Source organism: Eucalyptus grandis, chromosome 5 (genome assembly GCF_016545825.1).
Source record: "Eucalyptus grandis isolate ANBG69807.140 chromosome 5, ASM1654582v1, whole genome shotgun sequence".
Lineage (NCBI taxonomy): Eukaryota > Viridiplantae > Streptophyta > Magnoliopsida > Myrtales > Myrtaceae > Eucalyptus > Eucalyptus grandis.
In genome coordinates this window covers 27677920-27737396 of record NC_052616.1, presented here as the reverse complement: position 1 = coordinate 27737396, position 59477 = coordinate 27677920, and the positions used below count along the sequence as shown (strand labels likewise).

Sequence of the window (59477 nt, the reverse complement as noted above, 5' to 3'; positions counted from 1 at the left end):
CTGAATACGGCTCCTATTTTGATCGAATCCGACTGCCAGCACGTGATCGACACTCTCCACGCCAAACAGCAACCACCATGGGAAGAACGGGTTCTCTTTGCTGAACTGCAGACCTTGCTCGGCGTTTACCCTAATTTGCGACTTCAACATTGCAGAAGGGATGCGAACAGGGCTGTTGATTGGGCCGCCAAAGCCCATGGTAGGACAGGCCTGGGCCGAAATTGGAATGTTTTTACACCTTTTATGCTTCAAGATCTTGTAATGGCTGATGCCATAGTCTCCGGTACTTTTGTAAATGCTGGATGTAAACTGCTGACCGTCGGCCATAGAGCTGGGAATAGTTAATGCAAATCTTTATATTTCGGACCAAAAAAAAAAAAATAGGGATGTTCCGACTCGGAGGAGAGAGATTTGCCAAGTATGTGAACAACCACATCAGCAAAATTTGAAACAAAATTAACAAGAAAAACAAAGAGAGCAGCACGAGAGGAGGAAAGGACAAAAACTTGCCAAAACTCCACGGGCTTACATCTCAGTCTGGAGGTCGGCGACAGTCCGTCTCAACCTGATAAGTAATGCAACTTGTCTCATATTCTGAACCCTAGGAGCTAAGCAGCATACTGGTGAAGCAGTTGAGCGGTGCGCTTTGGAAGACATATTTGTTTTCAAAAGACCATCGAATATGCTTTTCTATCTTATGGTGTACAATTTGGACAAAAATCATAAGATCCCGGGGTTGATGATAATTTATTTTTCAATAAAACCAACTTAATTTTTTTGAAATATACTTGGCGTTCAAGCAGCGAATATCATTTATTGAATTTCTAAATGTTGATTTGAGATACGAAAATTGATGATTGCACGTCCTTGCATCCTGAGTGAGATATTACATTTGCATCGATCTTGTCATTAAAGCACGTCTCGGAATGTTCGAAGACCTGGATGTTGCAACAATGAGGAAAATTCAAATTGGACTCATTGTTAACTTGTATAGTTTGGGTCAAATTAGGATGCAAAACACTGAAGTTCATCTTCGTGCTGGAGTCGAGGAAAAACAAGGTTTCTTGATGAATATATAGAAAGATCTATGTTGGCTTTCTTTCGGTCTTCAAAGGCCATTCGAGTGAGTGGCACTTCTCGTGGCATGAACGTGCAGAGGGTCATCGTGGATTGAGGCAATTAAAAAATGTTACAAAAACGATGAACTTTGAGTTAAGATTCGTGAATTTCTTTGTGAGATTGAAATATTATTTTACGAGAGATTGTGATGGCTAAACATTGTATGAGTTATTGGGTATAATTGGGAATCGAGGAAATACCGATTGCATTTAAATGACTCAAATGGGTTGCCATTCTCCAAATGAAACTTGTAAGTGGTAGCATCTTTGTGTGTGCGCATGTGTAAACTCAAACAAATGAGCCCATTTGATGTGGAATTTGGCTATGGGCAGACTAATGCTTAATAAGCAAATTGACTAGATACAAACTTAAATTGTTTTTTGGTTTGCCTTCATAAGAGGGTAAGACAAAGACTTGAGGATGGACTTCTGCATATTTGTAAGCGAAGTGAGAAGGCAGTTCATCTTTGTTTCTCAAGGAAGTTGATTCTCTCTAGCCTTCATTAAGACTTGTCAGTATCCGGTCCACATAAATCAGGTCTAGCAAAACCATTAATCATATAAATTTTACGTGAATCTCATAGAAAGTCAATGAATGCGATGGCATATGATCCATGGACCATGATACATGCAAGTATTTCCGTTGATCGATCAATTTTAATCGTAGCACATTGTAAGTACATGAAATTTATTAAACTTTCTAATGCAAATTGTTGTAATTTGTAAAAACTTGAAATATTTGAATTAACAGTTGAGGTCCATTATTTTGTGACCCAACAGTTACTAGCCCTTTTAGAATGATTTGTCAAAAGATTGAAGAAGCATCCATGTAAGACCAAAGAGTTTCCAATTTTTTCGTTTAATATATTTTCTTCTTTTTGTTAGCATAATTTTCCTTTTCACTAATGCCAAGCCCAAACCTTAAATTAATTATGATTAAACTGACTATTTTCATCAATATTGAGAGCTTAATCCAGTTGATGACGACTCTAATGGATTGACTGCTTTGAAACTTTGATACCATTAAACTAAAGCTGCATTCGGTTGTCCATATTATTTGGCCAAATAAAAAAGGATAGTATATGATGGAATATGATATGGAATTGAGATTCTCTATGGCTTTCTTAAACATGAGATTCTCTATAGTTAAGGGGTAATTCATCTTATATTTTCTTCCTGGAGAAGTTGACACCGCATTTAACATGTTAATAATGTCATCATGTCCTAAACATGTTATTATGTCATATTCAAAGTGGGCACCGGGTTTGAGATCTAACATTATGGGATTGTATAGATATAAAGTAGAACCAATGTGAAGTATTTTATCAATATTGACGATTAACTTCACACAAAAAATTGGCTTCCCATACATGCACCTCAAGTTGGGAAACAAGAAGAGAGAAGGAAGAGGCAAACGAATCCATTCAAATTGTATTTAATTTTTCTGATAACAGATTTGCATTTAATTATTATGAAATTCAATCATTGCGTCAACCACTGGAACCTAATCTTGATGCTTTTTCTAGTGCCTCCCTAGATAAAATTCCGCACATTAAATAATATGAACACCTACATAATCTAATGGCCAAGGCGGAGGAAAGCCCATATGCATCGGATGCATATAAGACTTTGCTCCTTCTACACGCCCAAACTCCCCAGGATAATGCCTAGAAGGCAACGAACAAGCACGCGCAGAGGAAGATTACTGGAAGTGAAAAAAAAAAGCCCGCTTTGAAGCAATGAAGGGAATGCTCATTCACCGGACAAGTCCAGGTCATTCGACCAGTTTGTAATTCTACTTACATCAATGACATTTGTTCGTAAGCCTACTATTCTAAATGAAGGAATAGTGACTCCTTATAGCCAATAGGCATAATAGGCCTTGTTTAGGCCACCGAGGAGCATGCGTCGAGGACCGCAAGAAGGCAACTACTGAGAAATTATATCATAATAATATAAGATGATTTAAGTGGTAAAATTCACAAAAGAGATTATTTTATTTGACACGTTAGCTCCACACAAAGCCCAATCGGACTCAATTGCCATTTGGTCTCTTGCCGTTTGCGGAAATAAATGTAGCTTTTATCGTAAATAAAATATAAATTAGAAAGGTTACAAATATTTACATAGGAGAAAGATCCACAGCCCTTGCATTAATCCTGTGATGTGATTATTTTCATCCATTACATAAGTGGTAAAATGAGTCTACACAATCATGCCAAAATACACATGTATGTTTTTCAACAATTTATTTCTATACACAGGTTCAGAATTTGTTATAGGTTTGTTATTTTTGAAAAGAAAAAGAAAGGCGATTAACTTGATTCAGTTAAAAATGATCTTATTACAAAATAGTTACATTTTAGGCGGCTTAACATTCAAAAAGGCAAAATGCCAAATAAAGCGCCTTCGACTTCTGCTCTTTGGCTCTTCATTATCATATTATCTCACAAATTTCTTTGCTCAGCTTCACAAAAATGCATCCTCAATTGATTTATTTCTGCTTTCATTATGGAACTCTGTCTGGCGAAAACCGAGAAAATTTACATAAGCATACACCAAAGGATTTTGTCTTAAAGAAAAGCAAACGTCACGTCATTATCAACAAAGTTTGACTTGAATTACTACAACTCCCAATCCAACAGCCCTTTTCATCATCATATGATGTCCTAAGAAAATTACAGATATACAGGGCATCAATTCATATATTAGACTCTATTTATTTCATAGAAAATGAATAATATTAAATTTTTCCTAAAATAATTACTTATAAAAATGAATGAAGGAAATAATTTTTATCATACTCTTTACCAAATATATATATATATATATATATATATATTTATCATACATGAAAATATCTAAATATAAATTGTAACAACAATATTATCCATTGACTAATCATTTTAAGTCAGTCAAGCTATTATTTGCTCCAAGCAGTTTGAATATATTGTTCATCCTCCTCCGAAAATTCCTCATGTAAGGCATCAACCAAATAAATTGTTTTTCTATTTTGGCCTATCCTGCTTTTGCTCCCTCAATCTAAAGTAATACACTAAGGCAATTGTAAAGTTTGACATCAAAAAGTTGACGGTCTTATAGAACAATTAATATATAGTTTATGTTTGGGCCAAAATTACTTTATCTAATCCGCTGATAACGAGGTAAGCTTTGTGTGATATTGGACTTTACTAAGTCTGTTAATGGGCTTAAGGTTTCGGATTTAGTTGACATACTTTCCACGGTTGATATAAATAGTGATAAGTGGCCAAGTGACCCCTTCGATTCAATTTCTTCTAGTGCATTGACCACCAATGATATCTACAGTACTTATGTTGACCAGTTAAGAGAAATGGACTACTTTTCCCAATTATAAAAGATCAATTCGTCAGTAAAAAAGTGGTCTCTCCATTTCTCAATGCCTCGTTTTTAAGCCGGTCACTTGTGCTCCGATGCCTTGATATATTCAGGACTTATGTGAATTACATCAATTAGACATTAGTTTCATAAAGACTCTTTCAAGCCAGGGAAAAATAAAAAGGCATATCCAGGGAAAGACTCACGGCGACAATACTTATGAATTGCATCTTGAAATATCGTATCAACAACGAACAATGCGAACTGCAGATGATTACGTTAGAATTTTGTTGATATGGAGTTTCTTAAAAATAGTGGTGGACCACACCATTGACCTGCCGAAGTAATTGTTCTCCCCGGCTAGGATTACTCAGGCTCAGAATTTTCCGTGTCCTCTCCAACGCTGAATCTTGAGTCCACAATTTGTTAGGCTTTGCAGTTTCTCAAATCAACAACATTTGGGTAGGGGCAGATGTTAATAATAATCAGAGACGAAAGGTTTTTAAGTTGGGGGTTCCACTGCTTTGGTCGATTTTGCTAAGAGGTTAAATTGTCTCCTCACTTTGAACGAGGGGCTCAAAGCCAAAGAAGCCGTGCAAATAGCAGCTGCCACCGAAAGGCCATTTCTTCGATTTTCTAATGCAAAGGGATCGCTCCAGCAACTGCTCACTGTTCGAAGTTTGTGACTGGAAACCGAAAGACCAACCTGAGCATGCCATCTTATTGATTTACGCGCCAAGATGAATATCCTAGACATGTCGCATACCCCTTACGAGAATGTCACTGCAAGGATTAAGCTGTCTGACATTATTGGATCACAAAAAGTAACAGTCCTACAAGCCATTAGACCAGGTAGACTATTCGGAGGAGGTATGCTAATCAATGATCTACTGACGTACAAAGATGCAATAATAAGCAACCACCAGAATCCCCGGTTGAACTTTCTCATCGGAGATGCACAATTGTAGTTTTGGGGAGAGATGATAGACAAAGAATGAGAAATATTTGTATGGAGTCTTCTCTTCTCAGCATCTGAAATTGACTGGCTCGCCTTTGAAGCGAACTTCAGAAGAGTCTGTTATAACTGGCTATTTCCCATGCTGATTTCTCTCTCCACTTGCAGCTGTGAATCTGAAAGCAGTGCTCAAAGAACCGCTGATTATGATTAGACAGATTAGATCATGAGCTATGGCGTCCAAGTCCACATCACTGGCCAAAGGAAGCTGCAAAAGGGAATTAAAGCAGACACTCAGCAAAACTTCAGCGATGCCCAATTGTTGCCATTTTAACAGCCTCATTATACTGAATTGGAGGAATATAATGAAATGAATTTGCCAATATCTTCCTAATTAGTTCCAAGAAAAAAGAAAAGAGAGAGAAAGAGAGAGAGAGAGAGAGAGGGATAGGGATGACAATGTCCCGTTTCATGGAATCAGCTATAAAGGCCATTTTCATATTTTTCTAAGCAACATCAATAGGTGTAAAATCTACCAGTTCCAAGTTCCGAGGTTGAAAGTGATTTACTATTGGACATCTGAACTTATCTAAGCCTCACCCAAGCAGGTTGTAGATCCAACCCTTTTACAACATTTTCTTCTAAAAGTATTGTGTCAGATGCCTCGAGTTCTAAACAGGATCTTCAGCTGCTCAAATTGACTCTGTTTCTAGCGCTCTTACTTAACAGCATCCAACATTCTCTGTTCATATGTAATCTTTCAGATGCATCTTCTTGAAAAGTAAGATTGCGGATATGTAGTTCTTTTAACAAGTAATCATATAAATTTTCCATCTGTATGACCAGTTTCAGACCATGTCACAGATGAAACGTTAAAAGCAAGCACTGGCAGATGGATGGAAGCTGAGTTTTTACCTTCCTTGATAAAACTTTAAGGATGTCTAGCCTCTCCTATATTGAACAAAAATCACAGAATAGAAGTCTTCAAGCCTGCTAGGTCTCAGAAATGCACCATCAAGTAAGTCCCGGTCTACCGCTTCACACCAAATGCAACTCGATTAGAACTAAGAGCACATAACTGGACAAATATAAAATAAAGAAAAAGGATCCCAAGAAAGGAAAGTGAATTGGAGTTATTCAGAGATAGATGAACTCATGACTCCTGAGGAAAACAAAAGATCACTTCATGCCACAAAGATGTCACAACAGATATGAGAAATCGCCCTATGCTCGATGTCACAAGACTATCAGAACCCATTGATGCTGTTGTAGAGGCTCAAGTCTAGCTTAATACACTTCTTCTACGCTACTTCAGCAACTGAAAATTTACGCAACCCCATCTTTTGTTACCTTCTTTGATACATGTGTAGTTTATCCAATACCGTGTATCCAATACCGTGTATCCAAATAATTTGTAAGGTCATTGGACCACATGACAGCACAATACTAAGTGTCATATCACGTCACGTCATAAGTGTAGAGCTATAAGAGCAACCGCTCTTTCAACTTCAGTTTTACTCTACATAATAGATTGGGCAATTTTAGTTGGCTGTCCTCCTTCGAAGTCTATGTACTTCGATTTCACCAAATGGTTCAAAAAATTGAAAGATATTGATTAAAGTTTTCTATATTCTTTAATGTTAATCTTTTACACAATTTGAGTTTTGCCCTGCAAATTACATGTACAAAAATAGATCCCTTTTGTTGAGCTAAAAGAGTCCTAGCCGATTCTTTTGTGGAAATTGCGAAAAAAGTACAGTTCCTCCTCCACAAGGAGGTCAACAAAGTTGAGATTTTCAAAACATTTTTAATCTTGAAGGAGGGTCTTTATGCTTTTTGATGATATCATTATGAGTTTCTTGGTATTTTCCAGGTCCTGGTCCTGAAATTGCAAAACACGCATGTGTGCGACCACACGAACAAACAAGTCTGTTTGACGTGGAATTTGGGTATGTGCAAATGAATTGACTAGACAAACGTACTTCAGTGCTTTTGCTTTTGCTTTTGCTTTTGCTTTCACAAGAGGGCTGGACAAAAACTTGGGGATAGACTTGCGTATATTATAAGCAAAGAGAACTCAAGTTCGTCTTTGTTTCTTAAGGAAGTTCATTCTCTCTCCTAACTCATGTTGGCTTCATTGGGTTAGCTTGCCAGTACTCGGATCCACATAAAACAGGTTTATCACAAAATTGATTATGACATATATTATACATGGAACACCCAAACATCAATGGATGTAATCACATTTATTTTACAGACCACGAACCATGCAACTATTTCCATTTTATGATTAGAGGATCAATCGATACCTGTCATAATGCAAATTGTAGCAATTTGTAAAAACTTGAAAAGCTTTGTTTTCACAATTGAGATCCATTATTTTGTGATTTAACAATTGCATATGCCTCTTGGAAAGATCGTAGAAACATCCATGTAACAACCAAAGGGCTATATTTCTTTTTTCTTCTTTTTGTGAGCAAATTTTTTCTTTCTTAAAAGTGCCAGGCCCAAAATTTTACGGTTAAATCAACTACTTTTTTTTCTGGTGGATCGATGATGACGTCTCTAATGAATCGAAGGCATTGAACATTTCTCTAGCTCCATTGAATGCGGTCTAGATTTATTCTCCATTTCTGCAGATTATTCACACATGCAAATACACAAAATGTGATCATGTCCTAATGTCATTTTTAAGGTGGACACCAAGTTTGAATATAATATTATGCAATTGTATAGAGACTCACTTCACATACGCACACACAGAAATTTAAAATGTTTTATTGATACTGACGATTAATTTCACGTAAAAATTAAGCTTCCCATATAGGTGTCTAAATTCGAGAAACAAAAAGTGAGAGGGAATAGGCTCACAAATCATTTAGAATTGTATCTAATTTTTGTTATCATAGATTGTATTTTAATTCAAATTATGCAATTAAGTCATTGCACGAATCATGGGATCCCAATCTAGACACTTGTCTTAATGCCCTTTTCCTTCTAGACATATATAGAATTACAATAACACAAGATGATGTAACATGTAAGTGGTCTGACGATTTGGCGTGACCTCCAAAGAAGTATAATGGATCCACTTTATCCTTTTGTCCGTTTTGTTTTTGGTGAGAAATCTCTTCCTCGATTTCTAGTCTAGAAAAAAGCATATTGTAATTGCTTTTGTTCTGCTTCTTAACTTAAAAAGGGTTAGCTTTTCTCAGTCAGAGCCAGACTTCCTTTATGCTTTTGCTAAGCCAAATGATCATGTTGCCTTTGTTCCATTGACTACTCTTTTTCTTTTGTCATTGCAAAATTGTGAATGCGAAATCAGCATAGAGTCGCCTTCGACCCTCGAGAGTCGTAGATCCACCATAACGCATGATATACTGTTAAAAGCCAATTGTTGGTGAAATCACACGGAAATTTTCTAAATCTAGTGATGACCTCTGCACTTTACCATCTTGGTATATTCATGATGAAGGAATAAATAGTGTGCATAAGAGCTAACATTCTTTCTATATGGAAAAGAAAGAATTATCTCATTGTAACTTTAATTTCCCCATTAAATTTTGGACAGTGCTAGATCGAATCCACCACATTTACACTAAAAAGACTAAACTACCTTCAATCATTCAATTGCAATTTAAAGTGACAATCACATTGTTTCTTTTCCTACTTTTTCTAGTTACCATAATTACGCATTCCACACATTTTATTTTTCTTAGTGTACTAAAGATTTTTTTTTAGTGTATCCTTACATATTACTATAATGTATTACATGCTTCATATAAAGGCCACTAGTAAGAAAAAAAAACACAAATTATCTGATATAGTCAAAACCTTGAAAGTCTCTTCTCATCATTGCCCTAATAAAAACTAATTTATTCTTTCTCCCTCTTATTTCAAAAGCTCACTTTCTTGGTGAATTATTTATTTTTTTAATTTCATTAGTCTAAAATATATACCAAGTCTTTTTAAAGAACTTATCTTTTACCTCACTATCGGTGAGATGCTTTTACATAGATGTTAGGCGTTGTGGAATATCTTGGAATATACTAAAACAGTTGTGCATAATGAAGCATCAAGATATTTTTTCATACATACTTCGTCAATGATATTAATTTTTGTCAATTCAAAATAATGAGATGTCATCAACATTTAAAAAAATATATTTTGTGCAATTTTTAATTTAATTAAATTTCATCTTTAAAGTTTTCCATTGAAAAATGTAATTGTGATCTTATTTTGGAAAATCTTCAAACCCTAAAGAGGGTTTCTTTATCCGATCATCCAATTATGTGTGGTATAAGAGAACCCATAAGAAGGAATTTTCTTTGGTCAAATGATAAGGTATTTGGTGGTGATACGCACAACAAAATTGAAAATTTGTAAACAAGTGATTGTGTTAAAAAAAATCTATATGATAATTTATTTATTTTTAGATTTTACCTGACAATTTATCCTTAGATTTGCTTGACAACGTTGAAAAGAACTAGGATTCTTGGAAATTTCTTTTTTCAACAAAACTATGTTTTATGGAAGACAAATCTAACAGAGAAAAAAGAAATGGTGTTTTCAATTTATTTGAAATACCTACAATAAAAAATTTAAAAAATAGACATGTGAAATTCTTAATTATGGTAATTGAATCCTACATTAAAATAGAAAAACCAAAAAAAGAAAAAAAAGGTCAATGAATTTGGGGCTACCAATTAAATTGCAATTGAATGATTTGGTGCACTTTGATCTTTTTAGTGAAAATTGGGTGAATTTAGTTATACATGAAATGGATTTCTCCATCAACTTTTTGCCGTAAGTCGGGAGAGGCTCGATCATCATCACTCATCAAGAAAATGTGTGTAACCCGGGAAATAAATAAATGTAGGCCTTTATGGTAAGAATGCATATATTGCGGGAGGGAAAATAAACTTTGAAGATACAAACTTCTGAAGAATTAGTCAGGAATTGGTTAAACAACCGAAACACCCAAATCACCACAAGATCACAAACAATAGTAGCCAGATCATCAAATGCATCATTCTTGCAACAAAAATCTCTTGCAGCAAGCCACATTGCTGCTGCACAATTACCGCATGAATATATTGCAGTAATGAAGAAAATCATTTCCGAAATTAAGGGGTCCACCAACAGTGAAAAGCTAGCTCCCACCAATCACATCGTAATGGAGACACAAAAGAAGATGACTAGAATGGGGTCCACCTATTAGAAGAAGAACAAAATCACCAAGGGAAGACACCCGCTAGAAATTGTAGCAGCATGTGCAATAATATTGGTCACCGTCAAATCACTGCAGTAGAATTATTGCTTACTTTCACTATGCTAGCGGGCCTCCGGTGCTAGCAGACAAGATACTATTCACCATCAGATTATTGCAGCAAAATTATTACTTACTTTCGCTATATAACTTTTACTATACAATAATGCGCAATTGCTTTTGTTTTCCTCATCGTAATGGAGACACAAAAGAAGATGACGGGAATGGGGTCCACCTATTAGAAGAAGAACAAAATCACCAAGGGAAGATACCCGCTAGAAATTGTAGCAGCGTGTGCAATAATACTGGTCATCGTCTAATCACTGCAGCAAAATTATTGCTTACTTTCACTATGCCAGCGGGCCTCCGATACTAGCAAACAAGATACTATTCACCATCAGATTATTGCAGCAAAATTATTACTTACTTTCACTATAGAACTTTTACTGTACAATCACGCGCAATTGCTTTTGTTTTGCTCATTCAATTCAGAAGGATTAGCTTTTGTTCGTTGGAGCCAGAATTCCATTCTACTTTTGCTAAGCCCAAAAAAGCAGATCTCCTTATATTTAATCCAATGTCACACTAAGTGACATGATCAATTTATCCTTGATCAGACTGAACAATAATTTTATATGCGATATATTGTATTGAAATGTAATGCACTATTAAAATCCTTGTTGGTCCTTCTTGATTGATAACAAAAATTTAAAGGCCCTCTTGATAATCTATCTAAATTTGTCAAATAAATTCAAGATTTTGATCTAACACTTTGAATCTTTATTTTGAAATAAGTTAAAAATCTTTGCTAGTCCTTCTTGATTTCTCCGATCATCCCATTATATATATAGAAGATTAGATAAATTTCCACACATGCATGCATGTATGTATGTATAGAAGAGAACTGATAAGAAGGAATTTTATTTGGTCAAATGATAAAAGGAGTTTGATAGTGATATGCACAACAAAATTGAAAATTTGTAAACGAGTGTTTGTGTCAAAAAAAAAATTCATATAATAATTTTTCTAGATCCATCCTTAAATTTGCTTGACATACTAGGTTTCTTGGAAATTTCTTTTTAGACAAAACTAATTTTTATGGAAGAAAAATCTAACAGTGAAAAAGAAATGGCGTTTTAAATTTATTTGAAATACCTATTATAAAGAAAAACTAGACATGTGAAATTCTTAATTATGGTAACGAAATCCTACATTGAAATAGAAAAAAAAACAAATTTTTTTATGAATTTGGGGCTATCAATTAAATTGTGATTGAATGATTTGAAGCAATTTTGTCTTTGTAGTGAAAATTGGGTGAATTTAGTTATTTACAAGATAGATTTCTCCATCAACTTTTTGTCGTGGCCAGGTAAGGCTTGGTCATCACTCATCAAGGAAATGTGTGTAACTCATGAAATAAATGCAGGCTTTTATGGTAAGAATGCATAAATTGCGGGAGTAGGGATAAACTTTGCTATATGCGCTCTTTGACGATACAAACTTCTAAAGAATCAGTCCATAATTGGTTAAACAACCGTTATGCCCAAATCACCACAAGATCATAAACAACATTAGACGGATCATCAAATGCATCACTCTTGCAACATAAATCTCTTGCAGTAGCCCTACCTTGCTACTGCGCAATCACCACATGAATATGTTTCAGTAATGGAGAAAATCATTTCCGAAATAAGGAGCCCACTAACTGTGAAAAGCTAGCTCCTACCAATCACATCGTAGCGGAGATACAAAAGAAGATGATTGCCGTGGGGTCGACCTATTAGAAGAAGAACAAAATCATTAAGAGAAGATAGCTGCCGGAAACTGTAGCAACATGTGTAATAATACTATTCACTGTCCAATCACTACAAAAAAATTATTGCTTATTTACACTATGCTATCAGGTCTCTAGTGGCAGACAAGATACTGTTCACCCCGAGATCATTGCAGCAAAATTATTGCTTACTTTCACGGTGGAACTTTTACTATACAACCACACGTAATTGTTTTTGTTTTGCTCATTAAATTCAGAAGGAATTCAACCACAAAAAATCATGAGGATTAGCTTTTCCTCAGCTGGGGCCGAAGTTTCATTTTGCTTTTGCTAAGCCCAACAAAGCAGATCTTCTAATATTTAATCCATATTCACACTAATTTGCTTGATCAATTGATACTTGCCTTTATTCCACTTACTAATCTTTTTATCTTGTGCCATGAAAAAGTTGTGAAATTTGAATTTGGCTTCAAGTCACCTTTTGCTTTCAAGAGTTGTAGATTGATTGTAATGCATGATGTAACATTAATAGACTGTTTGAGAAAACAAACAAATTTTCCCAAATTCACTAATGACCTTTTGCATTCCATCATCTTGGTATATTCATGATCAGAGGAATAATTAGTGTACATAATAAATATACATTCTTTCTACATGGAAAAAAATATTGTCCCATTGTGACTTTTAATTGCCTCTATTGAATTGTGATCATATAATTTTTCCCATCAACTTTTCTAGAAATTTGCATTCATTCGGAGGTCATAACTCTTCGGGGAGATATCAACTTTTCTAGAAATTTGCGTTCATTCGGAGGTCATAACTCTTCGGGGAGATGTGCGAGACCCTCCTACCAAGGAATGGCTTGCATCACATAATGTGGAGTTCAACGTCGGAAATACTATTTGGCCCATGAAAGTCCTCATACATATATTGGACTTTGCGAGCCTAGCAGTAGGGTTGAAGTTGAGTCCAACTTAGGACTAATTCAAGCTCGACTTAATAATTAGTTGAAATCAACTGGTCTAGCTTGCAGTCGAGCTTAGACTAATTGAAGCTTGACTTAATAATTAATTGAAATTGACTAGTCTAGTTTTGAGTCGAGCCTAGACTGAAGTTACACCAAGAATTTCATCGAGTCAAGATCAACCTCGAGAGAATCACAATTCCAATCCAATTTCTATTATTTTGTTCAGAAAATAATTGATAATCACGAAAATAGAGGAGAAGACATTTGCAAATTGTAGTATACTTAAAGCATATAAATGTAGAGGATAATATTTGAAGTTAATGAGCTTAAGCTCAAGCCCACTCTTTAATTTGATTGTTTCGAGTCGACTTGATCTTGAATATCTCGATTTTAGTTTGGTGAAGCTCAAGCCAAACTTTTAATACTCCATGATTTGAGGGGAGTTTCGAGCATCGAATATCTAAGAGGAGTTGAACTCAGCGCTTGGCGCTACTGTATTGGCTCGAATTGAAAATTTGACTTAGTAATGTACTTACATTTTTTACTTTTTTTTTTGGTAAGGATAATGTACTTACATCAAAAACTTAAAAGTTGCAAAAGGATGATTTTAGTGATATATATATACAAATTGTCATGGCGCGGACTTTCTACCCAGACTACCTACATTGCTCTAATATAATGGAAATCTTCAAGATCTGACAACAAGAGACCAACCAAATTACAGCATTAAGTCACTTGATCCAAAAGCACTCCTGCTGACACGTATTCCACAGTGGACCCCAGGCAAGCCCATGTTTCTCCCCTGAATTCAAATTTAAATTGGTTCTTACTAAACATACATAGTCAAGGCGAAACGACGAAACATTGATGGATCCAACATTAACTCAAAACTAACACAGTGCACACAGTAAGTGAAAACTCAAGTCCAAGAGGTTCTCAATCTAAATCGTTTACATGACAAGCTTTGTGTAATGCAAGCTTTGTGTAATGCAGTAAATCTAACTCAACCTAACCAAAATCACTCGTAGTCAGTCTTAACCATGATCACAGAGCAGTACATAATTCATTCACCTAATTGAAAATGGGGAGATCAAAGTCATACTCTCATCCAGGAGTACGCATTCTCCTACCATGATCCGAGTTGAAAAGACTCCTTTAAGAGTCTTTGGCAGGAACACTAGCTTGACGGATTCTCTTTTGGTGAACATCCCAATTATACACACGAGCAATCGTAACCTGCCAAATAAAAATTCACCTTCAAGGGCTGTTTCAAACCCCCAAAAAAAAAAAAAAGTGAAATAAAATTTCCCAGGGCCACCAGCCTAATTGTCATGATCCCAACAAGCTTTGAATTTTTTTCAAGTTAACATTCGTGCAAATCTACCACACTCCAACTTATCACCAATTAACATGTCTTCCCAATTTATAGCTTCACGCCAGTTAGAAAATTCAGAACAACAGTAGTGCGACCCTAATAGACCTAGCCAAATAATTCTGACTTACCCGCGTGATTGTTACTTGCTCCCTTAAGAATTGTAGATTAGCAACAAGAACTTCTAACCTTGCTTTAGCATTTTCTAAGTTCTTTTGTAGACGGGTTGTGGCCTGCAACATAAATTTATGCAATAAATAAGATACTTGACATCATTATTGGAGAGAAAGGGACATTGCTTAAACTCAAGTACAACCTCTTCACATGAATACTCCAACATAACATTTGCTCCCAGCCATAGACACACTGAATCAGTATCTTCAATGGCGAGCTCGAGGATATATGCCTTCAGAGACTTCAAAATCAGCAAGGAGTGCCTGTATACAAAATAAAGAGTCATGAAAACCAGTCAGCTTGGTGCCTATTATCTTTTGCGCCATATAAGTTTTGATAGTCTTAGGTCTTAAGCCCAATACACTAATCCCACCCCATGTCAGTTTCTAATCGGACCTTTAGACACCAAAGCAACTAGCTAAATATTACTGGTGATATTCAGGCGTTCAAATCTAAAACCATCCCATTATTGAGATCAGCATGGGCTCTTCAAAAGCACTAACCTAGATTATTAGGAATATTGCTTCCAGAAGTGTATTTGCAAAGGAGAAACAACAATTGGATATTTCACATCATGTCAACCGTACCAAAATTAGTTCCTAGTATGGCAAGAATTAAACTAGCCTATCCTCCATTTGCTTTGTAAAGATAGAAAGGGGTAATATGATTGGCTAAGAGAGCATCGAGGAACAAGAATATTTTTTTAAGATAATATGTTTTGGCATAACAAGATTATGAGAAAAATTTAGTTGACATCATATATAAAAGATGACTGATAGATTGTCGAGGATTCCAGATGAAAAACAGAAACTGCAAAGGAAAAAATTGGTGGATTCTAAGACAATACAAAGAACTCCAGTGGATATAATGAGAAAGAACTCCGGATTGAAAAAATATGATCTGGTTATGCGATATCAAGTTTACTTGTGAAAAGCTCAACATCAGCAGCACAAGGCTGACAGATACCCATTAAGTATCCTCAGTTAAAATACATGCACCGAAAAGTGTTCAGCTTGAATTTCAAACTTAAATTCCAGTTCTGAGGCCATAATTCAATCTTACCGTAATAGAAACTCAAGCTCATTGTGCACGCATGTAATGGCATCCTCAATCACAGGTCACTTTGCTATAGCAAATAAGCCAGTTTGCTTCAGTCATTATGCAGGTATACATATCAAATAAATAAGAGAGGAAACAAAACCATATTATTGTGGTGGAATGGAGTGGTGAACTAATTGTTGCATCAAGGCGCCCCAATTTGAAATCATTGACCAATTCAAATCCTGGATTTTCATATTGAGAGAAATACCACACCTTTGTTTATGTATTGTCAGCACGATCATAGCCTATTTAATGGAGTAAAGCTCAGTGCAAAGAAAGATGGAGGCAGCACATAGTAGTACTTGTGTTTGTCCGTGTTTGCGTGTGTGCATGTATGTGTGTGTGTGTCAGAGAGAGAGATGTGTGTGTGTGTGTGTGTGTGTGTGTGAGAGAGAGAGAGAGAGAGAGAACGGTCTTGGCAGAGGGGCTGAGTGCCTGGCGACCCATAGTTGATGCTAAGGACTAATCGTGTGGGACAAATCTCACAGGTTCTTGTCCACTGCAGAGATATGGCTATTATAGCACATGAGCAGGAAACTTTGTTGATGGCAAAAGGTATTGGTAGGATTCACCATTTATGCAGAGACTGGTAACCATTAGAGAATGAGATGGCCAAATTTTAAGTTCTCCTACACAATATAGCTGGTAACAAAGAGACAGGGAAGGACTCTGTCCAAAGAAGGCAGGGGGTATTGGCTGCTTAGATGAAAACCATATGGAACTATTCGGCATCACAAGTTTTTGACATGTGTGATTGCCCTGGGAGGGTTTCCAAATAGCCAACATACAAAAAGAAACCAAAAACAAGACGAAGGGTGCATACAAACAGATACTAGCTATGGCAAAGTCAATGAGAATCCTCAGATCACCCACCGATATGTTGCCCTCAGACTAGATCTCCTTTGGACATGGACATGCTGGAAAAGATGCAGATAAGATGTAGTGACCATGGAATTGAATCCCAATCCAAATCTTAGCCTTTTTCTTCCGTTAAATCTTGCATTAAGGAAAAGGATGGCTTTTTAGACTTCACACGCGGTTAACAATTTCTAAGACTAACTTCTTACCCCAAGTTTGTTAGATTCACTCTCACGTAAATAACTCTACTAAGAGTTTTGCTCTAATAACTATTGCTGTCTGAAGAATATTCAATCAGCAAGAAAGCATTCTCATATTTAAATGAAGGGACACATGGAACAAATAAATTATTTATTTTGTTCTATACACAAGACACTAATACCAGCTCTGAGCTTCATTAAGGGTTCAGCCAAAAAAGAACAACCAATGTGAAACAGTTTAAAAAAAAAAAAAAATTAGAAAAAAAGGAAAGAACTCCAGAATTAGATACATCTCCACCTTTCTTTTGTCAGTTTTCGCAATACCATTAACCAGGCCCTGAACTGGAATAACATGCAAAACAATATCTCTTCCTACATTCTTGCGCTTTCTCAAAGGATGAGAAAGATCCGCTGAAGTGATTCCTTTTTAAATAGAACCTAAATGCAGATATCTCCTACTCATTTTAAGATAAGCAATTGAAAGCCTCTAATGCACAACGTGAGAAATAATACCGACGCTTTTCAATGACAAACCATTTTATGTGATAAAGTACAAGGAAGATTTATAAGGTATAACATGCAAGATGCAATGCCTAATCAGCACGTTCCCAGTACCTTTAAATGAAAAAATTTCCTAACGTGGAGAGCATAAACAAGGCTTACTATTTAGTGATGTGCATCGACATTCTTCATTTCCATAAATGGGCCAAGCAAGCATTTTAGAAGGAGAGTCTCTTTCTCATTCTAATTACATGTGAACATCTCGATCTAATTTGCTCAGAGGTAAGTAACTGCAATCATTTCAAGATTCAAAGCCTCGCAATTTCAACACTAGGTCGTCAATCAATTGGGCACCCATCAACTAAATTACCAAAATCCACAGCTTATTGTTAAAAAGCAAATAACCACCACTTCCCTATCAACTTGTGGAAATAAATGGAAATTCACCCAAAATCTTGTTCACATAGTCAGAAGTATGAGTTGCGTGAGACAACAAACCTCACCAGAACTCTTCTTGGCCTGTAGAGTGGCGACTATGTCTAAACACTTCTCAATATCAGGAATTTTTGCCTGGCATTTAATATAGACATTGAATTAACAACCCAGTAAAAAGCAAATGAACAAGTATCATGCTGACAGAGTAACAATAAAATACTAACAAAGTCATCAAGTTCTGTGGGAACAAAAAACCATGTGCAATCGGATCTATCAGGTCAATGTAAAGAGAAATTCATTGTGAGACATCAAGAGATGCTGACCATCTGGATTTGTATTAACTTTTTATTCTAGATTAGATCACAATAACTGCAACAGTAAGCCAATTTCTCATCCTTTTTTAGGGGAAAGGTAAAGCTCACTCAAATTTGAGAAGAGGTTTAAGTTGAACTAGAAAAACAGAAACTAGATCAAAGAAATAAGGAGAAAGAAAACTGCAAGAGAGTGCAGCAACCTTCATAATTGAGGACATGCCCATTCCATTAATGAAAAAATGTAAGATACTAAATAAACAATGCACTACGAAAGACAGAACTCAGAACCGACAAGCTTCTTGTTGTGTTACTTGTCTGTCTCAACCTAGTACATTTCTTTTTCCTGAAACTAAATATTCATGTCTTTACACCTCTTAAGAATCAAGGAAAAAGTCGCACACTTAAATGCTTCAAAGTTCCAATAAAAAGGTCTACCCACACATGCACGTACGCCCACCTCCACGGTAACCATTGCACAACATTTCAACAATGCGTTGGTTATACTATACTGAAAAAAACCAAAGAAAAAGAAGAGAAAGAAACAGTGTCCAGTGCTAGCACAAGGGCAGACAGGAGGGATAGTGTCTATAGTATTCAACAGTACATTTGAATATGGGTCTTTGTTTGTGATCACATGAAGAAAATGAACAACGAAATGTAACTCAACAGCGAATTCAATAGCAGATATAACGATACAAAAGAATCAGTCGATGAGAAATTATACACAAACATCTAAAGGGATGTCGATACTAACAAATCCCAAAATTAGCATCGATAAAGTCAGGAAACCTTTGCCAGCAAAAATACGAATTAGAGAAAGCCAGCGATTACGCCAAACTGACAGAGCAGAATACAACATCACACCTGAAGATCCCTTTGTTGAGCTAGGAGTCTCATCTCGACCAGCTTGTATTGCTGCAGCCTGCAAGCATCATCCCACCAATCACCACTACTACTCTTAAGACACCCCAAAAAAAAATACACAAAAAAATCCAAAATTTCATCAAACATCTCTTTCACCAGCACCTTCAGCCTGCTTATGCAGGAAAATTTCCACAGAGCATCGAAAAAATTGATCCAACGCAATCCCACTTACTAAAACAACCGGACGCGCCCAGCGGAAGCAAAAGCCCTAAACTCAGGAACACATCGTAACCCCTCCCCGATCCGCCATCACGGCTGCGGCCTGTCCCAGCTGCAATCGCCGTCTCTTTTTCCTCCCTCTTTCTCTTCATTCTGGAAGGAAGATGGAGAGATGGATCTCCGAATTGGGTCTGCCCGGTGACTTGGGAAGTCCGAGTCTGATCCTCGTAGCAACTTGATAATGCAACGGAGAGAGATCTCTCTCACTTTCGCTGGGTTTGCCTAGAAGTTACAGGCGGCCTTCCTTCGTAAGTGAAAAAGCCGTTCAGATTGACAAAATAATTGCTTCGAAGAGGAAACACGGGGAGAGAGGGAGAGAGATGGTGGCTTGGCCGAGACGGAACGCGAAACGATCGGCGCAGGCGATGGCCGGGGGCGGCTCGATGACGAGGAGTGATGGCACGGGAAGGGGATACGACGGCGACGTCGACGGCGACGCGGCGGCGAGTGGCGGAGGCTTGCGGTGACCGAGGGAAGAGTAGGGGATTTTTCACGGTCCGGATATTTTTTACGGAAATCCGTCAAGAAGTGAGGGCAGTTTGGTCACCGTCTACCCTCACACTTTTTTTTGGCTTCAGGAATTCCAAATTTGTATATATATCCAAAACTTTTTCTTATGATATAAAAATTCTCTATACATTCACCCTTAAAATTTAGTGTCGCAAAACAAAAGTTTGGAGATTTTGGTATCACAAAAAAATATTTGGATCTAATTAGGCCCACCCACAATTTATATACAACTTTTCCTTTTTAATATGGTATTTTTCACTTTTTTCATGTATTTAGGTGATATTTTGTTAAATTTAAATGTACTAAGTTCATTTCGCTTTCAAATGTATATGCTACCCTCCTAGAATTAGGAGATATGTATATATGTAATAAAAATCTTATTTAGAGTCACATTTGGAAATTATGTCAAAACATAAATTATCGTATCTTTGGGCATTTTCATGACACAAAAAGTTTTATGGTTGGTGCTTATATATATATCTTTTCAGAGAATCCAGAATCTCCATATATAATTCTAGAGAAAGCATTTGACTCCTCTATGTTCTTTTACATATAGACCAAAGTTCAATGCAATATCTCATAGAATTTGCCCAACATCCGGTGTGACCAAGGCATAATGGATCCCCTTTTATCTTTTTTTGTTTGTTCAATGAGAAATCTCTTCCTTTATCTTTAGGCTAGAAATACCGGATATTAAATTCTTTTGTTTTGCTCATCATACTAAAAAGGATCAACTTTTTTAATCAGCCTACTAATAACTAATTAGTGACGTATCCTTAAAAAATAAGATTTTGCATGGTAAAATGATTAACCTCCTTGTGATGGATAGAACTTGAGAAAGTCTGTGCTAAGATTAGCTTTTCTCGATTGGGGCTAGACTTCCATTCTGCTTTGCTGAGCCATGATCAATTGATAATTTTTTTTTTTACCACAAAGATGCTTTGTAAATATAATTCCCCAAACACTATTTTGCTCAAAGTGCTTCACAAAGGACTTTCAAAGTATAATTTATCAAACACAAATGTATTTTGAAAAACATCTTTAACTCAAAGGTGTTTGCATTTTCCTAAAGACTTTCCCCCAAAAGTCTTCCCAAACGCACCCAGTCTTCCCTTCAAAGCAACGGACTTCAGAAGAGAATCGGTTATAATTGGCTTTTTCCCATGCTGATCGCTCTTCCTACTGTCGAGAAAATCATGAACAGCTTGAGGCTGTGCATCTGAAAGCAGAGCTTGAAGATTCGCTCCGCCGAATCCTGCTGTCATATGAGCTATAGCATCTAAGTCGACATCACTGGCCAAAGAAAGCTGCACAAGGGCATTAAATCATACACTCAGCAAAACTTCAGCGTTGCCCAACGGTTGCCACCTTTACTGACTGATCATACAAAATCGGATTAATATAATTAATTGAATCCACCCAATATCTTCCTAATTAGTGAAAAGAAAAGAAAAGGAGAGGATGATGATGTCTTAGAAAGGTTATACTAAATGATAACCAAAGGCAAGTCTTAGTCTCGTTTCATGGAATCAGCTGTAAAGGCCTTTCTCATTTTTCTTTCTGAGCAACATCAGTAGATGTTAAATCCAAGGTTAAAAGTGATTTACTATTGGACATCTAAACTTAACTGAGCCTCACCTGAGCGTGTTGTAGATCCACCCCACAACATCTTGTACAATGTACTCTTGTAATTTATAATGTTTAGGGTGATTTGGGGTGCAAGGACTAAGAACTCCATGGGAGAAGGAGTTCAGCTTTTAACTTAACGTGTATCACCAAATGCACTCTTTCAGGTGACGTAAGTTCAAAACAGGATCTTTAGCAGCTCAAATTGACTCTGCTTCTAACTCTTTTTTTTTTTTTTAAGCAATTCTCTGTTCATATGTAATCTTTCAGATGCATCTTTCTGGAAAAAGTAGGATTGCGGTTATATAGTTCTTTAACAGGTAATCCCATAAATTTCAATATGTACAACCTGTTTTAGACCACATCAAAGATGAAATGCTCAAAGCAAAAGCACTGGCAGATGGATGGAAGCTAACTTTCTCCCTTCCTAGATAGAGTAAGAATATCCAGCCTCTCCTGTATTGAAGGAAAATTGCATAACATAAGTTGAGCCAGCCAGGTCTCAGAAGTGCAGCGTCAAGTAAGCGCAGTCTACTGCTTCACATCAAATGTAACTCAGGTAGCACTCATAGCACATGAATAGACAATGATAAAAAGAAAAAGCATCCTCAGAAAGAAAAGTGAAATAGAATTATCAGCAGATGCATGAACCCTGAGCAAAACAAAAGAGCACCTCACATGGCAAAGATATCATGATAACTGAGAAATTGCGTATGCTCGATGTCACAAGACTCAAACGATCAACATTAGTTGATGCTGTTGTAGAGGCTCATGACTAGCATAACACACTTCTTGTAAGCTACTTTAGTAACTGAAAAGTAATTCATGTAATCCCATCTTTTGATACATGCGTAGTTTATCCAATACTGTGTATCTGAAGTAAAACAGTTCTAAATCAAGGCAAAGTCATGTCTAGCATTTTATGGTTTGCCTTGAAGGTTATTACATAGTATCCATACTTAAATGCTTCGTAGAAAATTTTTGTTGAACCATTCACAATAGCCGTGCAATTTCCAATAGCAGTTGACAGTTAGTTTGCTATTGGAAGAGAGTACTTTTTGTTATCATTTAATACGAACTTATTGCCTTTTTTTGGCAAACACAAACACATTGGCTAAAACTGCAACATCATCTAGTTCGGTAACAAACTGCACCAATCAATGACATATCAGTAGTGAGTCAAACAATTGAATAGATTTCATATGACCACTTTCTAAGTGCTATAGAATGTAATAAACTAACTTGATTGACGACATGGTTACTGACCCCGTATTATCATGCCCCCTTTTTTTGTAACAATGGAATCAAATTCATCGAAAAAGAGAAGGCAAGCTGCTGTAGCTGTTGCCTTTGAGAATATATCCAAACTGTATTTTTCTAATTGCTAATACTCTCAAATATTCATAATCTTTCCATTTTGCTAACAAAATCAATGCCATCAACGTACAGAATAGAAAATCTAGTAGACACTTAGTCACCAATTTCAAATAGAGAGAAGCTTCAAATATTTTACATCATAATCTCTCTCTTAACCAAATGGTCATGGAGGATCCTCTCATTCATGCATGAGGAAACTCATCAACTGTTTTAATTTGGCCACTTCAATGGTTATGGGAGCTGTTGTTGACAATAATTTAGTTAGAATACCTTGGTTGCAGTGGGAGCATCCTTATTGCTGCTGCTAGTTATCCGATTTCAACTGCTAGCATACATGAAGGGACCTCTGTTAAATGCATACAAAAGCAACAAAAGAAAGCACAAAATTGTGAAATGTCTGGAATATCAAATTTTAATACAAGATTGCACAATGGAATTCAATCAACATTGATGAAGTTGAAAAGAAGCCTCTTACAGCTTGCTCAAAAGTACTAGTGTACTTATTGAACGTCTCAACACTTTCACTTATATGGATTGAAGAGAACAAGCTGCTGCTGCAGAACCAACAATGTGTGTCTTGCCGAAGCCCAAACGCCCATGTAAATGAACATTTAACCATTCCTTATAGGAGATTGGCACAAAAACATTTTACATCAGCAAATGTAAGAATGATAGACACGAAGAAGAAATAGGTTTATTTAACAAGTTAACAATAACCACATTTTAGAGAGAGATAGAAGGAGAGCAAGATGAGGAAAGGTGTTATGAGTCACCAGAAAGAATAAACATTAGCTATAGCTCGGACACAACCAATGCAATTATACAAGCTTTCTTGAACAAAATCCATGCATAATCTACCTTACTCACAAGAATACAAAGTGCATCAGGGAAACAATAATAGATAGTTAAGCCCCACAATCTTAGGTAAACCCATCATCTCATTGAAGATTCTGCAGAACATGACCACTAGCTCCCTTCACTTGATTGTCAATCTGCAAAAGAAGGTTTAGACAGCTTATCATAAAAAGATGACTTTGACATTACATGAAAAGTAAAGCACTTAATGGAGAACAGACACTTGGGAATTGACTACATAGATAAGTATTGCTTGTCTAGATACTTGATCAAGAAAGACACTCATAAAATAATAATAGGATCCTTGCACATTTTGAGTATTAGGAACAACTCCATTTTTTGAACAACATAACAAATCCCTCATCTAGCAAGATAAAGTGAATTAAGTGATCAGACAGCATGAAGTATGTGGGAAGCACACTCAAGAATATGAAAGGAAGTTGCAGATCTTTCAAGTTTCAGTTCCCAAACACGTCTACTACTTGACTAACTTAATCAAGATCTATGAAATAAATGATGTACTTTGATTAAGCTAATCATGAGTACTAAAAAAGTACTTCGGTAAATGAAAGCTAAGGTTAATACTTAGCACATTAAGCCATCGAATGCCTAAGCAAAATAGGACTATTAGTTAGAAAAAGTTTGCCCAGTTAGCAACTTCATATAGATCCCTAGCCATTACACCTGAAGACATTTTAGCATGAATAATATATTGCATTTTTAGGACTCTATAGAAATAGACGAAGAAAGCTTATAGCTATTGCTAGGGAAGCATAATTTTAACTTTAAGAATGGGAATACTGGAAAATTGCAACTATAATCATGGGCATCAAATGTGGAGTAAAGCTTATAATAATCTTTGATTGTGCAACATCAGATAATCCTTACTCAATCTCTGGAACTGCAGGAAATAAAGATGATTAAAAAGTGAGCAACCCAGGTTATTGCATTTGCCTCATGGAATTCATCGATGAGTAGGAGTCATCAAATTCCCAAACCTAGCTCAAAACAGCAAAGGATTCAGAAAAAGACATGTCATTGACACAACAAATAAGAATTCAAGAACGTAAATGCCTTATTTGGCGAACTGCAACATCTTCCCCAACTGTGTTTGGTAGTTTAAGATGGGAGGGAATGAACGAATAACAAAGAGACAAACAAACAAAATGTAAGTTCAAAAGTAACTACAAAAGCACCTCCAATTCTTCATGAAGGAAGTAACTAAATAACTCATACAGCATAAAAGGTATCAACAATTCACTCTTTTGCTAACGAGGCGTTAATTCCTTTATTTCATTCCTCACAAATCATGATTGTTCTGTAGTGAAATTGAAAAAACACTACATAAGGTATGACCGGTACTCTCAACCACCTCTGCCTTTCAACAAAACCTAGTGTTTGTTAGCATCTTCAGTGTGATTACTATCTGATGGATTTATGAGATGGGCCTGAGTTGGCCCGTCCGCCCAAGTTGGGCCCAAAAAGCCCGGCCCACGGGAATAGGGCCCGTGGATGGGGGAAGGTATAAAAGGGAGGAGAGAGAGAGAGAGAGAGAGAGAGAGTGGCACTCTTTGGCACAATCAACGTACGCTTCTCTCCCGCGCGTTTTCTCTCCCGAAGAAGGAAAAGAGGCATACGGCTTCCAATTTCTTCCCTTCAAGGCTTCATCAACCGGATTCTCTTCCTCCATTGACGACGGTGTTTAATCCGTGGCTAACAAGGTACGCTCGACTCCGTGGTGTGCTTTACGATCGGTGATACGTGTAATTCCCGGGCTTCGTCTTCCGCATAGATTTAGGGACTCGATTTAGTGTCGAATCCGGTTTTTGAGGGATCGTCATTCCCAACATTGGTATCGAGCCCTAGTTCACGTTTTTCCCGATCAATTCGATGTTTTTGATTGAGTTTTCGCGAAGAAACTTTCGGCCGTACGGAACCGGGCGAAAATCCCGACACCCGAGACTTCATCGGCCATTTTCATGAGTATTTGAATGTCAAAGACAAATTCTGAAAGCACTGAGAGAAAGGCGACGTGGAGACGAGTCTGGAAATGTCTCGAGCGCGGCCGGGCGACGCTGCACGCGCCCACACGCGGCGGAAGGCGCGCGCGTGGGCGCGACGCGCCGGAAGCGCTGGATCGCTGTGCGCCAGAGCGTCACACGCGCCGGACGGCGACCGGCGCGTGCGCGCCGCCGCCGGGCGAAACGGCACGCGCCGGCCCACGGACCGACGCGTGCCGACATCACGTGATGATCACCGTGCGTCACCCAACGGTCGAACCGCCGGGCTGACGTCATCGATGACGTCGCCGATGACGTCGTTGGCCGGCGGCGACCCGACCGAGAACCAACCCGACCCGACCGGCCGACGATGGCACGCGCGTGGCACGTGCGATGCCGACGTCGCGTGACGTCATCCCCGCGCACAAGCGGCACGTGCGGTCGGCCCGCGCAACGGTCCGGGACCGGTCCGTCCTGGCCCGACGACCGACGACCGACGACCGTTGACCGTTGACCTCAGTTGACCGTTGACCGTTGACCTCGGTTGACCGACGACCGTTGACTTTGACCGTTGACCGTTGACCCGAAAAAAAAAAAAAAAAAAAAAAAAAAAAAAAAAAAAAAAAAAAAAGAAGAAAGGGGAAAAGAATGTGTTTCTTTTTCAATTAAGTCTATATGGATTATAATGTGATCCCTTATTTGTTCTGCATTTGTTGCTGGAACAATGCCTCCCCTGAGGTTGCGCACACCTATTCGCGCAGTGACCGATGAACAAAAGGAAAGGCTATCTAAGTTGATAATGAAGCCGACCGATCATCGATGGGAGAGTGGTGACTTAATTGATCACGTCCCTGAAGTCAACGAGAAAATTCAACAGGTCATATGGAATGGCTGCCCCTATGTCACGCTTAGAGATGGTGCGATTTTTCATAAACACTCTTCCACCCGAATGGCAAGATGTGTTGAATCGCATATGGGATGTCAACGGAGCTGCTTCTTATAAGAAAATTGTGATGGATTTTGTAAATGAATATTATTGTATTGTTTCGAGGGAAAAGATCAAGAAATTGAACAAAAGAGGATCTTTCCCAGTTCGTGTGCTGACTTGGTGTTAGTTGTATTGGTGATATATGTTAAGTGTGATTTGTGGACATATTATGTAATGATTACTACCTAATTGTGTTAATTGAAAGCATTATTGTTTTTATTGGATGTTCTATTATATATTGCTTTCGTCATTATTGGTTCTTTGTCAGGTAATTAGTCATGGGTAGTTTTAGAAGTTTTTGTAGCTTCATAGAATTGACTTTGCATAAGACAATTATATTGATGATAGTTTTAAGTTAGGATTTTGGAGGATGATTGGAAACATAGTGACCTTTTGATTGAAACCTTACTTGAAATTATTTATTAATATGATGGGTCTATGTAAAAGTGGATGCATAAATGATAGGCATTAATAATTTGTGCATGTATGTCTAATGTGTTCAGATCGATATTTTCAGCAACTAAGAACGTTATTGCTTATATGAACGGCAACAATTGTGAAATATTGAATATGAAGATTCAATATGTGCTGGAAAAGCAAGAAGCATTAGAAGCTCTTGACCATATTATGGAAGATCTAGAGGATGCCGTGCGCCACCTTGAGCTAGTAGAGGATCGGCTATCGGCATTTGAGCCGAAAATAGACATAGGCTATCTTTGGTTCTAGCTCGAAAGGGCTTTGAGCTCTAAGCGCAAACGTATTGATTCGTTCAATATGTGGGAAAGCAAATGATCAAGTCCTTATTGCAAGAGATCAAGAGTTAACCAACACAAGAGAGGAAAACGTCCTCAAGTGAAGAAAATGTCAAGGGTGAAGTGTTACAATTGTGACAAGAATGTCACTATGCTCGCAATTGTTGTGAGCCGAAAAAGGTAAACACCTCTTGTACATTTGAGAACTTTGATTATGTGTCAAGTTCTGCATTATTAGCTGAATCCAATCCTTTGTGGACTGTAGATTCATGAGCAACAGATGATGTAGCGAAGGATAAAGGATCCTTCGTAGAATTCCGACGATACCAACCGGAACTAAGTGGATCTATGTGGGAAAACAGCCGAGCTGAAATTAAAGGGATTGGCACCTGCCAATTGAACATGCATGGTGGACACAACTTGTTCCTACATGATGTTCTATATGCTCTGGAGATTCGTCGAAATTTAAGTGTCTGTTTTGGCATTGGTTAAGCTTGGTTTTTAGTATGAACTTCCATAATAGATGTGTAGATTTGTATTTGGATACAAACTACTATGATTTTGGTCACTTTCTGGATGGTTTTATTGTACTAAATGTTGACTGTGGTGATGTCAATATGTTATTCCCTTGTTTCACGTCTTCTACTTTATATGATAATGATGTGAATATGGTGGCATGCTAGACTTGGTCATATGGGCCAACAACATATGAAAAGACTAGTCAAAGAGGGATTGTTGGGCAATATTGAAAAAGTCTATTTGCTCATATGTAAGCATTGCCTAAAAGGGAAAACGACAAGGAAACCATTTGGAAAAGGTAAAATAGCTGAATTTCCTCTGCATTTAATCTATTATGATGTCTGTGGTTCAATGAATGTGAGAGGAAGGCAATGGGCTGTTTGTTTCATCACTTTTATAGATGATTCTATTTGATTCGGATATGTCTATTTGATTTCTCATAAATCTGAAGCATAAGTTGTTTCAAAAAGTTTATGAACCTGGTAGAGAATCAATTAGACAAGAAAATAAAAGTATTGAGATCCGATCGAGGTCAAGAATATTTATCTCGATGAGTTCAGAAAATTATGTGATGAAAAAGGAATAGAAAGACAGTTGTCTATTCCATATACTCCTCAACAAAAATGGTGTTGCGGAGAGAAGAAACAGAACCCTCGGAAAAGGTTAGGTCCATGATGGCGCATGCTAACTTACTCATCACTTTTTTTGGAGTGATGCGTTGCTAATCTGTTGCCTTCATACTTAACCGGTGCCTTCCAAATTAGTTATTTCCACTCCATATAAGTTATGGATAGGTAGAAACCGGACTTAAGTTTACTTAAGCCATGGGGTTATGCTACCTATACTCATATGTCCTCTCACAAGTTTGGGAAATTGAGTCCCAAATGAAAGAAGAGTATTTTCATGAGATACTCCGAACACTCGAAAGGGTATATGTTCGTAGGTGAGCAGGAAAGTGGGAGTATAACTGAATTTGAATCACGGGATGTCATATCCTTAGTGGATGAATTTTCTAAGAGGGGCAAAATAGGGAAAATTACTCCATATTTGAAACCTTGGATTAAGATAATGATGTCGTGGAGTTTGTCCAAGTGGGAGTAATATGAGATGTAATGAATTGAATTCAACTCATTCTCAATTGCAACCACCTGAATGTGACGACATCATCATTACCTAATCCAAGTGGGAGCATGATGGGGAATGATGTGCTAAGTGTACAATCTCCCATACGGTGAACAAGTCGCCAAAGTATTCCCCGTCGACGTTTTGACATTGAAGGGGAAACTTTTATGGTTGCTCCACAAGATGAGGATGAGCCAAGAAATATTAATGAGGCTCTGAATTGCCCTAATAAGGAAATATGGATTTATGCAATGAAAGAGGAAATGGAGTCAATGAAATCAAACCGAGTCTGGGAACTGGTTGATCTTCCAAAAGGACACAAAGCTATTGGGAACAAGTGGGTTCTCGAAATAAAGCGAAAAGTTTATGGCTTGATAGAAAGGCATAAGGCTCACCTTATGGCGAAGGGGTATAATCAACAGGAAGATATTGATTATGTAGATACATTTTCTCCTGTAGTGAGATTTACCTTGATTCGCATAATTATGGCAATAGTGTTTAGTATGGATCTTGAGTTACATCAAATGGATGTAAAGACTGCTTTCCTCAATGGAGAATTAGAGGAATAAATAAATATGGAACAACCTGTCGGTTTCATAGTGAAAGGCCAAGAAGAAAAGGTATGTCGACTTTTGGGGTCGATATATGGCCTTAAGCAGTCGTCAAGACAATGATATATACGTTTTCATAATGCCATAATAGCATATGATCTTACAATGATAGATGAGGATCATTGTATATATATCAAAAGATCCAAGGATCAATTTGTGATCATATCATTATATGTTGATGATATACTAATTACCGGAAGCAATATGGAGTTGGTTAATACTGTCAAGAGACAGGTTGTCTTCCAACTTTGAGATGAATGATATGGGATTGTAAACCCATAAACACTCCTATTGCAAAAGGTGAAGGATTGAGCCATAGACTGTGTCCAAGGACTCCACAAGAGAAGGAACAAACAAAATATGTTCCTTATGCTAGTGCTTTGTTGGGAGCTTGATGTATGCTATGATGTGTACAACACCCGACATATGCTTTGCAGTTGAATGATGAATAGTTACCAATCCAATCCAGGTCAAGCACATTGGAAAGCCGTTAAAAGAATACTAAGGTATCTAAAGGGGACTGCTGATTATACGCGAGTTATTATGGAAAGGATCGCGACTCTAAGGCTATTACGATATTGATTGGGGAGGAGATTTAAATAAAAGGAAATCTACCTCTGGGTTTGTTCTCTTACCGAATAATGGCACCATATGTTGGAGCGGTAAGAAACAAAAGTGTATAGCCTTGTCCACGATGGAAACCGAGTTCGTGGCATTATCGCAGCAAGATAAGAAGATGTTTGGCTTAAGAGATTATTGGATCATTTAGGTGTTATTGGAAGTGTTGCAGATTTGTTATTAGTTAACTATGATAATCAAGCAGCAAAAGTGTACACTAAAGATCCAAATATCATGGCAAGACCAAACATATAGATACCAAGTATAATTTTGTCAAGGATATGGTTGCACGAAAGGATGTGAACTTAGAGTACGTACTACGCATAGAATGGTTGCGAGATCCTATAACAAAGCCAATACCTAGAGATGTGCTTTGTGGCCATGTGAAATCTCTAGGACTGCGTAGAGACCGATGTACTAAATATTGTAATTTCCTAAGTGTTCACAATTTGATGAATTTGTGTTTTCATCATTAATGCCTATGAATCTTTGTTTGATCTTTATGCATCTTAATGCTTAATGCATTACTTTAAGTTGAGAAGTATGTCGGACAGATATAAGATTAGCCCACTCACACGGGTAATCGCCCTATTTACTGTGTGATAAATAGAGATGAGACTGTTTTTAAGCTTATTATCTAGGTGATAATCGAGAGCTCAAGCTTAAAACACGTATGTCGCCTTAAGCGAGTGTTAAGATGAGGACATAATACTTACTATGTCCGAAAGTAAAAATACCCCACATGTTTTACTTTATCCGTCTAAGATGCCAGATGTGAGTTCTGATGAATTTTGTAAATGAGTAGATACGTGAACTCAAGTTAGACATTGGGTATGTTTGAACTATCATCTGTACGGTATTGAAAGGTGTAGACATACGCTCCATGGGAAAGGAGTTAATACCGTAATACGTATTTCATACTACGTATGCATGAGACGACCAATAAGAGTGGCAAAAGTTTGATCTCAACTTTTTATGTCGTGTGAGACTCTTAAGGAAAAGAGTTCCTCAATTTTTTTTTTGTCCCCTCATGACTCTTACTTATTCTCAAGATTTCTATTTAGTGTTTGCTATCTTAGGATGTTGCCAATGGTCATGAGTTTGATTCGATCTAATGGGGCATTTCTAGAAAAGCAAGCTGAACTGAAATTGAGAGTTTGAAGGAAGAGGAAGATTGATTTTGGAGAATCACATTGTAGTTTTGTATTCACCGGTTAACCAATTATGACTGTTTTTGTGATAATCATAATTGTGAATACAATATATCATTGTTTGAAAGAGATCAAGAGAGATATAAATGTGATCGATCGATCTAGGTACTGCATACTAAATCTACTGAGTGTGACGCTCATTATGAGCTGCTATATATTCCTAACGAGATGTATAGCAACGAGCTCTCAAAGTATGCTTTGGTCGCACGGATTATTCACTGTATGAATGTTGAAGAGAGGAAAAGAGAATTCTGTTCGGCCCACCATGTTAAGAGAAAGTCTATGATGGATTTTTTCGATGAGGCGAGTAGGGCCTGTTCGCCCATGTTGGTTTTGTACCACCATGTGCGAGTGGGAGATGATGGATTTATGAGATGGGCCTGAGTTGGCCCGTCCGCCCAAGTTGGGCCCAAAAAGCCCGGCCCACGGGAATAGGGCCCGTGGATGGGGAAGGTATAAAAGGGGGAGAGAGAGAGAGAGAGTGGCACTCTTTGGCACAATCAGCGTACGCTTCTCTCTGCGCGTTTCTCTCCAAGAACAAAGTAGGCATACGGCTTCAATTTCTTCCCTTCAAGGCTTCATCGACCGGATTCTCTTCCTCCATTGACGACGGTGTTTAATCCGTGGCTAACAAGGTACGCTCGACTCCGTGGTGTGCTTTACGATCGGTGATACGTGTAATTCCCGGGCTTCGTCTTCCGCATAGATTTAGGGACTCGATTTAGTGTCGAATCCGGTTTTTCGGGGATCAGTCATTCCCAACACTATCTAAGCAAGTTACGTTATGCGAAGCATGTCAACCCCAACATTATGTTAATGCGCAACATAAACCACCAAAGCATCACCACTGTGGAGGCAAGCAAAAGTACCGCATGTTCATGACATGCGAAAAAGGAATTTTGCTCAGAGATAAGAGGATGAACGAATTCAAGCGGTGGTTCTAGATCTAAGATGAAAGCTTAGCTGAAAGAAAACTCACAAAACAGGACGCAGCAAAAAACGAACTCTAGTTCTATGGACTTGCCATCATCGACTATCTTTGCCAATCAAATGATACATATCTTATCCATCTCTATTGAGCTTTGGGCAATCAATGATGATATGTGACATCCCAGATTTTCAATCCTGTTTTCTATTGAATAATTGGACATTTCATTGACACGCCTATAGGGCTATTCTCAGAGCTGATTACTCTCGAGATAACTAGACTATCTAGGAAAACCATTAAGGAATTTTAACGCAATAGATTTGAGAATTCGACTAGGAATTGGCTATTCGACAGTGTTCATCTTTTGAGGTCATTATGGTACAGTTAAAAATCAATTTGAGATCAGAGATAGGTTGGTTCGACAGAGATGTGTGGCTAACGTGGATGACACCACTAAAGTGGAAAATTCTTGTAGAGTGGCACTAAATTGATTTTTCTATCGTTTTGGTACTATGTATTCATTTTTGAATCCTCAAGATTTTCACGACAACCGAGAGTCACCAATGTGTCAAGTGGGTTCATTGTGGCTCGAAGAAAATCAACCACGGGTCATTTGCATTAAAAATTTCTGAAAGTTACCCAATACCTAAGTCACGCTAAAATCGCACCGAATTGAAATTAATCGCGAATTTAAGTCCGATTTTAGAAATTGAAAATTTCGTCATGTCTCAATTAATTCTAGGAGTGTTGACTCAGTTTTAGAATATTTTTCTGCAAACCGAGACTTTTTGGGAAAAAGTCGTCATAGGACCGTTTTTGTCCAGAAAAAGTCGGGGATCATTTTGATCACGAATTGGGAAGCAAGATGGTTAAATTTGTGACGAAAAATATCAATGTGATTATTGATTCAATGACGGAATTTTTTGAAGCCGAATTAGAAGGATTCAAGAAGGATTTAAGGTCGAATTGGTGAGAAAACTTGTACAATTCGTATGCCCCTCTCCCTACAACATTTGGACCCTTTCAAAGGTCTTCTAGAAGGGAAAATGAGCTGGAAATGGCTGGTGGATGACAACAAGCATGGTGGAGACCTCAAGGGGACAAATTGAGAGAAGAAAAGGCCAAATGGTCCCCCTTGCTCCCTCATCTTCTTTTTTCCTCTTGTGACCATCGACCAGCCCATCCTCACTCTCTATTGTGCTTTGGAAGCTTCAACAACCTGTAGAGAAGAATCGTGAAACCGTCGCTGTCGTAGACGCCATGCCGGACCGTCATTTGCCGCCCCTCCTCGCGCACACGTCGTCGCGCCTTGCCACTCGTGTCCCCACCCTGTTGCATGCATCCCCGACGTTCTAGCCACTTGCTCTGCCATCTAGCCTTGATGTCTTGCTTGTGCCGCTTCCCAATAAGCCTCTTGAGCCGTCGTGAGCAGCCACTGGAGCTCCTACCACCACCTCTTGGACCCATGATTGACCATGTTGCTGTTTCGACCCCAGAGCAGCCCTTGGTCGCCTCAACCAATAGCAAACAGTGGGTTTCCGGTAGTGATTTAGGCCCGCTTTGGCCCGCTTCCCGACCTCGAAAGTTAGGCCTGCTTTGGAGAAAGTTGTCCCCCGTCACATCCCCGTCGATTTGCACCAACCAGACCGCTGATCAAGTGAGTTTAACTCACTAATCCTCGCTTAGTAAGTTAATGATGCTTAGTGATTGTTTAGTTTAGACTAAGATGGATTATGTGGTTAGTTAGATTTAATTAGTGAATTTAATTAATTGTTGATGCATGTTAGGTGGATAGTTAGTGCAATTAGAGAGTAAATAGACTCTAGTATTTATTTAACAAGTCTCGGAATTTTTCCAGGCTCATTTCGGCATATAATTAGGCATTTCAGGCCTAAATATGCTTTTATTGCATTTATTTAATATTTTCTGTAATTACTTAATTAACTATTTACTTTCCGGAAATTAGATTGAAATAGTCGGTGACCGGAATTTTGTGCTGATTGTAGTGGTACATTATGTTTATTTAATTGACTGTTGGTTTATGAGAATTGAAGGTGATTTGTGGTCGGGGGCATTTTATCCCAAAATTAATTAATTTCAGCAATTAATTAGAAAATCACCGAGCGTCGGTTTATATCGCCAAAAATATGCTATGGGCTATTGAAACTAGTGGGATGTTTAAAAAAGTGAAATTATTATATTTTGGCTAAGGTCGACCATGTACCCACACACGACTATTTTTATTGGGAATGATAAAAATGTTGAATTGGTTATATGATTGGGATGGTATACTATATCAGCCTACGGGCGATATGTCAGCTTATCAAAGAGCAATATATTGGTATACTATATCAGCCTATGGGCAATATGTCAGCTTAGCAGAGAATAATATACTTTATCAGCTTAGATTGAGCATTGTCGGTATACTATATCAGCCTATAGGCGATAAGCAACTTAGCAGAGAACAATATACCCAATCATCTCAGAAGCGAGCTATACTATCTATTTATTAGCTTAGCAGTGAGTAGTTCTGATATAAACAGACTTTATAGATAGTATGAGATGAGTCGACCAAGAAAGGGTGGTAATGACATGTAATCAACTGAGTTGATTGATCGATAAGTCGATCCGAATTGATTGAATGTTATGATTGCGAGTTATGAATTGAACTGACTTGTAGGAAGGAACATAGGCAAAGGTAAGACCTCCAACTCGTGATTGTGCTTAAGCAGCCCTTAGGGCGTATTTTCTTCCTAATCGAGTCTTAAAGGGTAAACTCGCTAAGACGTCGTCTCACCCCATTGTGGGATAACATTTTAAGTCCCTAGATAGCAGCCCTTCCGAACCCTCCTGAGTACTTTGGGCAACCTAAGAAATTTACTGAGATAGGATACCATATCCCGATACACCACCACCCCGAGGGCTTCGAGTATGTGCTGATCAAGTCTACAGTTTGGTTAATGTGGGAGAACCCCATAAGGTGCCCCATGAGTACCGGTTGTGGTATCGCTATTATTCTGATGGGTGAAGGATAGGCCTAATCCCGGAATCGGAGGTACCGTCGTATGTACTGGAAGTTGTGTTCGGGAAGGGTACTGCAGATCGTAAGGGTGGATCAGTGGTAGACGCGAAGGACCCAAAGCTCGAAGGCAATTCTGACTCTTCGGTCTAGTCAGCCGTGGGCCCCAGCTGAAGTGAAGAAGAAGGAGACATCGTCAAAAAGGAGGAGGACCCAAAGGAAGACCCGGAGGAGGATCCAGAGGAGGATCCAGGAGAGGATTGAGACCCCACCCCTGTTTATGCAAACCTTGTGATGTGACCCTATGTTGTGATAAAACCGACTTTGTTAATAGTATTGTAATATATACTATATGGTTTGCATTGTATAAAAGTGTGGTTGTGGTTTTTCAGGTTTGAAAAATATGGCTCTACTTTTTCATCACATTGTTTTATTGTTTGGAGATTTATTATATGCTTCTGCATGAGTATTAAAATGAATGGGTCAGCGATGCGTCCTAGGACGTCGCTATTTAATCGACCAAGCCGGGATGGGCGCACGCTTGAGGACCAGGACGTGACATCCCCGTTTAGTGGTATCGGAGCAAAGGTTAGGTATTGAAGTGATAAGGTGCGATGATTCATGGGATAATAGTAGGAAAGACCTTTAAATTCATGCTAGTGCATGTTTGTGTTAGCTAATCGGTAGAATTGTTTGTGTTTGGATCGCTCTATTTCTAATTCGATGTGAAATTGGAAGTAGGTTTCAATACTTAAAACTGAGCTATGAGCGATCAGGAGCAAAGAACTCCTAGCAAGAGAATAGTTAGAACTACAACCCGGGGTGGAACGCCGACCAGGGTCAGTACCTAGGGAGGCAGGGGTAAGGCACCGGCACAGGCAAGCGCCAGTGGAGTGGCACCACCTCCCGTTGGTGCTGGGATAGCAGTCCCAAGTGATCAAGGAACTATCAGGATTGACCAGGCCTTAGAGGCGATGAGAGAGTTGATGGGGGCAATAGGCCCGAGATCAAGCAGCTGCCTTCACTGCTGCTGTTGCAGCTGCCGCTCAAACCGTTGCTACTCTGTTGTTGCCACCACTGTTGAGGCCACCCCCATTGCCGCACATATTGCTGCACCTACCGTTGCTCCTGTTGAGATTCCACTAGGAAATGTGGCTGTTGGAAAGCCGATTCACAAGTTGGTGGAATAGTTTTTGAAGCTGAGCCCGCCAAGATTTACGGGCACCGGAGACCCCGAGGCCGCATCTCTGTGAATACAAGATCTAGAAAAAGCCTTTGCACTTCTAATGTGCACTGAGGCTAAGAAGGTAACCTTGGTCGTCTATTAGTTGCAGGGCAATGCAAATATCTGGTGGAGAGCCGCCAAGGATACAATATTTTCGGAAGGTGTGATCCCGGTGTGGGACGCCTTCCCGAGAGCCTTTTATGATCAGTATTTTTCGAGTACTGCCGAGGAACAGAAGATGGAGGAGTTTCAGCGCCTTTGTCAAGGATCGATGACTGTTGACCAATATGGTGTCAAGTTTGCTAAACTTTCCCAGTATGCTCCGAGGTTAGTTGAGGACCCAGAAGAAAAGGCCCGAAGATTTAGAAATGGTCTTCACTCTGAACTGAAGCAACCTCTGTTACTGTTAGACTTGAAATAATATTGAGAAGTCTATCATCGAGCCTAGATGATAGAGAGAGGTTTGAACGAGCAAGCTGCCTTGTCTGGATCGAGGTTTAGCTCCCATAGAGAAGGAATTCGCTAGGAAAAGAGGCTTATGCCTAGAGGTAGATTCCAAGTTCCGCCCAACCAGAAGGGTGGAGTTAGAAAGCTAAGGCCAAGTTAGAATGGCCTGTGTCATCTATGTGGAAGACGGCATTGTGCGAATTAGTGCCCTCAAAGGACTAGTGCCTATTTTGAATGTGGCTAGTAGGGTCACAGGGCCAGAGATTGTCCTAATAGACTAAGAGGACAACCGCAGTTGCCCCCGCTGCCACAGAGGGGTCAAATTCAAGGGTATGCGCCTCAAAACACGCCACAAAGAGGACAACTGAGACCACCGGTTCAAGGCATGGTGTATGCCATCACATAAGGTCAGGCAGAAGCTACGCTTGACGTGATCACATGTATGGTTTTGTTGAACGATCATCCTGCTTACGCTTTATTTGATCCAGGAGCGACCCATTCTCTTATTGCCGAACAATATGTTAAGTTGTTAGGATTAAGTCCTATATTGTTGGAGTCAACAGTTTGCATATCTACACCATTGAAGGATAAAGTGATTGTTGCTTTGGATTGTTTTGGTTGCAAGTTAGAGATTGGTGAGCGAGAGAGGAAAATAGATCTGTTAGTCCTAGCCACGTATGACTTCAATTTAATAATTGGCATGGACTGGCTCACCAAGTAACAAGCTAAAATGGACTGCTTTTGCAGGACGATTCGGTTTGAACCGTTAGAGGGTGAGACCTTTGAGTTTGTTGGGAATCGAGGAGGACCATTGATTATCTTGATCTCGTCGCCAGAAGCTACTCGTTTATTAGATGAGGGTTGTCAAGGGTACCTGGCAACTGTCATGAGGAGCTAAAGATGGAAGACATCGCCGTGGTGTAAGAATTTTCAGATGTTTTCCCTAAGGATTTGCCAGGATTACCGCCAAAGAGAGAAATTGAATTCGTGATCAAGTTAGCACCTAGGACAGAGCCAATTTCTAAGGCTCTTTACTGGATGGTGTTATCTAAGTTGAAGGAACTAAAGGTGCAGATGCAGGAATTATTGGATAATGGATTCATTCATCCTAGTGCATCACCCTAGGGAGAACCAGTTTTGTTTCTAAAGAAGAAAAATGGTTCATTGCGCCTGTGCATTGACTATCAACAACTCAATCATCTAACGATCAAGAATAAGTATCCACTCTTGAGGATCGCTGACCTGTTTGATCAATTGCAAGGAGCGTCGATATTCTCAAAGATCGACTTGAGGATAGGATATCATCAGTTGAGAATTAGGAAGGAGGACATTCTTAAGTCAGCATTTCGTATTTGGTATGGTCATTACGAATTCACTGTGATGCCATTCGGGTTGACGAATGCTCCAGTTGCCTTCATGGATATGATGAACCGAGTATTCAAGGAATATCTAGATTAGTTCGTGATCGTGTTCATCGATGATATTCTGGTGTATTCAAGGAGTAAGGAAAAGCATGAAAATCATCTGAGTTTGGTGTTGCAAACTTTGAGAGTCCACCAAATGTATGCTAAGTTTAGCAAGTGCAAGTTTTGGTTGATTCATGTTGCTTTCTTAGGTCACGTGATTTCAAGTGAAGAAATCTCTATGGACCTGAGCAAGATAGAAGCTATGATCAATTGGCCAAGATCGACTACAAACAGAATTAAGAAATTTTTTGGGTTTGACAGCATATTACAGACGATTTGTGGAAGGGTTCTCATCTTTAGCATCGCCTCTAAAAAAACTCTTGAAGAAAGAAGAGAAATTTATTTGGACAGACAAGTGCGAGAGTAGTTTTCAAGAGCTAAAGCAAAAGTTGACTACCGCACCTGTGCTGATTATTCCATCTGGTCCAGGAGGATTTGAGATCTACAGTGATGTGTCATTCAGAGGGTTGGGATGTGTGCTGATGCAACATGGTAGGGTTATTGCATACGCCTCCCGTTAGTTGAGACCTTATGAGTAGAACTATCCGATGCATGACTTAGAGCTCGCAACAATCATTTTTGCCCTGAAGATTTGAAGACACTATCTGTGTGGAGAAAGGTTCCAGATCTTCACGGACCATCAAAGTCTCAAGTACCTGTTCTCTCAGAAGGAGTTGAACATGAGACAGCGTCAATGGATTACGACTGTGATATCTTATATCACCTAGGGAAGGTGAATAAGGTCGCCGATGCTTTGAGTCGAAAGTCTTCAGTTGCATATATACTGATTAAGGAGTGGAATCTAATCGAGAGAGCTCGGGATTCGATATTCAAATTTGAGGTAAGCCACATTTTAAGTCTTATGGCCACCCTCAGAATTGAACCAGATGTCCAGATCAAAATCAAGTTACTCTAACCGACAGACCCTGATGTTCATAAGATTCTTCAAGAAGACATTGAGAAAAGAAAGTTGACTTTCAGATTTCTGATTAGGGAACACTGAGGTTCCGATGACGTTTGGTTGTACCTGACGATGCGGGGCTGAAAGATGATTCTTTATCAAAAGCACATCGTAGCAGTTATAACATTCATTTGGGTAGTACCAAGATATATCAGAATCTACGTCAACACTATTGCTGGTCAAGATGAAGGTGGACATCGCTAAGCATGTCACCAAGTGTTTGACGTGTCAGTAGATGAAAGCTCAGCATTGCAAGCCGGGAGGACTCCTGCAACCTCTCGGAATCCCATAGTGGAAATGGGAACATATCATGTTGGATTTCGTGATTGGACTACCGATGAGTCAGAGAGGAAATGATTCGATTTGGGTAGTGGTTGACAGGTTGACAAAGTCAACTCACTTCATTGCAGAATGAAAGGACCTCAATTTGGATAGACACACAGACCTGTATGTGTGTCGGGTAGTTCGTCTGCATGGAGTGTCGATGACGATAACTTCAAATAGAGACCCGAGGTTTACTGCCGCTTTTTGGAAGAGCTTGCAAAGTACTTTAGGTACCAATTTGCAGTACAGTACGGCCTATCATCCTCAAACGGATGACCAGTCTAAGAGGACAATTCAGACTCTCAAGGACACGCTGAGAACTTGTGTACTAGACTTCAAAGGAAGTTAGGGAGATCAGCTACACCTAATGGAATTTGATTGCAACAATAGTTATCAGCAAAGCATCCAGATGGCTCCTTTTGAAGCGTTGCATGGTAGAGTGTGCAAGACACCGGTGTGTTGGGATGAAGTTGGGGAAAGAAAGATTATAGGCCTAAAGTTGGTCCATCAATCAATGGATGTCGTCGCAATGATCAGAGGTAGATTAAAGACCGCATAGAGCAGACAAAAAAGTTACGTAGATAAGCACCGGAGATTATTGGAATTCTAAGTTTGTGATCGCGTTTTTCTGAAGGTGTCACCAATGAGGGGAACTTCGTGCTTTGGAAAGAAAGGAAAACTGAGTCCGAGGTACGTAGGTCCATTTGAAATTCTAGAGAGAATTAAGACCTTAGCGTATCATCTTGCCGCCAAGATTGGCGCAAGTGTACGACGTCTTTCACGTGTCGATGTTAAGGAAGTATGAGCTTGACCCAACCCACGTGCTTAATTTCGAGGAATTGGACGTGGATGACCAAGTGTCATACATTGAAAGCCCGGTTCAGATTGTGGATAGAAAATAGCACGTTTTGTGTACAAAGACCATCCTATTGGTCAAAGTGGTTTGACAATACCACGGTACTGAAGGAGTGACATGGGAGACTAAATAGTCGATGAGACTGCTGTACCCTCACCTTTTTGTTTAAGCATTGTAATGGTTTAAATTTCGAGAACAAAATTTTCATAAGGGGAGAAGAGTTGTGATATCCAAGATTTTCAATCTTGTTTTTTATTAAATAATCGGGCATTTCATTGACATGCCTATAGAGTTGTTCTCAAAGTTGATCACTCTTGAGATAACTAGACTATCCGGGTAAACCATTAAAGAATTTTAACGCAATAGACTTGAGAATTCAACTAGGAATTGGCTATTCAACTGTGTTCATCTTTTGAGGCCATTACGGCACAATTAAAAATTGATTTAAGATCAGAGATAAGTCGGTTCGACAGAGATGTGCGACTAATCGTAGGTGACACCACCAATTTGTAAAATTCTTGTCAACCAGCACTAGATTGATTTTTCTATCATTTTGGTACCTTGTGTCCATATTTGAATCATCGAGATTTTCATGACAACTGAGAGTCGCCAATGTATCGAGTGGGTTCATTGTGGTTCAAAGAAAATTGACCATGGGTCATTTGCATTAAAAATTTCTAAAAATTACCCAGTAGCCTAAGTCATGCTAAAATCGCGCCGAATTGAAATTAATTGCTAATTTGAGTTTGATTTCAAAAATTAAAAGTTCCCTCATGTCACAATTAATTCTAGGATCGTCGATTCGGTCTCAAAAGATTTTTCAGAAACCCGAGACTTTTTGGGAAAAAAGTCATAGGGCCGTTTTTGACTAGAAAAAGTTGGGGATCATTTTGATCGCGAAATTGGGAAGCAAGATGGTTAAATTGGTGAGGAAGAATACCAATTTGATTATTGATTCGATAACGAAATTTTTTGAAGCCAAATTAGAAGGATTCAAGAAGGATTTAAGGTCGAATTGGTGAGAAAACTTGTACAATTCATATGCCCCCTCTCCCTACAACATTTGGACCCTTTCAAAGGTCTTCTAGAAGGGAAAGAGAGCTAGAAATGGCTGGTGGATGACAGCAAGCATGGTGGAGCCCTCAAGGGGACAAATTGAGAGAAGAAAAGGCCAAATGGTCCCCCTTGCTCCCTCATGTTCTCTTTTCCTATTGTGACCGTCGACTAGCCCATCCTTCCTCTCTATTGTGCTTTGGAAGCTTCAACAACTTGCAGAGAAGAATCGTGAAACCCTCACCGCCATAGACGCCACGCCGGACTGCCGTTCGTCGCCCCTCCTTGCGCACATGCCGTCACGCTTTGCCGCTCGTGTCCCCGTCCTACCCGCGTGTCCTTGACGTTCCAACCGCCTCCTCTGCAGTCCAGCCTTGCTATCTTGCCTGTGCCGCCGCCCAGCAAGCCTGTTGAGCCACCGTGAGCGGCCACCGAAGCTCTTACCGCCACCACTTGGACCCGTGATCGACCTTGCTGCTGTATCGACCTAAGAGCAGCCCTTTCTCGCCTCAACCAGCAGCAAACAGAGTGGGTTTCTAGCAGTGATTTAAGCCCATTTTGGCCCGCTTCCCGGCCCTAAAAGTTAGGTCCGCTTTGGAGAAAGTTGTCCCCCGTCATGTCCCCGTCGATTTGCACCGACTGGATCGCCGATCAAGTGAGTTTAACTCACTAATCATCGCTTAGTAAGTTAATAATGCTTAAGGGTTGTTTAGTTGAGGTTAAGATGGATTAGGTGGTTAGTTAGATTTAACTAGTGAATTTAATTAATTGTCAATGCATGTTAGGTGAATAGTTAGTACAATTAGGGAGTAAATAGACTCTAGTATTTATTTAACGAGTCTCGGAATTTTTCCAGGCCCGTTCCGGCATATAATTGGCCATTTCGGGCCTAAGTATGCATTTATTGCATTTATTTAATATTTTTTCGTAATTAATTAATTATTTATTTATTTTTCGAAATTAGACCGAAATAGCCAGAATCGGAATTTCGTGCTGATTGTAGTGGTGCATTTCGTTTACTTAATTGATTGTTGGTTTGTGAGAATTGAAGGTGATTTGTGGTTGGGGGTATTTTATCCCAAAATTAATTAATTTCAGTAATTAATTAGAAAATCATTGGGCATCAGTTTACAGCGCCAAAAATATATTATGGGCTGTTGAAACTGGTGGGATGTTCAAAAAAGTGAAATTATTATATTTTGGCTAAGGCTGACCGTGTACCCACACACGGCTATTTTTATCAGGAATGATAAAAATGTTGAATTGGTTGTATGATTGGGATGGTATGCTATATCAGCCTACGGGTGATATATCAGCTTAGCAGAGAGCAGTATACTTTATCAGCTTAGAATGAGCATTGTCGGTATACTATATCAACCTACGAGCAATATGGTAGCTTAACAAAGAGCAGTATACTCGATCATCTTATAAGCAAGTTATACTATCTATTTATCAACTTAGTAGTGAACAGTCCTGATATGAGCGGACTTTATAGATAGTATGAGATGAGCCAACCAAGAAAGGGTCATGATGACATGTAATCAACTGAGTTGATTGATCGATGAGTCGATCCGAATTGATTGAATGTTATGATTGCAAGTTATGAATTGAACTGACTTGTAGGAAGGAACAAGGCAAAAGTAAGACCTTAAACCCGTGATTATGCTTAGGCAGCCCTTAGGGCGTATTTTCTTCCTAATCGAGTCTTAGGGGGTAGAACTCACTGAGACATCGTCTCACCCCATTGTGGGATAACATTTCAAGTCCCTAGATGGCAGCCTCTCCGAACCCTCCTGAGTACTTTGAGCAACCTAAGAAATTCACTGATATAGGATACCATATCCCGATACACCACCACCCCGAGGGCCTCGAGTATGTGCTAATCAAGTCCACAATCTGGGTTGATGTGGGAGAACCCTACATGGTGCCCCATGAGTACCGGTCTTGGTATCGCCATTATTCTGATGGGCGAAGGATTGGTCCAATCCCGGAATTGGAGGTACCGTTGTACGCATTGGAAGTTGTGTTCGGGAAGGGTACTGTAGATCCTAAGGGTGGATTGGTGGTAGACGCGAGGACCCAAAGCTCGAAGGCGATTCTAACTCTCCAGTTTATTCAGCCGTGGGCTCCAGTTGGAGCGAAGAAGAAGGAGAGATTGTCGAAGAGGAGGAGGACCCGGAGGAGGACCCAGAGGAAGACTCGGAGGAGGATCCAGAGGAGGATCGAGGAGAGGATTGAGACCCCACCCCTATTTATGCAAACCTTGTGACGTGACCCTATGTTGTGATAAAACCGACTTTGTCAATAGTATTATAATATATACTATATGGTTTGCATTGCATAAAAGTGTGGTTGTGGTTTTTCAGGTTTGAAAAATATGGCCCTACTTTTCTATCCCATTGTTTATTGTTTGGGGATTTATTATATGCTTCCGCATGAGTATTAAAATGAATGGGTCAGCGATGCATCCTGGGACGTCGCTATTTAATCGACCAAGCCGGGATGGGCATGTGCTTGAGGACTGGAGCATGACATGATGAGTTCACAAGATTTTGGGACACCCAAACTAAAATGATCAACATCTGTTGATGCTGTTGAAGAGGCTCAAGACCAATTTAAAACACTTCTTGTAAGCTACTTCAACAACTGAAAAGTAATTCAAGCAATCCTATCATTTGTTACCTTTTTTTTATACATATGTAGTTTATCCAATATTGTGTATCCGAAGTTAAACAATTCTAAATCAAGGAAAAATCATGTCTAGCATTTAATAGTTTGCCTTGAAGGTCATTACGTAGTCTCCATATTAAATGCTTCATAGAATTTTTTTTGGCAAAGCATTCGTAATGGCCATGCAATTTCCAACAACAGTTTAGAGTTAGTGTGCTATGTAAAGAGAGTACTTTTTGTTACCATGTAAGACATAATTATTACCTTGTCCCTACTGACATAAACACACCACTTAAAACTTCAACACCATCTGATTTAGTAAAAAACTGCACCAATGAATGACATACTGTTAGTGAGTCATGCCATCAACTATATTTCACATGACCACTTTATAAGTGTCATTGAATGCAAGAAACTAACTGATTGATGACATGGTCAGTGACCCCCTGTTGACACCTAAATTTTGGCGACCCGCTTAGTCATTTATTGCATTAAAAAATTAAGGGTTAATTTTATTCCGGAAAAAATAGTTAATTGCATAGCATATAGTTTTAGGTGCATTTGTTTCTTAATTTGCATTTACATTGGGTCGGTGACAAATGGGTTTGATTTAGTAGTTCTAAGCTTTAATTTGGCAGGTCGGACTAAGCCCACGAAGCAAGTAAATTGGCCCGAGCCCGTTTTCTTTTAATGACAAGAATTACCTAAATTGAGATTTGAAATAATATTACGGTGGATTTTTGGAATTTAAGAAAATCGGGTTGCAATCTTATCTTTAGGTGATAAAATCAGGAGATGTGGAAAATAAAAGAAAAGTGATATTGCGTGCGAAAAAGAAATCTTCGCGGATGCTGATTTGAAAAGGAAAATAAAACCCTAATCTTCAGCCTATAAAAAGGTTTTCGCGTAGGGTTTCAGTGGAGGCCACACACATTGAATATACGGCCACAATATAGAGAGAAAACACATGTGAGAGAGAGGAATGTTCGGCCAAGCATCACGTGGCTGCAACCTTGCTTACCCCACGGCTGAGCTTCATATCGCGTGCACCATGAGACGGTGACCATTGCCGCGCCTCCTCGTCAACAACGAAGCCGTGAAGCCTTGCTCGAGCTGCTGTCCCGACGTGCCCCGAGCTCTACCCTCATCGTTGAGTTCCAGCAGTCCCAGGAGAGGTTCTTTTGCCGAAAGTATTCAAGTTGAATATTATCCAGTCAAAGAAGACAATTCCGCAGAAGATCCATTCTCTGACTTGCAAAAGATGTCAGAGCCAACGTGGTGAAGTCCGAACTCCAAATTCAGTCGTGTGGGCAAAACGGATCAATCCACAACCGACGCGTTCACTCATCATCAAAGGCCACCTGTTCTGCCTCGCCTACAAGTCATCCCTTACAACGTTCCTGATTCAAGCAGCCACGATCCTGTCGTTGCCAATTGCCCACAATCGCCGATCCAGAGAGGACAAGAGAGTGACCAAAAGCATAAAAAAAAGAGAGAGAAGCCTTTGAAGCGGTGCTCTATGTCTGGAGTGGTCCAAGGCGAGAGAAGCAGAGGAAGCTTTTTGCCAAAAAGACAAGAAAGGGGAAGCCGATCCTTCATCAATATCACATATTTGCATTCCACTAACATTCTTTTCTTAATTCTTTTTTTCAGGTTCTGCCCACATCCTCGTCATTGTAGAAAACGCCAAGGAGAGACCCCACATTTGAGTATTAACAAATCCCAAGAGGCTTCACGGAGATCCTCAATGCGAGTCCCAGTCTCGGTAAATTACGTCCACCGTGGGTCAACAATCGCAAGCCGAGCAAACCTGCTTTGCCGTCCTTGTCCTTTGCTGTCGACGTGCCTCAACGAATTGAAGACATTGATGAGCCACTTGTGATCCACCACGAGACAACTTGTTCTCCTAACGCCGTGCCGAGCCTATCGCGAGTTCATCCATGAGCCGGGCCATCCCGTAAAAGTTCTGCCTTTGTAGGTTCATTGGCCATAAACTGCCCATCGCTGTCCCACCCGAAGCGTCGGTTGCAGTCCCGGTCCAATTGCGCAAAGTCCAAATTGGAAATTAATATTCGGAATAGGTAAAAATTTTGATTATTTTAATTTCCGAAAATTCCGTTTCCTTATTTGATATGTTTGTTGATGCACATGACCGATATTCGCAACTCGAGTAGTCTTCTAAATTAGGAAATCTTCCTAATTCCGCAACGTGCATATGATTGATGGTCTGATTTCATGTTCGAAATACGACCCGCATTGCACGGAAAAATCACCAATCCGATCTCACGCTCGAGATACGATTCGTGATTTTTATTTAAAAATTGACCGATCCGATCTCATGCGCGAGATACGATTCGTCGATTTATTTCCAAAATTAAATGGACATGGATGATATCTTGCTTGATTTGTTGCAGTGCTATTCTCGATGCCTTTATTTGATTGCTCCCGTAAGGGAAAAACCCAAAAAAAAAAAAAAAAAAATTGAGTTAGGTTAAATGCATGTTAGGATGTTACTGGTTTTAATGTTATGTTGCATGTTTAGGATAGAAATTTATTTCGAATTTCTTAAATAAAAAGACCAAAAACATTAATTTAGGATATCATATTTTCTTCTCATTAATTTAAATTGCACGTTTAATTATTTGGCAATTTTAAATTTCGAATTTCATAAAAAATTTAGAATTATGGCATTTTTGCACGTCATTGCATATTATGATAGATTGCATACTTATTAGGAAAATAAAAATCATGTGCACGTTTTATAGAATTAGGTTCATACTATGCACGTCATTTAGTGATTTTTGCTAGGCCCATTTAATTAGAAATTACATGTCATTAGAATTAGGTCATTTAGTTAATATTGCATTGTATATTGCATGATTTTCATTCATTAAGTGAAAACAAAACAAAAATTGCGTGTTAATTAGAAACCATATCTAGGGCTGTTGATGTGGATTTTAATTTAACATTGCAGATCTTTGTTGCTTTGAGGTAAGTCCTGCAATTTATTTATTGCTTTACTTGGGTGTTAAATTGGTGGTTTGCGCACCTGCATGAACACCTCGCATGTTAGGAATTAGTTTAAAATCAATTCAAGCTGCCTGCAAAACCTTTTTTTTTTTTTAAATAAGAGAAATGGTACCGAAAGGGCGTTAGAGAAATCTAGCGTAATCAAGTCCCCGTACCCATAGTCTCTGGTTCGTAGAAGTAAAGTAATTCTCCCGTTATTTTACTTGGGTTTCTAATCGACCCACCAAAAAATAGATTAGTGGCGACTCCTAGTTAAAATTCAATTGCATGTTAACAATTCAAACCTAAGTCGCGAATTGGTATGGGCTTGGGAGAGCCCGAGTTAAGTCTAGGCTTAACAATCCATTAGCCAAACCCTAGGTGGTTCACACCCCGAAAAATTGGTCGCGACACCCCCGTATTACCATGCCCCCTCTTTAGCACAATGGAATCAAATTCATGAAAAAGAGAAGGCAAGGTGCTATAGTTGCTGCCTCCGAGAATATATCTAGACCTGTAATTTTAAATTGCCATTACTCTCAAATATTCAAAATTTATCTAGTTTGTTCACAAAATCAATGCTATCAATGTGCAGAATAGATGATCCAGTAGACATTTGATCACAGTTTTCAAATTTCTAGTAGAGGAAAACTTCAAATATCTTACATCTTAATCTTTCTCTTAATCTTCATAGAGGATTCTCTCATTCATGTGTGAGAAAACTCAAGAACCGTTTTAACTTGGCTCTTCATTGGTAATGGGAGAATCCTCATTGCTGTTGTTTAAAATAATACAATTAGAACATCTTGGCTGTAGTGGTAGGATCCTCATTGCTGCTAGTAGTTATCCTATTTCAACTGCTGGCATAGATGAAGGGACCTCTATTAAATGCATACAAAAGCAAAAGAAGAAAGCACAAAATTGTGAAACGTATGGAAATAACAGAGTTCAATAGAAGATTGCATAATGGAACTCAATAAACATCCATGTAGTTGAAAAGAAGACTCTTACAGTCTGTTAAAAAGTGCCGATGCACTTATCCACAGCTTGCCCTTTTACTGATATGGATTGAAGAGAACAAGTCGTTGTTGTAGCATCAACAATATGTCTTGCCAAAGCCTGGACATCCATGTAAAAGAACATTTCACCATGGTGTTGAAGGAGCTTGCGCAAAAACATTTTATTAGCAAATGTAAAAATGATAGACACAAAGATCAAACATGTTTATTTAACAAGTTAACAGTAACCACATTATAAGCATAGAAAGAGAGAGAGATGAGGAAAGGTGCAATAAGTCAGCTAAAGGAATTAATAAAATCTAGGCTTCAACAACACAAAGGTCCTCTTTCCTAACACTAGAAATTACAAAATGCACAACTTGATGTAGCTAAACCTAGTCTTCAAAGAAATAGTGGATTGACCATATAGACAAGTTTACTCCAATATCAATTGTCTCCCAGCATGAATTTCACGCATAAATTGGTAAATACTAGAATGAAGAAAGATAGTTCACAAATCACACCGTGACTCAAGACTTGAAGCTCCTCCACTTCAGTTCAAAAGTAACTAGAAAAACACCTCCGCTTCTTCGTGAAGGAAATAACTAAATCACTCATATTGCATAATATGTATCAACAATTCACTCTTCTGCTACCCAAGCATTAATTCCTTTATTTCAGTCCTCATAAATCATGATTGTTCTTTACGGATATTAAAAACACTCCATAAGGTGAGACCAATAGTCTCAAGTCTCAACCAACTCAGCCTTACAACAAAAACCTAGCATTTGTTAGCATCTTTAGTGTGCTTACTATCTAAAAGTTCCCTTCCACTTTATCCATTTTTTCTAAGCAAAACAAGTGCCACGAAGCATGTCAATCCCGACGTTATGCTGGTGCGCAACATAAACCAACAAAGTATCACCATCGTCAAGTCAAGGCAAGTCAAAGTATCACACGTTCATGATACATGAAAGAGGATATTCCCTCAAAGACAATAGGATGAACGAATGCAAGAGGTGGTTATAGAACCAAGATAAAAGGTTAGCTGAAGGAAACTCACAAAATATGACACAACAAAAAAATGAACTCTAGTTCTATGGACTTACCATCATTGACTTTCTTTGCCAATTGAATGATACATATCTTATCCATCTCTATTGAACCTCGGGCAATCATCGACTGTGAGTCGACAAGATTTTGGCACACCCAGCACCCTCTCTAATGATTTACATCCCCAGAACCTCAAACGTTTCAGATTTTGTAGATTAGAAAGATCAGATTTGTTTAACCTTTTGATAGAATTGCAATACCAAATAGACAAATTCTGCAATAATTTCAATTCTCCCAAACCCTGAATCTCAATTAGCTGAGGCAATTGGATCAGGGACAAACACTGGATCTCCTTTAAACAAGGCAGAACGGGCAACGTCTTGAGCAATGGACAGTCAAACATTCGCAACTCATTGAATTTCTGTAGCTCTCCAAGCACCTTGAATCGAATCTCTCCCGGCGAATATCCATTAATAGATAGCTTCGACAAATTCCCCAAGTTGGAAAAGACTGACCAATCTATCGGTGACTGGACATCGCATAACCACAAATCTTGAAGGCTGGATGGGAGCCCGATAGGAGATTGGGGCTCAGCATAATTTATGCTGAGGCTTTGTAGCTGTGAGAGGGAATTGAAATTGGTTGGAGGCAAGGTCATTTTTCCAACGCGAAGGGCCATTCGTTTTGGAGTAGGTAGTCTCACGATCCCTTGTGTGTTGGGTTCTTCAATTGAATAACCAATTATCATAAGGTCAACTAAATTGGTTAGGTTTGAGCAATCGGGGATCGTGGTCAACGAATCCGATATGAGGCTTAAAAAATTTAGACTCTTGGGAAGCTCTGGCAACTGTTGGATTGAATCACAAAACAATAATGAAAGCATTTGGAGATTTTTAAGCTGATTGATCGTTGTGGGCAATCCACTAAAGCGACCTTTGCATAAGTATAGATATTTCAATGAGGATAGTGCCCCGATTTCACTTGGAATTTGCCCCACCAGATGTTCAGAGCAAGCGTCTAACTCTTCCAAATTTTCCAACATTCCTATGGTTTTCGGAAATTCACTTATGCAATTATCATTGAGATTTAGTACCTTTAACTTTTTGAGATTTCCAATACAATCAGGTAAGCTCCTGATTCTTGAATCGCTCAAATCCAACTTGACCAATGATTGGAGCCTCCCAATCGAGTCTGGTAGCTTTTCTAGATAGGAATTCCGAATGCGTAAAACTTTCAACCTTTCAAGATTTCCAATAGAATGAGGTAATTCACTGATTTTTAGATATCGAACATCTAGCTCAAGTAATGAGTCCAATTGTCCGATAGAGTCAGGAAGCTTTTGAAGTTCCTTGCGTGGCAAGATTAGGGGCTTCACCTTTGCTAAATTGCCAATCGAGTGGGGCTTCATTGAGGGTGTCTGTTCTATTCTTAAAACTGTCAAAGATTTTAAACCGCCGATGGACTCCGGGGGCGACTCAATAGCTTTACTCTTTATCTCTAGGTAATCGAGATGTTGTAGGTTGCCGATGGACTTGTCAATCTTTCTTAGTCGAAGGCATCTAAGAATCAATTTCTCAAGTTGCGAGAGTATAGAGAACTTGGGCGTCTTTCTAAGGAATGGACAATCCTCGAGTTGTAGGATTTTCAGCTGTTTTGCTACCTATAAAGTAATTGAGTCAAAACTCATAAAAGAGGAAGAGTAAATGTAATGCAAAAGGATGTTGTGAGATCATACCATGATTTGACACCATCCTCCCCAATTTTCAGTAACGTTATTCCCAGATAGCATGAGAATCGTTAAGTTCTTCAACCCGAAGTTGGTAGCTCGGAATTTTGAAGGGCAATTGCTCCAAGAGAGCCATCTCAACTCAAAGAAAACATTCTTAAAGTCTCCTTCAAAGTTTCCGTGGTCCAATTGAAGGAACCTAAGGTTGACCAAGCCCTCAAATTGCTTGTGCTTAAATCTGTACATCTTATTGGGGTCAGGTGTACCAAGATTGAGTGCCACTATGTCTTTGGTTCCCTAGAAAATAAAAGTAGCAACCAATGAGTACATATGTCAATTTGACTTGAAATTAGATAAAAGGTAATGACGTTAATGGATGCACTGAAAAACATTTAGAGGTAAAGATTACTGTTTCTGTCTGAACTACACAAAAGGCATCCTTGGGAGACCACAGCCTGCTACCCCTCAGATGGATTTCGCCACTTTTTGGGTGGACAATATTCCTTCCAAGGTCTTTAAGTTGGTCGTGCATCCATAGTTTACCATCGCTAGATATCTTTATCAGAGACATATGTTTGAGGATATTGACCTCGATTTCGGTCGGATACCCAAAAATTGCATCCCAATATCTAACTACAACTGTTTTCTCTTTGTTAAAGCAAAAACATGCGATATCGAGATAAATTTGTTGTTGATTAAGCTCTAATGCTTCGTAGCTTATCATTAGCTTCTTCTTGACATCCTCATTCATCACCTTCTTTAACTTACATAGTGCATCTTCCCATGTTCTTCGGCATTTTCCGCGAAGTGTGGAACCTACAACATCGAGAGCTAACGGAAGTCCTCCAAGTGTATTGATTAGCTTATTTGCAATATCCATGTAATCAGTTGGAGGCTCGGCACATCCCAAGGCACGCTCACAAAAAAGTTGAAAAGCATCATGTGAATTCATCTCTGGCATATTGTAGAATGAAAATTGTCCGCTAATAGAGGCTAGGACATTGGCATCCTCACCTTCCTTTACTAGGAATTCAATATTCCTAGTTGTTATGATGATTCTACTACCCCCACCAAACCAGTTGGGCTCACCGGCAAGTCTCATGATTTGGTCTCGATTGTCGATATCATCAAGAACAATGAGAACTTTCTTGTCATGAAATCTCATCTTGATCATGTCAGCCCCTTCATCAATGAAGTATAGGTTTCTGCAACTCAAATGGAAAATGTCGGACAACAATTTCTTTTGTAAGTTTATTATATCATGAGTCCGAACATCCTTAAGAAAGCAGCAATATCTCTGAAATTGAGGGGAGATTTGTTTGAAGACAGCCTCAGCTAGTGTCGTCTTTCCGATGCCACCCATACCATAAATCACGATAAACCGTACATCAAAAGCTTCTAGATCTAACTGCTTCATAATCTCATCCGTTCGATCTTTAATTCCCACCAAATGAGTAGGCACATTTGTCCTTCTTGTCCATAACAGACTTGAAACCTCTTTGACTATGAGATTCATAAGTTCATATAGGCTGCCACATGCATAACATGCAATCATCTTAGATTGAAAAACCATAAATATGGAAACTGTGCACACATTACATGGTAGTAGAAGGTCATCATCAAGTTCAAAATAATTTGCTTTAAAATAAACCAACATAAAAAAACGATCTTTCAAGCTGTGAGCCATTTAAAAAAAAAAAAAAACAGATGTTTTCAAGAGAGGTGGAGGAGGGACTTTATTCATGGTTGAAAGCTAATGCTATCAAGGTTCTGTGGTTTAGTCAATGATGGGAAAATGTTATTTCATGACAAGGGTCTAATTGGGCTTCGACTAGAAGTCACTCCGGCAAATTGTGACTAACTAGTGCCGTGAGCCATTGTGTTGAAATAGGTTGTGGGCCTTTGTTCCATTCTATGGGAAAATTATGAAATCAATCTTAAATTTATTGTACGGATGTCAATTCAGTCATAAATTTTTCAATTTCAATAATATTGTCTTAAACTTTTACACAAAATTTCAATATAATCCTTCCAGTCAATGTCCATAAAAAATTGTTGAAATGGCAATCTTCAAGATGTCATTTCAAGTAAAATTGTCCATGTTAGCTTGCCACATAGGACAATGGTGATGAATAGATGTCATGTTAGTAATTTAATTTCTTATGGCAACTGGGCGGAAAGATTATATCAAAATTTAACGCAAATACTTATGACCACATCGACAAAATTAAAATGTCTAGTACTCAAATGTCATGCACAATAAATTTAGAACTAATTTGATAGTTATGCCTCCACTTCACTTTATACTTTTTCACACCGGTTGGTTTCTTCTCGTCACACACAGCTAATAACGAGACCTCTAGAAGTTTGACTAAATATTAAGTCCTCGGTAAACTTGGTCTTGATAATCTCTTCAAGCAATAGGGATGAGTTTGAAGGTTAAAGGAAAAGAAAAGATCTCACCCGCAGTTGCCTTGGATATAGGAAACAAGAATACTATCTCAAAAGCATTTTTCTTAACGTTCACATGGAGCAGAATACTAACCGAAAATGAGGAAGATTTTCTAGAATATATATCAACCTTGATTCGAGTTACCAACAAACATTTCTCCAAATAGGTTAGAAATAATTTTAGGTTACCCATTCTTTTTATAATATCGGTAATGGCAAACTAGTTGATACTTTAATCGGAAAAATTTTGTGAGTGACTCAACTTAGGATTGGCAATTTAACAACAGATTTTGTTGCCTAATAATGTTCGTAACCAGTGCAAATAAAAGTTGGTGTGTTATTAACGAAAGTTGTTATGAGGGTTGATAGTTTTGAAACAAATAATAAATACTGATAAGTAGCTCAAATAAGAATGGGTAGCTAAAACCGGTTATTAACTTAATTAGAGATTAGTTAATGTGACGATTATATTAGAGTTAGTAATTCGGTACAAGATTTGGTAATTTTGAAATGTGGAGTAAACAATATGGTAAGTTGTACAGAAGTTGTAAATCGGCAAACAATATAATGAACTTAGTAAATGATTCACATAAAAGCCGGTAAGCTAAAACTAGTTTGTAAAACAATGGAAAAAGAAGTTCGCAAGACACAAATAAAAGTTGATAATTTCATATAAAAACTGGTAACTTTAAAATTAGGATGTGCATGGAGCATGGGAAATCCGCGCTCCGCAGTGGTCTGCCCTGGATGAGGCAATTTTTTTTAGGAAATTTTTTTCTCAAAACATTGCCTCCCGGTGAATTTTACACGACACAAGTTGCGCATGGGTAGTAATACGTTAGCCCTTCCCGTTCTCGGGGATTGAAACTATTAATGCGTTTAACGAAAGATAGAAATAGTAAGGTTTAATGAAGAAGAATGTAGGTAAATAGAGAGTAACGGCTAGGGTTTACTGCAAAACTATCACAAACTAGGATAGAGGATTGCTACATATTTCAAGGTAATTTACAATTGTTAAAGTACTTATCCTTTTTCTAGAGGTTTCTAGATTCCTCCAACCATAGCCACAACTACTTAGAAGTCCCCAAGGTGAATTTTTGGTTAATTAAGATTTGAGGCCATGAATAGGTTCATGTTTAAAGCAAGAGCAAGAACCAAATCTTTTTTTTTTTTTTTTTTAACATTCTACTATAATTCAACGGTAGAAGAATGCTCAGTTTAAGGTCGCAAATCTTCTCTATGCACAATTGGTCACTAGAGGAGCCTATGCCCCACGCCCCACCACGATGAAAACAAAAGCCCAACATTGATACTAACCAAGAATTATTGTAATCAGAAATATACTAGAAGATTGAACCTCTAACACTTACGGAGATCTTCTTTTGTGTTCCTTTGGATAATAGCATAAAAATATATTTGTAATATTCGGTCTTGTATATTCAGACCAACTAGATAAACCATGACCTTTGGCTTCCTCTTATGAGGTTGTAAAATTACCACCATAAAGAAGCTCCATTATTTTTGTGTAAATCGGGGGTGCGACCCATAATTATCGTGGAAACATTAGCAAAGCATATGAATTCCCTAAGGCCAAAACCCAATCTATAAGGATTGGTTTCTTCCTCTTGACCGTAAGTTTTTGGATATCGCATAGACTAAGTCTATGCTATAATTTCTCTATGTTTCCCACACATTTTTACGTCTCCCCAAAGTACATCAAACACTAACAAGTATGAACTAATAATAACCATTAACAACACGCATAGAGAAGCTCCTTGCTGAGCTCTCCTATGTTGGGCCGATTCTTCCTCAGCTTTCATTAGTATAACAAAAGGAAAGAAGATATAATATTAAACTCAATCTAATTTTTCAGGCAAACATCATAGGCATAGGGTCGGGGAAAAGTGTAACACAAGTCTTTAACTTTATGTATGGAATGCAACTGAAGTTGAGAAACTTAAATGTTTTTATTTTTCACACATATATAGTCATACTATATTATCACATCGTAGATCTTCATGGATATCTTGGTTTTTTTTTTTTCATTATATCTTAATCAATTAAGTTGATATACCTTAACATTAATTGTTATCAAAACTTGGTTTTAAAATTGAAAAGTCAATTTGTGCAAGAAACCTCGCCTTCTGAGCAAAAATTCTGACTACCTCATTGCGTCAAATCCAACCAAACATTACATAAGGTTGGACAGCAGCAAACTGAATCTAATTTTTCTTTGAAGGAACAAGAAATTGAAATTGTCAATAAGAAAATAAAGTCGACGGAGAAGCAAACGATACCCATGATCTTTTAGTTTCCTTCCACTGATTTTGGTAACCTCTCTTAAAGCCTCCTCCCACTGCTTTGCTAAATCCTCCCCAGAGTCGTTCTTGTGCTTTTGGAAGGCATCCTTATATAAATCGGTCTTAAGCTTGACATCATCCACGTCCACGTCGTAGAAGATAGGGAGAATCACTTTCTCATCATTATCTCTCGATAACTCCACTATGCGTGCCAGCTCATAAAGGCACCACTTACTTGAAGCATAATCTTTGGAAAAAATCGGGATATAAATTCTAGAGTCATTGATTGCTTGCAAGAGACCACCTTCAATCTTTTCACCAAATTGGAGCTCTTCGCTGTCTTTAAAAGCGCGGATCCCTGCGCAGATCATGTCTTTGTAGAGACAATCAACGATGGTGGAGCGGGTGTCAGATCCTCTGAAGTTCAAGAACACCTCATAGTTCCTCCCCGATCCTTCATCACGGCTACTGCTTGCTGGAGCTATCGGAGCTGACCCTTCTCCCTCCCACTTTCTCATCATTCTGGTAGGACGATGGAGTGATTGATCTCCGAATTGAGTCTGCCTAGTGACTCGGAAAGTTTGAGTCTGATCCTTGCAACAACTTGACGAAGCAACGGAGTGAAATCACTCACTTCCACTACGTTTGCTTGGAAATGACCTACGATCTTCCTTCATAAGCAAACAAAAGCATTGAGGCTAAGTTGAGGAAATAATTGATGAAAGTCGTCCAAGAGGATGAGGTGGTCTCGGAAATATAAGTTACGTGTTGATGAATGGTTAAATGTTGGATGTAGCTGGACCACTTAGAATGAGTTTCACTTGCCAGTACTTTGATACTATGCGCCATTTGTCTGGAAGCCACCTGCGGCCTTCCTTCAAAAATCAAAGAACCCAAAAAGCCATTCATACTTGAAATTATTCACTTTTGCAATAAAGTTACATGAAGCTGAATATAGACTATTATTACCCGTTATGATTGCACTTTTACGCTAGATTGAACGATGACAAAAAGAAATTGCTCGCCAATTGAAATTTTACATCAAATAAAATTGAATGCCGATATTTAAATCAAATGCTGATTCTGTCAATATTTGATTCGTCTCTATCATTTTTTATTGGTTGATTTGGCATTGACTCATATTTGCTTAATTGGACGTTGATCTCTTATGGAAATTGCAAAGAAAATGTGGGTCCTCGTTCACAATTATTTCAACAAAGTTGAGATTCTTCAAATATTTTATTCTCGAAGGTATGACTTTTATGATTTTTTGATGATATCAACTGCAGTTTCCCAGTATTTTTCAGGGCCTGAAATTTCAAAACAGGCTTTGCCGATCTTGTGAGTGGGTTGCCATCTCCAAACGGAACTTGCAAGTATCGATATCTTTATGTGTACTTGTGTGAACACATGAATTATGAGCCTATTTGCCGTGTGATTTGGCAATGCTTAGACCATTGCATAACGAGCGAATTGACTAGACAAAACATACTTCTGTGCTTTCTCTTTTGCCTTCACAAGAGGGTCAGACAAAGACTTCAAGATTGACTTGTGTATAATATAAGCAAAGAAAAAAGGTAGGTTCAATTTTGTTTCTTAAGGAAGTTCATTCTCTCTCCTAACTCAAATAGGCTTCATTAGATTAGACTTACCAGTATTCAAGTCCCCATAAATCGGGTCTATCAAATTCATTAGTTATATAAATTACAAAAATTAATGGATATGATTGCATCGATCCATAGATTATGTAGCCAAGTCCTCACTATCGCCAAGATTTGTTGTATATCTCACAATTCATCTAGGCCAAAGATTTCATAATATATTGGAAGCAGAACTCCGAGCTCATTCATATTCAATTTTGGATCCAACACAATACAGACTAAAAGAACAAGTGGAATGTCTGCTGATATTGTCTTGAATTCCACAAATTCAATCGGGATGCACTTTAGGAAAGTGGGGATCTAAAGATCTATTTATTTCAGCAATGTACCTTGTACTCTTGACATACGCTCAAATAAGAAATCGTCTCTCTCTCTCTCCCGTGGACGTAGGCGGATCTTTCGCCGAACCATGTAAATCTCCGTGTTCTTAATTATTCTTGTTTACTTTTCTCATCTAGTTAGGGTGTTCTTCCGCACAACAAATGGTATCAGAGCAATCCAGGTTCTCTATTCCTGTATTGCGACTTCTAACTAGATGGCTGAAAAAGGTTCAACCGTTCGATTTGATATTGAACGATTCACTGGGAAGAATAGTTTTACACTATGGCGGAGAAGGATGAAGGACCTGTTGATTCAACAAGGTTTATCAAAGGTTCTTCTGGGAAGATCAAACAAGCCGAACACCATCACTGATGATGATTGGGCTGACATGGAGGAGAGGGCATGCAGCGCAATCCGATTGAACCTATCGGATGAGGCCCTTCAATATGTAGCGGAAATCGAATCTGCTCTGGAGATATGGCTCAAACTCGAAAGCATTTATATGACGAAATCTCTTACGAACAAGTTGTTCTTGAAGAAGAGATTGTATTCACTTAAGATGAGTGAATGAGGAGATCTGTTGGAACACCTTAACGTGTTCAATAAGATGATTAGTGAACTTACAAGCTTGGAGGTAAAGTTTGAGGATAAAGACATAGCTCTTCTACTACTGGCATCGTTGCCGGATTCGTTTGACCACTTGGTGACTACACTCCTTTATGGAAAGGAAACCCTGGAGATCGGAGAGGTGACTGTTGCCCTAATTTCAAACAACACTCGAAAAAGGGCAAGTAGTTCAAAATCTTCAGGAGAGGGACTCTTTGCAAAGGAGAAAAACAATCAAGGAAGAGGAAGATCAATGGATCGAGGATCGAGCGGTAGGGGTCGATCAAAATCCAAGGGAAGGTTCAAAGGAAGATGCTACGGGTGTAATCAGGAAGGGCATACCAAGAGATTCTGTCCAAATAAGAACGAGAAAAAGAAGAAGAGCTCAGATGAGGCAAGTATAGCTGACATCATTGAGACCAATGATGGGGACGTCTTGTCCATATCATCGGGGAATGACACCTTTGAAGATTCGTGGATCATGGACTCCGGATGCACTTTTCACATGTGTCCTCATCGAGAAGCCTTCGATGAGTACAAGACATATGATGGTGGTTCGGTTCTCATGGGTAATGATACTTCAAGGTGCAAGGTTTGTGGGTGTTGGAACCGTGAAAATCAAGATGTTTGATGGCATGATTAGAACCTTGCAGACATACGTCATGTTTGGTCTAAG

At 38.6% G+C, this 59477-nt stretch overlaps 3 protein-coding genes and 1 long non-coding RNA gene across 5 annotated transcripts in view; all 4 read right to left on the bottom strand.

The window, feature by feature from the left end:
- Positions 1-5174: 5174 nt before the first annotated feature.
- Positions 5175-6961, bottom strand: LOC104441554. Its single transcript, XR_005551147.1, has 2 exons — positions 6346-6961; positions 5175-5698 (listed from the first exon to the last, which is right to left on the bottom strand). It is a non-coding gene; the product is annotated as an uncharacterized LOC104441554 (long non-coding RNA).
- A 7331-nt stretch (positions 6962-14292) lies between these two features.
- On the bottom strand, positions 14293-21313 carry LOC104446540 (probable prefoldin subunit 3). Its single transcript, XM_039313552.1, is given in 7 exon segments — positions 14293-14676; positions 14944-15045; positions 15129-15200; positions 15202-15249; positions 18145-18216; positions 19260-19317; positions 21177-21313. Coding segments are annotated over 7 exon segments (570 nt in total). The 3' UTR covers positions 14293-14595.
- Positions 21314-48684: 27371 nt separating this feature from the next.
- LOC104444661 (disease resistance protein RPV1) overlaps positions 48685-59477 on the bottom strand; it is a 90907-nt gene continuing 80114 nt past the window's right edge. The window contains exon 5 of one of the 2 annotated variants that reach the window (XM_039313063.1): positions 48685-48804. The gene's annotated coding sequence lies outside the window, so the exon portion shown is untranslated. Of the gene's footprint in view, positions 48850-59477 lie in introns of both variants that reach the window. The other variant, XM_039313064.1, reaches the window with a different exon arrangement.
- LOC104443056 (disease resistance protein RUN1-like) lies at positions 49831-56734 on the bottom strand. The gene is made up of 4 exons (XM_039313551.1): positions 56211-56734; positions 51872-52991; positions 51472-51759; positions 49831-51396 (listed from the first exon to the last, which is right to left on the bottom strand). The coding sequence occupies exons 1-4, from the start codon at positions 56732-56734 to the stop codon at positions 49831-49833; spliced, it is 3498 nt and encodes a 1165-aa protein (XP_039169485.1).

What these genes read in the sequence shown, in the direction of transcription:
- LOC104443056 (XM_039313551.1), bottom strand. Translation starts at nt 56,734, where the DNA reads ATGATGAGAAAGTGGGAGGGAGAAGGGTCAGCTCCGATAGCTCCAGCA. An exon ending in AGGAAACTAAAAGATCATGG is followed by an intron (nt 52,992 to 56,210) that starts GTATCGTTTGCT and finishes TGCATGTGGCAG; the next exon opens with CCTATATGAACTTATGAATC. An exon ending in GAGGATGGTGTCAAATCATG is followed by an intron (nt 51,397 to 51,471) that starts GTATGATCTCAC and finishes ATTACTTTATAG; the next exon opens with GTAGCAAAACAGCTGAAAAT.